The following is a 72,089-nucleotide window of genomic DNA, read 5'->3' as shown; positions in this document are numbered from 1 at the left end:
GGCCTTGGCCCCATCCAACTACTACATAGCTCCTATTTAATTATTGATTCCAGAAACTAGAAAATATATTTTTGTATCGATTCACTGTACCCTCTTCAAAGATAATGGAGTTTGATAGAGATGATTTTTTATATAATTAAAATTCTTTTTTTTTCAAGATATCTTAAGTTTCTTTCAACTTTAAAGCATTCATAATTTGGAAAAAGATTGATTTACTTACCCCTTACTAGATGAATAAAAGTGCATTGTCAACCTTATTTTCTTTGAACTCCGAGAGTCCACAAAGCTAATGGACTCATGCTAAGATACCAATCCTGTGAGATGAACATGATCTTCATTTAGAAACTCAAAAATTCACTGGTTTTACTATCAAACACCAACACTGATTTTGAGTAAAATTGAAGCTAGAATTGGTGGGGCTTCATGCCATTGATAAGATGTGAGTGCGACTTACTGAAACAGGTCTGATACCACTTGTTGGGATTTGGCACCAACATAATTCATAATTCATAATTCATGCTAAGATACCAATCTCAATTAGCTCAACAAAAAATTGAAATGGCCAACAGGGAATTAGAGGGAAGGCCTTGTGAGGATTGAACTCCAGTGCATGAGATGATGCATATAGTGTATGCACACATATATACATGATGACACTCAGCACTCACACTCACTAAAGGGAAGTCAAGATGACACACCCACATTGAGCAGAAACAAGATACTCTTTCACACAAGCAGCTTCATTTCATTTCTTGATGCTTGAAGAGTATACATAAGGGGGTATTTATACGAATTCTATAAACTAAAAAATGAATAGAGATAAGGAGAGAGCATCTTACTAAAGGTCTCTACCTAAATATGGAATGACAATAATGATCTACTAGTAGGGATGGCAGTGGACCAGGACGGGGGCAGGGGTATCCACCCCTGTCCCGTCTCAAACTCTTGCCCTCCATCCACGCTCCAAATGCGGCGAGGCGGGGCTGGGACCCATTTCTCCTCGGTCCATTGCCATCCCTAAAGAAAGATTGGGGACGGGGCGAGGCCCTGTTTTCTCCTGATCCACTGTCATCCCTACCTACTGGAGGCTTCTACCTATTTTTGTATGTCACCACTACCAATTCATCAATGTCCACCTAATTTTGGCTATAAGAGTACCCAACTTACATGAGGCCCACCTATTTGGATTCTGGACCCAAATTAGATTCAGATTCAATTACAAATTAATGTCTAATACAAGTAACCAAATGCACCGACTACAAAGAACAGGTAGGAAACATGAAGTTAAGGCTTTTTTTAGAGCCTTGAATCGGAGGTGTGTTGTTGTTCCCCAACATGATCTCTGTTGTTGGGGCGCAGTGGTGCTGCCCAAACACTGGATTGGAAATGGTGTTGACAGCCCCATCACCACATTTTTAATACCATTCACAAAAGGATGTCTTGGCAACTCCATCCTTGACACCACATTTGGCAAAATTATATTTTGGCAAGACATGGAAATGGTGCTTCTAAGAGTGTAACTAGGTCCAATATACCCGAACCAAACAGATGTCTGAAACATATTAGTGACAAACCAACGCGATTTTGATAGACCCATGAGTTCATGTCGGATATAAAATCTAGAACCGTTAAAAAAATGGGTTGGCTCTAAGTATGAAAATATAGACCCAAAATTAACCAATTAGATCCACCCCAGTTTTTACACCTGCAGAATATGTTCCATATAATTTATACGTGAACTGACCAAACCTGAAGATACTATGTACCCAAAACCGTTTCATACTTGACCCATTTTCATACCCGACCCAAAAGTTCTACATTACAGGTACCGAAACCTGCCTTGGACACGATGCCTAAACCGATCTTAACTCAAACCTAATGTACATATAAAATTTAAATATAATTACCATTAATCCAATAGGTTTTCTTTATGATAAGAACTTTTATCAATCTAAAAAATTAAAAATCCTAATAGAACTTACTTGCATCAAAACAAACCCACCCACCCATTTATACTTGACCTAATTTACCTGAACTGATTAACCCATACAAATGTAATATCTAGAACCAAACCAAACATGTATCAAATTACGACACAACCTGTTTGGAACTGGCCCATATGGATCCACACTTTTCAACCATACCCAAACCTGATGTCTATTTGTTAGATCCGATTACAAACGGATCCAGTTAAGGCCCAAGTTGTTTGAACCCAAAACCATTAACACATATGGGTCTTCAATTTTATCCATACCCAAACCCAAACTTATACCTGAATCAAATCGGGTTTTGGTTCTAATTTTTAAGCCTGATTAAAAATGGTTTTGACAAGACCCGACCCAAGCCTGAACCAAACCTACTTGGTTACATCCCCTAGGTGCTTTCACTCCAATGCAAGGCTACCAAGGAGTGTCCAACATGCAAACTTGGCCCCCCTTGAAGCTTACTTAGAGGAGCAGTAGAGCCAGTTTTGCATTTACTACGTGAATAAGATCATTATACAATCGTTTAACAAAATTAACTCTTTCCACAGGAGCCATTAAATTTGGGAGAAATCAGTTTCTTGATGAAGCAGATCCTATATTCAAGGCTGAAGCTGAACCTTGGTTACCAGAAGCTTCTTGGTATATAGGGAAGCTCACTTTGGAAGTGGGAAACACACCGCTTCCCCCAAAAGGAGGGAAAGCTTTGGGAAAACTGCTTATGTTTTTCTTGAGAAGAAAGGCAAAGAGAAACCCACACTTATGAAATATGGGAAACTCGATTCCTTTTAACGTAAAGCCGGCTTCCTTTTCGTTTCTCAAAATGATTTACTTTTGTTTTCTTAACATTCTTCTCTCACTTTTTGTAGCTTCTCACTTGCTTCCGACCCTTCCCCCTTCCTTATGCTTCTTCACATTAAAAAATTATAAGTTTTTATAACCAGCTTGCATTGGCTTTATAGCGTTTTATATTTGTACATTATTTCTTAATTGCTTCTGCATGTGCTTCATATTGCTTTCTATGTGTTTCGTTTTTCATTTTTGATGCATTTGCATAATTGCTTATCCATTTTGTCTCCTGGTAACTATGTGAGCAGGTTGTATGTTCCCCGCGCGAACACGGGGCCGCATGTTCGGGGGTCCGAATAAGTGCCATGTTGGCACTCATTCGGCTTTTATGTACAGAGGAAATATCTTGGGATCTGCAATATTCCTTCGTACACACCCAAACAGCCGAATGAGTGCCAACGTGGCACTCATTCGGACCCCGAACACGCGGCCCCGTGTTCCGGGGGGAACATACAACCCGCTCTCGGTAACTATGGACCAACACTTATAAAGGAGGGATCACTATCACTTTATAAATATTGGGCCCCAACACTGAATGAATAACGTCTCCCTTGATTGTGCTGAAAGGCACTAGCTAGGCACCATCTACTGGTGTTTGCTTCTTGAATGATCCTCCATTATTAGCCAACACCAACTTAATCTTCTATCTACCATCATGACTTTTTTGTCCTATTTTAGTTAATAGACCAGAATTTGTCAAACCATTCTAGCCATTGTTGTTCTCAATATAAATACATGCATCAATCATTTTTGAAGGTTTGAGTTTTTCAAACTAAAGCAACACTACTTAATAAATACAAGTCAACAGTTTAGATGGCGCCATAGATGCACCACCTAAGGTCACCACCGTCGTTTCATTTTCTTGTGTGTGGTCTGCGTATGAAGAATATGCTCATCAAAACCCATTTTAGTTTGGTCGTGTTTATAGATGCTCCAATTAAAAACTAAGTTACATGATTTTTTTGATTAATCTAATTCAGTGGATATTTTATCATAGTTTACTCAATAGAAAACCTTTCTTAGATTATATATATATATATATATATATATATATATATATTTGAAATATAAAAATCAATGATTCATATTGCACTTAAAGTTGGTTAAAAGTACCAACGGGGGGGGGGGCTCCGCTACCCTAACCCCAGCTTACCTTTAAAAAAAAAGGTCGGTTACACGATTCACACTCATTTGTTGAGTCGATTGGCTTCAATTAATATCTTTTACAACAAAGGTTCAAATTAGGCAAAAAATGCTTGCAATTATTATTTTTTATAGGGTCTGAATGGATGGGTGGGTGGGCACTAACAAAAATAAATTCTCACAAACACATTCTTATATATATATATATATATATATGAACGAAAAACCTTATTCATTTTTTTTTCATTTTTTAGATCTGACGCTATAGATGTGATCTACATATTAGTTCTAGTTCCCAACCTTTGGGATCATGTTTTTTAGCATACATGTTGGATTTTCTGGGGATTGAAAGATCAATGACCTATATTGTATCAAATTTGTCCTAAAAAATTTCTATTTTCACTCCAAAAAATGTGATCCAGGGGTTGATTCTGGCTATTTTGACCATGCCCATTGCATCCATCAGTTCAGATTTCGGCAAGATCTTCACCTATATGACTCTTTCCGAACAGGTTCGAAACCCACGAGTGTAGCCAATATTTATATATATATATATATATATATATATATATATGAAGTGGTTCTATACCATGATACCGTCCTGTGGTACACAATCACTATACATGTATGAAGGTTACAAACATATGGAGGAAACAGGTACCAGCTGGAAGAGTTTTACATATATGAAAGTCGAGCTGCTTCCTCTTCTTCTCAAGATTTATTAGTCAAGTCCTCTTCAACCAAATACTGTATTATCTATTTACTATTAATAAAAAGTTCCCCTAAAAGAAGAAAAAGAAAATCACAGGGGCCGATGTGGAGAACAAAAGAAAAAGAGAAAAAAAAAATAATGAAAATAGGAGAAAAAGCTAAACTAAACAGTAGAACTCAGAATGAAAATAATATCTATTTACACCCTATGCTTCCATAGCCTCAAGCTTTTTTGTCCTGTTAATGATCCCAGAGTTCCAGATCTTTCTTTATCAGATTGATATCACATAATACAATAAAGAAGAAAGGGTAGGCTCTTGATAGCAGAACTGGGTTTTCTGAACTGAATGTTACCAAGTCCCAAGGAATTTATATATATCAAGCTAACTCATGCCCAATCAAGTCCAAGTCAAGTCCTAACACATAGACCCTCAAAATTATTTTATTTACAACCAAGATAATAACTAAAGCCCCCATCATTAAATAAACTTATATTTAATTAATATATATCAAGTTAACTCATGCCCAATCAAGTCCGGGCTAGGTCGTCACCCGAAAGCGACGCGTCACACCGGCGTCCGGGTGTGGTGTCAAATAGGCAAGGGTTTCTTCACTTTGTTGGATGGGTGGGGGTAAAGAAGTTAGTCCAAGACCATAAAATTAGGTTAGCCACTTGGAACATAGGGTCTTTAACTGGTAAGTTGGTAGAGTTAGTAGATGTTATGTGTAGGAGAAAGATTGATATTTTATGTCTACAAGAGACCAAATGGGTAGGTGAGAAGACAAAAGTGATAGAACCTTTGGGATATAAGATTTGGTATACATGAATAAATAGAAATAAGAATGGAGTAGGGATTGTTATGAGTCGTGAGTTTATAGATAATATAGTTGAGGTCCGTAGGAAGGGTGATAGGATTTTACTTATTAAATTAGTATTAGGTACGGATATTATAAATATTATTAGTGTTTATGCACCTCAAGTAGGTTTAGATGATTTCATTAAGCGTCAATTTTGAGAAGATTTAGATGGAGTAGTACAAGGGATATATTATGGAGAAAAGCTTTTCATCGACGGTGACCTTAATGGACATGTAGGCATTAGTAGGGATGGATTTGAGAGTATCCATAGAGGCTATGGTATAAGAGAAAGAAACGAAAGTGGAGAAAGGATTTTAGATTTTGGTTTGTCCTATGATATGATCTTTGCAAACACGTGGTTTAGGAAGAGGGAGTCTCACCTATTAACATTTAAAAGTGGGGTTAATACGAGTCAGATAGATTTTTTTCTACTTAGAAAGAGAGATAGGGGTTGTTGCATTGATTGTAAGGTTATATCGGGAGAAAGTGTAGCTACACAACATAGAGTCTTAATTTTAGATCGTAGAATTAGACAATGTCGCAAAAGGGATAAACATAGGATAGATCCTAGAATTAAGTGGTGGGCACTGAAAAGAGCTAAACAAGGAATGTTTGTAGAGCAGGTAGTTAAGGAAGCTGATTGGTGTCTCGAGGAGGATTCAGAATCAATGTGGAATAAGATAGCGGGTGGCATGAGAAAGATGGCTAAGGAGGTATTGGGTGAGTCTAAAGGCGGTGCATCGCTAGGTAAGGATACATCATTGTGAAACGAGGATGTCAAATTAGCTATTAAGGTTAAAAGAGAGTGTTATAGAAATCTAAGTAAGAGTCGTGATAATGAGAATTTGGAGAAGTATATGATAGCAAAGAAGGAAGCTAAAAAAATAGTTTGAAACGCGAGGAAGAAGGTATATAAGGAGGTTTATGACAAGTTGGATACCAAAGAGGGCGAAAAGGATATTTATAGGCTTGCAAAGATGAGATATTGGAAATCGAGGGATCTGGGTATGGTTAGATGTATCAAAGATGAAACACAAAGTGTTTTAGTCAAAGATGAGGAGATTAATGAGAGATGGAAAGATTATTTTGATAAGCTATTTGATGGAAGTTATGCTCAAGATCTTGGAGACTTGTCCATTCCTTTTCATGAGATGAATCGTGATTTCATACGCAAGATTCAAAAGAAAAAAATCGTAGGCTTTGAAGAAAATAAAATCAAGAAGGGCAGTTGGCCCAGATGGTATACCTATCGAGGCTTGAAAATGCTTGGGAGAGAAAGGTTTAGAATGGTTGACAAATCTTTTTAACAAGATTTGGCAGACAAATAAGATGCCTAATGAGTAGAGGAAGAGTACGTTGGTGCCTGTATATAAGAATAAGGGTGATATACAAGATTGCACAAACTATCGTGGTATAAAACTCATAAGTCATACTATGAAACTTTGGGAGAGGGTGATTGAGTCTAGGTTGAGGAAGGTTGTCATGATATCGGAGAATCAATTTGGTTTTATGCCCGGAAGATCAACTATGGAAGCTATACATCTTTTTAGATAACTTATTGAGAGAAAGAGAGAGAGAAACAAAGATTTGCATATGGTTTTTATTGATTTGGAGAAGGCATACGATAGAGTACCTAGGGACGTTCTCTGGTGGACAATGATGAAGAAAGGTGTTTCTCTCAAGTACATTAGTATAATTAAGGATATGTATGAAGGAGCAGTAACCAATGTCCGCACTTGTAGAGGGGTGACAACCAATTTTCCTATAACGGTTGGGTTACATCAAGGATCTGCTTTAAGCCCTTTCCTATTTGCTATAGTGATGGATGAGCTTACGAGATTAATTCAAGAAAATGTGTTGTGGTGTATGTTGTTTGCTGATGATATTGTTTTGATTGATGAGTCTAGAGCCGGGGTTAATGCTAAGTTAGAATTATGGAGACGGACATTGGAAGCAAGAGGTTTTAAGTTGAGTAAGAGTAAGACAGAATAACTCCGGCCGATCCATTTTGTTAAAAAAACGTTAGTTGGGCAGAAGAAGGGTCATGAGCCCGTTGTATGCTATCAAATGCAAGTCTGAGCAAGGACTTTTGGGCAGAAGAAGTGTCCACAGCATGTTACTTGGTGAACCTATCTCCAGCCTCCACCATCAACTTTAAAACTCCAAAAAAAATGTGGTCAGATAATCCTCCATACTATTCTGATTTAAGAGTTTTTGATTGCCCAACTTATGTTCATGTGAATGATGGAAAATTAGAACCGAGGGCAAAGAGGTGTATATTCCTTGGTTAGCCTTCAGGAGTCAAAGGATATAGACTTTGGTGTCATGACCCGAAGTCACCTAAATTTATGATTGAAAGGAATGTCACTTTCGATGAGTCTACAGTCTTATATTCAAAGAAAGAGATATTTGTCTCACAGAATACAGGTTCTCCAGGCGATATTAAAGAGCATGTGGAGTTCAAGGCTACAGGTTCACATCAGAGTTCTTCCCAACAAGAGCACACTCAGGTGCCTGATACACATCAAGTGGAGGAAACTCCACAAGTTCAACAGTATTCGCTTGCTCGTGATAGACAGAGAAGAGAGACTAGGCCACCTTTGAGATATGGCTATGCATACATGGTTGCTTATGCATTGTTTGTTGCAGAGGAGACATTTGATGTTGATGAGCCTTCTAAATTTTCAAAAGCCATATCTCATGGAGATACTGATAAGTGGCTAGTTGCTATGGATGAAGAGATTGAGTCTCTTCACAAAAATTAGACTTGGGAGTTGGTGGAGGCTCCCAAGGGAAAGAAAGTAGTTGGCTGTAAGTGGGTCTTTAAGAAGAAAGAATGTACTTCAGGTGTTGAAGATGTTAGATATAAGGCACGGCTGATTGCAAAAGGCTACAGTTAGGTAGAGGGTATTGATTACAATAATGTTTTCTCACTTGTTATAAATCATTGTTCCATTCGTGTTTTGCTAGCTTTAGTTGCTTCTCATGACTTGGAGTTAGAGCAGATGGATGTGAAAACAACATTCCTGCATGGTGAACTTGAAGAAAAAATTTATATGCAGCAACCTGAAGGTTTTCTTGTTGAAAGAAAAGAGGACCATGTTTGTTTGCTAAATAAATCCTTATATGGTTTGAAGTAATCTCCTAGGCAATGGTATAAGAGATTTGATACATTTATGATTCAACATGCTTACTCTAGAAATCAATAAGACAATTGTGTCTATTTCAAAAAATTGTCAGACAACTCTTTTGTCTATTTATTATTATATGTTGATGACATGTTAATTGCAGCAAAAGAAATGTTTGAGATCAACAAGTTGAAAGCACTACTCAACAGTGAGTTTGAGATGAAAGATTTAGGAGCAGCTAAGAAAATTCTTGGAATGGAGATCCAAAGAAATAGGGATGCAAGCAAGTTATGTTTGACTCAGGCTAAGTACGTTGAGAAGATACTTAAGCTCTTTGGCATGTGGGGATGCCAAGCCAGTTGTTACACCACTTGTTGCTCATTTTAGGCTTTCAACTTCACTATCACCACAATCTCTAGAAGAAGAAGAATATATGTCACATGTTTCGCACTCCAGTGCAGTTGGCAGTATGATGTACGCTATGGTTTGCACTCATCCAGATATTTCACAAGTAGTCAGTGTTGTGAGCAGGTACCTGGCAAATCCAGGTAAAGCACATTGGCATATTGTAAAGTGGATTTTCAGGTATTTGGGGGGTACTATTGACACATGTTTAGAGTTTGGAAGAAATGGTGATGTTTTGATAGGATATGTTGATTCAGTTTTTGCAGATGACCTTGACAAAAGAAGGTCTCTCACTGGGTATATTTTCAAAGTTGGTGGATGTGATGTTAGTTGGAAAGCTACCTTACAACCTACTGTTGCATTATCTTCTACGGAAGCCGAGTATATGGCAATTACAGAGGTAGTGAAGGAAGCAATATGGTTAAGAGGTTTGTTCTGTGAGCTTCATTCATGTCAGAAGGTGACGATTGTCTATTGTGATAGTCAGAGTGCTATTCACTTGACTAAGGATCACACTACAAGAAAAACTCTAATTAGCGACAGAAATTTATGACAGAATTTTTCTGTCACAAATATACGACGGGTTAGCTAGAGAAAACTATATGTCGCTAACATTCGAATTATTTGCGGGATTAACGATAAAAAAATTCCATTGGAAATCCATCACGGATTGACGATGGATTTGCGACGGAACAATTCCGTCGCAAAATCACGACGGCTCAACAGCAAAAATTTTTTGTCGCTACTCCATCGCACATTTATGATGGCATTTGCGACAGAATATTACCATCGCTAATCCGTCACTAAATTTCTCAAAAATCCCTAATGCAAGCCTCTTTTGCCTTTCTGTTTCATCAGTCGCTTGCCCGCCTCCCGTCGCCCGCCGCCCGACGACCTCCCATCGCCCGCCCGCTGACCACCGACCTCCCATCACCCGCTTGCCGCCCATCGACCTCCCGGTGACCTCCTCTCTCTTTCCTCTCTCGTTCTCTCTCTTGTTGCTCTCCCTCTGTGTTTTCCAGTGAGCCACATTCGGCGAGCCCCCTTCCAGGTACACCCTCTATCTCCCGGGTCTTCTTCCTCCCTAAGACTGGTAGACTCCCCAGCAACCCCCCTTCCGCCGTGTTTGGCAGCCCCTTCATCCCCTTCCTTTTTCTTTTTCGGCAGCCCCTGTCGCCCGTATTCCTCTTATAGAGGATTGGCAGGGGCAAGACCCTACCGTCGGCTAGCTTGAGCAAGCCAAGCCTATGTCGCCTCCTCTCCTTTCCAGCAGGCGGCAAGGCTGCCCCCTGCGTTGCCTCTTTTGTCAGGTAGAGGGCTCCAAGGGGAGGGGTTGCTCATGCCTCGATCGACTGGGTGGTTGGGCCCCTTGCATGGCTCTTGTTTAGGCAGGTTGGCAGGGACTGAGCCCCTGCCACCTCCCTTTTTCTCGGTAGGTTGGCAGGGGTCGAGCCCCTGCCACCTCCTTGTGTCTGTGAGCAATGGCAAGGACCAAGCCCTGTGGTTGTCTCCCTCTTTTTTTTCTCTTTTGGTGGGCAGGGGGTCGAGCCTTGACGCATCCTCAAGTTTTTTTAGTGAGTCAGTAGGATGCACCCAAGCCATGTTGCCTCCCTGTTTGCCTGGGTAGGTTGGTAGGGGTCAAGCTCTGCCAACTTGGACCATTTTTTTTGGGCAGGTTGGCTAGGGTAAGGCCCTTGCCGCAAGCAATACAAATTGGGTAAATACCGGTGGTGAGTAAGTGATGCATGTGCATCAATGGTTATTTAATTTCTTGGATGCAACACTTTTCTGTTTACACACTCACTTAGTTGTGGATATATATGACTGCTTTGATAAAGTTCGGAGATCATGCTGAGCATGGTTTTAATGTATGAAAATAGAAGTCTTTTTATTTTTGGAGTTCAGATTTCATGCTAGTTATGGTAGTAGTTAGTGGGATATTAAAGTGTGTTTGTTGTAGGTACATGTTTGACATTATTTTGATATGAATGATTTGAATGTATTGCAATGTTTGATGTGATTGTATCCATGCTTGCATGAAGTTACTTTCAATTTGATTATGAGTTCTATGTGAAATTGTATCATGAAAACATGCTTCAAATGAATGTATCGTGTTATAAATGAGTTTGCACATGAAAATGAATGATAAGTTATCAATGCTTCAAGCATGCTTCAAATGAATGGTTTTGCACATAAAAATATTAAGTTATCAATATATGCATCATAGTTCTTGTGATTGAATGACATTATATATATATATATATATATATATATATATATATATATATATATATATATATATATATATGTGTGTGTGTGTGTGTGTGTGTGTGTGTGTGTGTATGATATATATATCAAATCATAATATCTACCACGAATGCATGATAAATTTGATATTTTCTTTATCATAGCATTCTGATGATTCTCTTTTAACTGGTTAGGATAATATCTGTAACATCATACGATAAAATGACTGCAAACCGTAAATAGATGTATCATAGGATAGTTGATAATGAGGTATCGCTTGAATATATGGATGGTGTTGATAGTTTTATTGAATTTACAATGGCAAGTGTCAGTACAGTGGATCTCACAGGTCGGATTAGGTGTCTCTATAAGATTTGTAAGAACAATCAATTTGTAGAACCTTATGGCGTTAGACATCACCTATACAGGAAGGGTTTTGTAAGTGATTATCAGAATGGGACATTTCATGGTGAAGAATTTAGGAACAATTTTGATGCACGGGTGGATGTGGTGCATGATAATTCATATATGGATTTGATATTTGATGTCACAGGACCAGAACTGGGTTCTGCTATGGATCTTAGTGATGTAACAACTAGGGTAGAGGAAGAAGCACCAAACGATGCAGCTAGTAGATTTTATGATTTACTTAGAGATACTGCTGAGCCACTTTGGAATGGTTGTGAGAGTCACACTATCTTGTCTGCAGTTCTTCAACTACTGAATTTGAAGTTCGCGTTTAATTTGAGTCAATCATGTTTTGACTGTTTGTTCTCTATTGTGAAGAGTGTTGCCCGAAGATGAAAAATTGCCACAAAATTTCTATCATGTGAAGGTTATGGTCAACACTCTAGGTATGGGGTATTAAAAGATAGATGCTTGTCCAAATCACTGCATGTTGTATTTCAAAGATCAGGAAAATAGCATACCATGTCCGTCATGTGGGCATCTTCAGTTCAATCCAAAAACAAGAGGCAGTGGTAGCACGAGGTCAAAAGAAGTATCATACAAGTCGTTCTACTACTTTCCTCTCACCCCTAGATTGCAACGATTGTATATATCTTTGAGGACAGCTAAACACATGAGATGGCATGCAAATAAATTTCGACATAATGAAGACAAGATCACGCATCCTGTTGACGCAGAAACTTGAAAGCACTTTGATCGTACTCATCAGACCTTCACAATGGAAGTGAGAAATGTTAGGCTCAGTTTATGTACAGATAGATTTAATCTATTTGGGGGTGAAGATAGACGAGGGACAATTATATGGGTTGAAGAGCCATGATTGTCATGTCTTTATGCAACGGTTGATACCCCTAGCATTCCATGATATGTTAGACAAACCTATATGGGGGGTATTCTCCGAGTTGAGTAGATCTTTTAGAACATTGTGCGCATCGGAAGTCGTAATATCTGAGGTAAAGAATCTCAAGGATTTTGTCATCACTACTATTTGTCAGCTAGAGAAGATATTTTCGCCAGCATTTTTCGATGTTATGAAATATTTCATCATACACTTGCCATATGAACTAAGGGTTGGTGGTCCTGTGCAATATCGGTGGATGTACCCATTTGAAAGGTATATGTTTTCTTATATTTTTCTCTTCAATGCTATTAAGAAATTTATTGTAATTCGAGATGTATATTGTTGACAGATGCATGTTTGACCTCAAAAGAAAGGTTTGAAATAAAGCAAGGGTAGAGGGCGCTATTTGTGAGGCGTACACTTTAGAAGAGATTTCAAATTTCTCATCTATGTACTTTGAACCTCACATTCCAACACGTTACACATGCCCACCTCGTAACGATGATGGAGAGCAATTTACTGTAGCTGACAAACTATCGATATTTCAACCACTTGGGCATGCCTTTGGCAGTTGCTAGTCAAGACTCTTTGAAGATCAAGAGCATGACGCTGCATAAATCTATATCCTTTTTAATTGCTAAGCAATCGACCCATACATCGAGTAAGTATATATAGACGCAACACAAATCTATATTATTTTTATGTTCTATACGTGCATACATGGTTCGGTAATATAAGTATTTGTTAAGTGCTGACGATTTGATCTGGAGTTGTGAAAAGAACTTTCACATCTCACTGATGCAGAAGTATAAAAGGAACGTGAAAATAAGTTTGTGGCATGGTTGACAGAGTTGGTAAGGATGATGACATACATTATTTCCGTGTAAACAACAATAAGTTACTTAATTGGTCGTGATCACAGTCATTCTTTATGCTTGTAGGTCCGCCATGGTGATGTTAAAGATCAAGAAATATGTGATTTACAAAATGGTCCGACCAAAGTTGTGCAATGTTACAATGGGTACATCATAAATGGTTATCGATTCTATACAAAAGATTGTGGTGTAAACAAGTCAACGATGAATAGTGGCATGTGTGTCAAGAGTAGCAGCTACGGTAAAAATGAACATGACTACTATGGTGTTATAGAAGAAATAATGGAGTTGACTTACTTAGGCATAAATAATAGGGTAACTTTATTCAAGTGTCATTGGTTTGATGCCACTGCAACAAGAGTCAACAAAGCCCCAGGCATTGTAGAGGTGAATCATAAATCAAGGTTTGGAACATATGAACCATTCATATTAGCCTCACAAGCTCAATAAGTTTACCATACTTCATATCTGAGTACAAAGAAGTCAAATAGAAATGAATGGTGGGCAGTTTGCAAGGTGAAGTCCAAATTATACCCCGAGTATGATCAGTTACAGGAAGACAAGTTAACTGAAGAAAGTGATTACTATGAATCAGATGATATGTATGACTTCGCTTATGGTCACGATGTCGCGCATGGTATGCATGTCATATCTCCATTGGTCGATGGAACATTCATGGAAGAATGTGATCCAAATGATATACCAAGTGGATGGGCGACCAATGAAGATGAAGAAGAGGAGGAGGAAGAAGAAGAATATGAAAGTCAAATAAGTGATGAGGAAGAATTCTCGAGGTAGTGAAATAAATCTTATAATACATACCTTTATTTAATGTGAATGATTTGAATGTATTAAAATGTATTGCAATGACTTCAATGTATTGCATGACATTTTTTATTCTTTGATTATGTATCTTCAATACGTATAGAGTTGTGAATTGAATATATTGTAACGTGTTTGAATGTATTACAATATTTGATGTGAATTATTTAAATTATTTAAATGTATTAAAATGTATTGCAATGGTTTGAATGATTTGAAGGTATTGCAGTGTTTGAATGTATTGCATGACATTTTTTATTCTTTGATTATGTATCTTCGATATGTATAGAGTTATGATTTGAATATATTGTAACGTGTTTGAATGATTTGAATGTATTACAATATTTGATGTGAATGATTTGAATTATTTGAATGTATTAAAATGTATTGCAATGGTTTGAATGTATTGCATGACATTTTTTATTCTTTGATTATGTATCTTCGATATGTATAGAGTTATGATTTGAATATATTGTAACGTGTTTGAATGATTTGAATGTATTGCAATATTTGATGTGAATGATTTGAATTATTTGAATTTATTAAAATGTATTGCAATGATTTGAAGGTATTACAATGTTTGAATGTATTGCATGATGTTTTTTATTTGTTAGAATATGGTTCGTGAAGGTTACAGTGGTCGATCACCCAGTGGTAACTAGTCTCAACCTTCATATTCACAAGCTGCTTCAATATGTATATCATTTAACTAATTGTATACTTGATTAGTTTAAATGCGCATTGTGTGAATTTCTAACTTATTTTTCTACAGATGATGTTTCGCCTACACATGACTCACCTAGACCAGTTGTTCATACAAGTCACGAGACAACGCTGGATGCAGGGTCTTCTCAGTCTGACACAAGAAGGCTCATTCAAATATTGTATATCGATAATCGATCGTAATTATTTTATTTTCACTTATCTTATAAATATTGTATATTGATAGTTAATGTGTACCAATTCAAGTGCAGCGCTAGGTTCAAGCCACAAGAAGTAATACGAGAGATTAGACATTCACTAGTTCAACATCTACCAGGACCGGTCGCTCAATGGAAAGAGTACCCAAAGGAGATGTTGGACAAATTGTGGTCATCATTCATGGTATATAATCATTTCTCATAGTTAATGTGTTTCATATTTAATTTTTTGTTATAGTCATGTCTACTAACTTTCTGAAAGTATTTGTAGGCTTCGAATTGCTTTGCGACTACGATGGAGGAGCAAGACTCGAGAAAGGTGTGGCAGAAAGTGGTTGTCAGTCGATTTGCAGACATGCTGCACAATATAAAGACTGCATCAAGAAAAGCATATGGCAGGATAGATGATCCACTGCAGTGGAAGGGCCATGAACCTCCTACTATCAGGTCAGATGTTTGGGATGCAATGTGTGACAAGTGGGTGGGGCATGAAGTTTGAAACCTCTCAGCGAAGGCTGCACAAAACCGAACGAAGATGCTTGATGCCCATCTACACACAGGTGGATCTAGGACTTTTGGGAGCCACCTGAAGAAAATGGTAACTCATTAATATATATATTGTCAATTATATAAGTATTGTTGCATACCTATTAAATAATTTTTTTATCATTTAACTTCGCAGAAAGCAGAAAAATGAGGCATTGTGCCATACAAGGATGTGTTTGTTGAAACACATAAATGTGAGATCACGGGAGAGTTTGTATCAGAGAAGGTGAGAATGATAATGGTATGTATTTATTGTATTAATAAACATTGTAATATACAAGTTATCATAAATATTATAATTTTTAATTATTAATTCATACTGTAATCATTACTTTGTAGGAGTCATATAAGCAACATATGGTAAAGCGATATGACGATGACTCCACTCAGCATCCACCTTTTGATCCTGCAGCATGGGTAACTACAACAGGTGAACCCAAAAAGGGTCGTGTGTTCGAGTTTAGGAGTAATATGAACACCTCACTAGTCGTTGCCTCTTCCAGTCATGGCTCACAGAGTTATCTCGCCAGCATCAGCTTCAAGCATCCGACTAACCTGCCTAATTCTTGGGATGGTGTATGCCAGCTTGTTAAGGATACAATGTGTGACTATTTACATGAAGCAATTTCTGACATTGTCCGTAATAAGTTATGCAACTTTTTTCAGGACAGGAGAACTTTATCTGCAGGTGCCTCTCAGGTATGAAAGTTTCATGTGATTTGTTTTATGTCGTTAGATTTCAAACTAGTATATGCATGATTAGAACACATATTTACATGATTGAATCATTATGAATTTTTTATGTCAGCCTTAGAACACATCTGAATTCTGTTAATATCCTTCACTTTATTGATAGCTAGATTATGTGTAATTCACTCATGTTACTTTGATTGCCTTAACTTAGATGCATTGCATATAATTTATTTCATTATATTTTGTTTATCAATACTAACCTTTCTTTTCTCTTGTAGGATGCTGGAGATAATCAGCGTAGAGAAGCTGAAGGGGCAGATCGAGACAATGAAGAAGATGACGCACAAAATCTTGACGATGATTAGATTCATGTGTTGAATTTGTTGTATCTTCTTGTTGTTTCAAAACAAAATCTTTGTAAATGTTCACTTGTAAATAATTAGAACTTGGCGAGGATTATAGTGGATCGATAAATTGTTTTAGTTATAAATTGTTTTAGTTGCTTTATATATATATTTTATGTGTACTTTGTTTTTTATACATAGGAAATATAAATTATACAAGAAATATAAATTGTATCACGAGAATTTTTTCTCGATATTTATGTTTTAAACAATTTTTTTTAAATTTGTTTTATTGTTTGCGACAGATTAGCAATGGGTATTATCCGTTGCTATTTACTATCGGCGTCCAATTTAGCGACGGATTAGGGACGAATATTTATCCGTCGTAAAAGTGAATCGGCCAATGTTTTTGCGATGGATTTTAATTCATCGCTAATTCCGTTGCTATAATAACGACGGATTTTAATCCGTCGCCAAACCAAATCTTCGCATATTAACGACAACCTTGCGACGAATCATGGCATTCGCTAATTCGTCGCAAATTAGCGACGAAACTTATGACAGATAGTTTCTGTCGCTAATTAGCGACTAGAATTTTGTGATGGAAGTTATCCATCGCTAAGCTGACGCTAATCCATTGCTAAACTGTTTAACAACGGATTGGCGACGGATTGAGGTCGTCGCTAATCCACAGATTTCTTGTAGTGTCATATGTATCACGAAATGACAAAACACATTGATGTCAGGTACCATTTCATTCGTGAGGTTATTTCTCAAGGAGAAATTATTGTGAAGAAGATTGGTACAGAAGACAATCTAGTTGACCTGTTGACAAAGCCTCTTCCAGTGGCTAAGATCAAGCACTGCTTGAACTTGGTGGGTGTTCTCAGCACTTGAAGATACCCTTTGGGGTTTTGGAGAAGATGAGCATTGTTCCATTGTTTGAATTTACAAAGACATTATGGAGGAGTTTGTGTCAAAGTTATAAAGATCATCCGTGTTGACCAAGCCAAAGGTGGAGATTTGTTGGGATGACTTGGTAAACCTGTTGGGAGGTGGGGCTCGTAACCACCTCCACTTTCTTGCGTAGTGGGTCTTGTAACCGCCTCTACTTTCCTCATTGGCTATATATATAGATATAGAGAGGACGTTGAAGAGAGTCTTCTTGTTTTTTTCTTTTGAGAGCTTCTTCTCCTCTTGTACTTGTCTTCTCATTTACATAGTGAAATTTGCTCATTTTTTGCCCGTGGACGTAGGAAGGCGCATTGCCTTACCGAACCACGTTAATTCCTAGTGTACTATTTTTCTTTCTTTTCTTGGCTATTTTCTTTGTGGTTTGTGGTATATTTTGTGTTCGTTCTATTGTGACATCAACACCCTACAACGATTATTCCTACCATGGTTAGTGAAATATGAAGAAACGAGGATTCCATCTACTGAGCCGATGCTCCTTATGTCATGCTGGGGAAGAGGACGATGCTCGCCTATTTTTAGGGTGCACTTGGGTCCAACACATTTTTAGTAATACCTGGGGGACAAGGGCCTACCTTGAGATCCCAGCACCCCCCTTAGATGTCTGATTATTACGGATGAGATTGGGAGGATGGGCTCTAAATGAATTTTTGTATGGCGCTATTGGGTATGGACAGGAATAACAAAATCTTCAGAGGATCGCAGGCTTCCCTGCCCGGTATGATGCAAACCATTAGGTGCCTACAACAAGAATTCCTAGTGCTCAAATGGCCATGATCTGACCACAAATGGGCTCGAGAATGACTCATTGATCCATCATCGGTGGCTAGCAGCTAGTCTTTGTGATTTCTTGTTTTTTCTTATGATTTTCTTCTGTTTTCATGTTCTATGTACTTGTAACTTTGGTGACTACTCATCACCTGTTCCATCTAAAATTTGATTGTATTCCTTGTGCCATAATTGGCAATCCATGCATGGCAAGAAGGACAAGAAAATAAAACTTACAAAAGAAGCAAAACATTACTTAAAAGTTTTCTCCAGGCACAAGTTGCATAACTAAACAATAGAAGCCATTATTTACATGCCAAACCTAATCCTTTTATTTATAGTCTTGCCTACAACGTTAATTTATAAACCTAGTTTCAAGGTAAATGCCTAGACATGCTCCTCCTCCATACCATGGATAAATGGATTGAACAGTGGAATAGAATGGCAGATCAAAGGATGAGCCATTGGTAATGTCAAGCCACGCCCTTCTTCCTTGTCAGCTCCACCATCAACCACCCAATCAAAGCATTGGATCAAACCAGCTAGTGTAGTGTGAAACACATGTAAAGCAAGGGAGGTCCCCGGACACATTCTCCGGCCGCTACCAAAGGGAGTGAACTCAAAGTGTTGACCCCTGACATCTATATCATTACCAATGAATCTATCACGCAGAAATTCCAGTGGTTGGTACCATAAATCAGGGTCGCTTCCAATGGCCCACACATTGACAAAGACCATCGAATTTGCCCCAACATGGTACATATATCCCAACCTTGCAATCTTCAATGCTTTCTCTATGTATCAAAGGTACCACAGGACGAAGTCTTAATGTTTCTTTGACAACTCCTTGGAGGTAAGGGAGGTTTGGGATGTCTGCTTCTTGGACAAGTCTGGATCTTCCGATGACAAAGTGTTCTTCCATTTGAGGTTTTGCTAAGATAGAGGGATGGTGTACGAGCTCAGCTAGGCCCCATTGCATTATTAAGGCTGTTGTGTCCATACTTGCAGAATAAATATCCTAGTTCCATATAGCAATAAAGTCAGAACTCATGTCTCAAAAGGACAATGAAAAATAAAGAATTCAAACCCCGCCATCAAACTAGACGAAAATCAAATGAACAATGAGATTTTTTAGTGTAGCAACATTCTCTTATAGTGACTAGAATATGAGAGCATTTCCAATATTTTTTTGCAAATCCATCCATATGGATGTGCATGGCATGGTTAATTTGCTAGGAATGAACCATTGGACCTTGTTTTTTTTTATGAAAAAATATGATTTTTGAATGCTTGAATATTTATAAAGATCATGAGTCATTGATTTTAAAACCTTAAAAAAACTCATTTGTGCATCAAATCGGATGATTCAAGAAGGGGTTCTTATAAAACCCATCATGTAGATCACATCCATACTGTTAGATTCTATAGGGAAAAAAACATGAAAATCACGGTTCACACATTAGTTCTCATAGTCACTAGAATATGAGCACTAGAAATATGGGCATTTTCAACACTTTTTTTGCAAATCGAACCATGTGGATGTGCTTGGCATGATGAATTTACTAGAAATCAACCATTGGATCATGTATTATTGAAGAAAAATATGCTTTTTGAATGCTTGAATATTTATGAAGAGTATGAGTCATTGATTTTAAAGCCTTAAAAAATCTCATTTATGCATCAAAATCAGGTCATTCAAGAGTAGGTTCTTATAAAACCAAGCATGTAGATCACATCCGTACGGTTATGTTAAAGAGAAAATAACAAAAAATCCATAAAAATCTCAGTTCACATATTAGTTCTCATATTCTAGTGACTATATATATAATATGTTAACCACTGGTAGTGTCCCCCATCCTTTAAGGTGGGGCCTTATGCCTCCCCGATCACACAACCAGGCAGAGCATCATGCATAATATAATATATATATATATATATATATAGAGAGAGAGAGAGAGCCGAAAGAATATCAACATTAATACTCATGAAGATCAACAAAATGTTGAACCCATGAACCAGACACAGAAGAAACAAAGCTAAAATATAGAAAAAACAAAGCTAAAGAAAAGAAACTACAGACAGCTAGCAACAAAACAACAAAGCCTACTCAACCAGGATCCGCAGGATTAGAAGAAACCACCGCTGAGTGAACGTCGTTCAGATGAGAGGAGAGGTCTCTAAGATGCATACGTAATATTGCATATACATCAACCAGGATTTTATGGACAAGATGATTAAAGATGACCGGAATTTGACGGAAAGTATCATCATTGCGTGCCATCCAAACAAACCACCAAGTAGTAAGCAACCATGTCTTCCAGATCAGTCTCCACCGCTTGCATCGTCTAATTTCAATAGGGCCCAGGAGAAGATCAAGCGCAAAAGACTCTTCTTTGACAATTACGTTCGGAGATCTCCACGTCCTATTAAATAGGGCCACAAAGATTGGGCAGGACCAAAATAAATGAAAAGTAGTTTCTTCAGCAGCTTGACACAACACACACCAACTTGGAAACTGAAAGCCCAACTTCTTTAAATAACTGTGAGTCTGAACCCTATCATGCAAAATTAACCAAGCCAAGAACCAAGATCTTGGAGAAGGGCCCTTACCCCATAACGCACGCTCAGGGAACCAATCTGCCCCTTGGGGGAGTAACGATCTATACACTTTGTGGGTGTGGAACGCTCCATTTGGAGTAATCGCCCATTGCAACCACTGATCATAATTTCCAGCATCCCCAGTTTGATCTCTGAAGGACGATAAGGCTCTCAGCCACATGCTTCGCAAGTGCGAGATCGCCAGACCCCGGGTTCCATGGCGAAAAAGAGATAAATCAGGAGCACCATATTTAGCATGGAGCAGGCGAGCACATGGAGAGCCTGGTTGATGAGCCATCCAACATTGCTTGGCTACGAGAGCAATACTCCTCTGTCTTGGAGCAAAAACACCTAAGCCAGCCATATGCCTCGGTAACACCACCGTTCGCCAACCAACCAAATGGCGCTTACTCTTAAGGTGACACCCAGACCAAAGAAAATCCGACATTAAACGACAAATTTGCTTCTCCACGCCCACAGGCATCACGAAAATTGACATGAAGAATTCAGGGATAGAAGAAAGAACATGTCTGATTAAGGTCAGACGGCCAGCAATGGAGAGATAAGAAGCCTGCCACGAAAGAAGCTTGTTTTTCACTTTTTGAATAGTTGGAGCCCAAGCAACGGAAGAGAGGCGTTTCACTTGTAACGGCAGACCCAAATATGTCATCGGCAACTCAGAGATTGCACAATTAAAAATCTGTTTACCCACTGCAAGCATAGGAGACTGAACATTGAACATAGTAAGAGAGCATTTGCTATCATTTAGGGAAAGCCCAGAAAGAGAAAGAAAGAACTGGAGAATAAGCTTGAATCTAAGCATATGCTGCACGTTTGCTCGCCCAAAAATAATCATATCATCAGCATAAATAAGAATGTGGTCCGAAAAATCTAGAACATCTAGAGGATCTATCAAGCGTTTCTCCGCAGCACGCTTGAGCAACACCACGAGACCCTCAGCAATGGCATTGAACAACAAAGGCGATAGAGGGAAACCTTGCCTTAAACCACGCCCCAACTTGATCTGGCCACCTCTAGTGCCGTTAATCTTAATCATGGCATGAGCATTAGAGACCAATTTCCTCACCCATCCAGAAAAACGACGACCAATGCCAAAATTGGATAACATTTGAAATAAGAAGGGCCAATGCACAGAATCAAAGGCTTTATAAAAATCCAATTTAAGAGAAAAGTAGGGTTGTCCACTAAGATGTAATGAGTGAATGACTTCAGAGGCCAAGATGAATGAATGGTGAATCCTCTTATTGTGGATAAAGGCGAACTGAGAATTCGAAAAAATTTGGTGAGCCACGACCTTCAACCTATTAGCCAATACCTTAGCAATCATCCGATAAAGGGCACTCATAACAGAAATCGGGCGAAACCTAGAAATATCAGTGGCAGCATCCTCTTTCGGAATTAAAGAAATAATTGCCAAGTGGGTTTGAATAGGCAATCTGGAGTTGCGATAGAACTCATCAAACATGTTAATAATATCAGGCTTCACACAAGACCAAAAAATTCTGAAGAAATCCACATGAAACCCATCAGAACCTGGAGCTTTCCACCCCGACAAACCTTTGATGGCCCTAAAAATCTCATCTTCAGAGAACCTCATTTGCATAATTCTGGTTTGATCTTGCCGAATCGAACCGACAGAAACAGGGCCAATGACACCCTTCGCAGTAAGTGAAACAGAATATAAATCTTTAAAATACTGAGTGACAGCTGAAATAACGTGTTGATTAAGGTACGAAACGCCCCCAATGGTGATTGATGAGACGACATTCCTCCTATGACGATGAGAAGCATAAGAGTGAAAAAATTTAGTATTATCGTCTCCGGCCGCAAGCCATTTCACCCTTGCCCGTTGCTTCCATCTAATTTCCTCTTTGACCCTCCAGTTCTTCAAAAGCGTTGATAAGTCAGTAGATCTGTCCTGCAAACTCTGTAGGTGAGAATCAGATAGAGACTCCGGGGAAGACATAGTTTGATATAATGTTGAAATCTCTTGCTCCCAAGTAGCCATTTGATGAAATTAAGCCACATCTCGATTATGGAGCCAAGCTTTGATATCCTTAGCTAGACGAGACAACTTCTCATGACACCGGATAGCTGCCCACTGCTCATTGGAAGGCTTGTTCCAAGAGTCTGAAATAATAGTGTGAAAGTCTGGCTCTTGGAGCCACCATTGTTCAAACACAAAACTCCTGGCTTGTTTAAAACCATCCCCCCAAAGAGAGAGAGAGAGAGAGAGAGAGAGAGAGAGTTGGGGGACACTACATGGTGTAGGGATGGCACTGGGGTAGGGGCAGGGGCAGGGGACAGGCTCTCCACCCCCACCCCATCTCAAAATTTTACCCTTCATCCTCGGTCCATCCCGTGGTGAGTTTCGATTTTCACCTTCATCCCCGATCCATTCTCTGTTTCAAGTCCTCCTCCGCCTCAATTGGGGCAGGTTTGGATGGGCCCTCATTTTTTCTGGTATAAGATTTAAATGTTCATTCTTTAGAGTCATTAAAAGAAGTAGAGCAAGGAAAGAGGAGAGAAAGGAGACCCATTTTTAAGGTTAGGAAGTAGAAACTTAGGGTTAGAAATATATATATAAGATTTAAATGTTATTTTATAGTATAATAAGGAAATATTAGTAAATTCATTAATGGGGAGACAAAGCGGGGTAGGGAGGAGTGGGTGCAATAGTAAGTCCATCCTTGCATGGGTTTTGATTTTCACCTCCATTCTCGGTATATATATATATATATATATATATATATATATATATATATATATATATATATATATATATATATATATATATATATATATAGAGAGAGAGAGAGAGAGAGAGAGAGAGAGAGAGAGAAATGCATGTTTTTTTCAGCAATGGTATTTTTAACTTCATGCAGAGAGAATGAATATCATTTTTTTAACAGAAAGCAATGGGTTTGGAGGATTGCTTTTGCTAGAAGGATTCATGAGGAGGAATTTTTAAAGCTGGTTGGATTGTACGTCGTCCCGAGGAGAGTATAAAGGAGCAATTCGGTTCCACCAATCTCAAATGTCATCCGTTTCTTCGTACCCTTTATTGGGATTTCATTGATGCAAAGTTGTTTTCACAAAGTCGGACTCCCCAGTTGTGATCTGTATTGATTTCTATGTAAGATTTTTTGGCACTTCAAAAATCAGCAGTTGACAAAACACACAATTTTGTGATTTAAAAAAACATATTTTTTATTAAAAAATATGATCCAAGGTCAATTCTTATAAGATTGACCGTGGTTAAAATAAGATTTGATCATAACTATGCAAGGGTTAAATCATATTTGACATTAATAGAAAAAAAGATCAAACTGCCTCCGTTTTAAAAACCACATGCAAGAGAGAGATGGCTTCTCCCACCATTATCACCACTGCCACTCCATTAATGGCCATAGGGGAACCATATCTCACTCTTATTCAGTTCCATTCACTCCCTATGTCATCTCAATTGTCACACCCCACGTGAGATCTCGTTAATGCAAGTTGTTTTGATCAAATCTAACCCCATTGATGGGTTCACCATAATCGATTTTATGGAAAACAACCCTTGGATTGCATTTGTTTGTCAAAAAAGGGATTTTTTTCAACACATTTTCGCATTTTTATAGCGGTTGAGTTTTGAATTGCCAAAAAAATCCTACACACAGGTTGGATTTTGGTGATTCAAATGCCGATATTCAATAAATGAATCAAGAGCACATCCATAAGGCCATATTTGATCAAAACAACTTGCAACAATAAGATCCCGGGCGAGAACGATCGGATGACATAAGCGAGTTGCTCTAGCACTCTTGTCTAACTTGATTCACTCTAGCAATCAAAAGTTTTTGGATAGCTTACCAAGATGAAGGCTTTGATATTCTCTCGTCAACTTATATCTGCCTTTTCGTCTGCCATAACTGAGAAGGATATCAATGGTATCTTCATCTTCTTTCCTCTCTTGCTGTGGCCTCCTGTCCTCATGTTCTCTGAGAATCCCTTCCATGACAGGATCCAATCTTCTGTGCAGTTCATGGCACCTCTTCTCATGATGGTAAGGGTCCAACTTTCTCATGAACCCCAAGAAATCACCAATATAGAATTCTCCAACCAGCTCAGATATCTCCTTCATGATATCCCACCACTCTACTGCCTCATCCAACCTCTTGTTTATTGCCATCCTGAACACTATATTCCCAGACAATTTGACCAACCTCTCTCCCATATCTACAGGCTCACCAACCCCTCTCCATCAAGAAATGAGCGGATCTCTTGCTGTAGGATCAATCGAAGACGTAGGAGCGATCTGGGCCCTAGGAGTTCTGTCAAGCACAGTCTCTTTAGTGATGTTCAGAAAGGGCCCATGGGTGCAAAGATAAAACCAGAAAATGTTGGACATTTTGGGTTACGGGTCCAACCCACAGTCTGACCCAGTTTGACACCTACTAGTGGGTCACGTAAGTGGCCAAGTAATGGAGATAGTGGGTGGGAGTTACGTGAATGTGGAGAGACCACATTCACGTAACTGCCTAATCTCCCATTACAAATAAGGGGTTAGGGGCTACGAAGATGATGAGTGTTCATAGCCATTATCCTGCCCAAATTCAGTTCCGCATTCAGACTTAGCGGAATAGGGTCTTGCTCACCGTCGACCTAAGGCCTGGGCTCATTGTGGGCGTTGACTGGCTGAGGAGAACACCGAACTTCCTACATGAACTATGGCGAATTCAGGTACACTCCCTGCCCATGTTGATTTTACAGGGTATCGCCAACATTGGGTTATGGGCCCACGTCGCCACGCATTTCCACTGCGTGTGGCTGTGTAAGCCGTTTTGGCGATTTGGCGTCGGTGGAGTTGCCGTGGGGCGACAACCACCGGTAAGCTCCAGATTGTCGCCGTGGGGCGACAGTCTTCACCGGCTACTGTCACCGAATGGGGCGACATCTATTTCCTGGTTCAGGCAAACCTCATAAAAAAATAATCGTTTTATACCTGTGGTCGTTGAGCTGCAGGGAGGTTTTTGCCGTCGCCGGGATCATCACCGGAGTTGTCGCCTGATAATGTGACCGGCAGATGTCGAAAGGGGTTTAAAAACCCCTTTTCTCTCTGTTTTCCATTTCAGTCATCGGGCAAGAGGCTTTTGCCAGAAAACTGCAGGTGACAGCGGCGGTCTTGCCGGCGCCACGGATTACCCATCCTGCAAAATCGGCGACAACAATAAAAAAAAATGTTTAACCCTTACCTGTCGCCGGAGGGGTGGGTTCGCCGTGGGGCGTTTTGCCGGCAAGGCCAGCCATTGGTCGGCGACATCCTTGCTGATGTCGTCGGGGCTGCCGCCGGACTGGCAGGCGCTGCCGGTCTTCTGCCATTGGACGACGAAGCTGTGAAGCGTCGCCGTGGGGCAACGTCTTCTGACGGGGGGATGTCGCCGGATCAGCATCACCGTGGAGTGACGCAGGTCGCCGGCCATAGGGCTCAGTCGCCGTGACGGTGACATGGGTAGCCGTGGAACCGAAAAGGGCGAAAACCCCCTTTTCGGTTTCCCTAAAAATGAAACAGAAACCATCGGGTTTCTGTTTATTGTTTTTGTAAAGGGACCGGATCGGGTCCGGCGAGGAGACCCAATGACAGACCCGATCCAAACCCTTTTGGGTGGATCGGGTCATGCTTTTTCACTTTTTGGATCTGACCCAGACCCATAAAGGTACCGGGTCTGGGTCTGATCCGGAAAGGATCGGGTCTTTCTCTTGGATCGGGTTTGACCTGGGTCCATTTAGGACCGGGTCTAACCCGGGTCTGCTTTTGGATCGGGTCTGATCCGGACCCATTAAGAGCCGGGTCGAACCTGGGGTCCATTTAGGACCAAGTCTAACCCGATTCTGTTATGGACCGGGTCGTACCCGGGGTCCGGTTTGGACCGGGTCAAACTCGGGGTCCATTTAGGACCGGGTCTAACCCAGGTCTGTTTTGGACCGGGTCTAACCCGGATTTTATTTCGGGTCGGGTCCGACCCATATTAAGTATGGGTCGGGTCAGACCCGGATCCCATTTAAACTGGGTTGGATCCATAAAAGCAGGATCCAAACACTATTAAGACTGAATCGGATCAGGAACCTGATCTGACCCCTTCTGAAACCGGTTCAGAGCCGTTTTTGACCGGTTCTTTCCAGTTTTTCACCGGTTCCGAGATGCTGAGACCCTGTTTTCATAAATATAAAGAAATACAGGGATTTTGGCATACGATCATAGGGTTTTATGAATTTTTGTTCATATTAAGTATCGGTTTTTAAGGTTAAAGAACCGGTTCAGACCCTTAGATGACCGGTTCGGGGCGGTTTCAGACTGGTTCAGAGTGTTTTTAGACCGGTTCCTACTTGTGGATCCTGAGTTTTTCCCATATGAGCATGTTTTTGTTATTTTTCATGTTTTATAAAGTATTTATTTTGAATAATGCATGACTTATGCATGTTAATTCATGTATTTTGCGTTGGTTAAGTTGTTCATGATAAATTTAAGCATGAATTGTAACTAAATTCATGACAATTAGTTTGTGCATGTTTGTTGAAGTATGAACTTGTATTATGTCATGAATATACATGCATTAAAATGTGTGCATGGGCGTGCTCCATAATACGAATAGGATTTTCGGTAAAAGATCTTGATTGATCGATTCTTGTAATCACCAAAGTGATCTGAGTCATGTTAATTAAGGATTATTTGGACCATATTAAGATTCATAATTATGATTGTGTGTGAATTTATGAAACATTGATTCTACCCAAAGGTAGGTCGTTGTGTTCCAAATTTACACAAGGTGTGATAGTAGATGTGTATTTCAGCCCATGAAGCATGTTTGTACCCAAAGGTACAGTGCTGAATTGCCTTTGGATTCATGATCTACTAGTTTCACCAACAGAAGTCAATTCCTTGAGAATTGAAGAGACAGAGCAATTATGAGTATTGTCGTTTTCACCAAAGTGAAACGATAATGGCTCAACTATGCTTGTCTCAGAAAAAGGTGAATAATAAGGGGTCTCATATTTACTTTTTCAATATAAATCTCGTATAGAGCGATTTATCCCCCACTCATACGGAGAATAGAACAACTGTTTTGAAGGTTGTCTATGAGAAGTGGGAGCGCTCAAAATGATGTCTATGAGAAGTGGGAGTATTCGAATAATCTTAGCCTGTTGCTTTTTGCAATCTTGAGTGGCTTAGAATATTTGAGGTGTTATCTCTCACTGCAAGACAGTGGAGGAATTTCTGAAATCCATTGGAACAGAAATTATTAGTTTTATACGAGATTCTATCTCAGGCCATTTGGATAAGGAACTTCATTATGGGTCTTGGTATAGTGGACTCTATTGAGAGACCACTAAAGATCTTTTGTGATAATGAAGCAGTCGTGTCCTTTTCAAATAACAACAAGAGCTCAACATCGTGTCGACACATGGAGTTAAAATATTTTGTTGTTAAAGAAAGAACTGAGAATCATCTGGTATGTATTGATACAATTGGGACGAAGGAAATGACTGTGGATCCCCTTACTAAAGGGCTAGCACCGGGATTGTATTCCCAACATGTAAAGGGGATGGGTCTTTTTTATTCCTTCTGATGTATGACAATACATTATGTGATCACATTTGTGTTTATGTTTTGATTCTCTAAGGTTTTGTGTTATTGTTGATTTTGCATAAAGAATCTCTCATATGGGTTAGAGAGAATAGCAGAATAACAATATTAAAGGACCAATAGAATAGGTGAGAGACCAACCTATTCATAAAGGTAATTTCTTTACATGCCTAAGCACTGAAGGTGAATTGTAGAGTAGTACAAGGAAATATGACATTTCATAAAGGGGTGTTCATATCCTTGACTCATACGATTCATCCTTGTGATAAAGGGTGGCATGTGAACTCACATAAAGAATTAAATCGAGATAACGGTATACACCTCGATTTAGTACACTTTTGGTGTCAATGGGTTAAGTGAGAGAATGTTGGACATTTTGGGTTACGGGTCCAACCCACAGTCTGACCCGGTTTGACACCTACTAGTGGGTCACGTAAGTGGCCAAGTAATGGAGATAGTGGGTGGAAGTTATGTGAATGTGGAGAGACCACATTCACGTAACTGCCTAATCTCCCATTACAAATAAGGGGTTAGGGGCTACGAAGATGATGAGTGTTCATAGACATTATCCTGCCCAAATCCAGTTCCGTATTCAGACTTAGCGGAATAGGGTCCTGCTCACTGTCGACCTAAGGCCTGGGCTCATTGTGGGCGTCGACTGGCTGAGGAGAACGCCGAACTTCCTACACAAACTATGGCGAATTCAGGTACGCTCCCTGTCCATGTTGATTTTATAGGGTATCGCCAACAAAAAAATCATACGACAATATCCTTGCCGCGGTGAAGCTCGGGCGGCATAATCATTGACCTTGAGAAATTCACGCGCAGGGGATGGTGAAGAGATGATAACGACTGGGATGAAGCCGAGGCGAAGGTTGAAGACGGGGCCATAGCGGGCAGCAAGCTTCTGCAAGGAGCGATGGGGAAGGTCACCGGAAAGGAGGTGCAAGTGTCCGAGGATGGGGAGGAAGGGGGGAGATGGTGGGAGTTTGAGGGGTGAAGAATAGAAAACCCTTAGCCTAAGGAGAGTAAGAAGGGAGATAAGGAAGAGGATTAAGGCAAGGATTCTGGGGGGAAGATAGTTCTTGGATGGTGGTGTCCCCCCATTTGATTCAAGAGATCAAAGAAGCTGTGGACGATTCTCTCAATTTTATAGATATATGTAAATTGTGGGAGTGAGGTAGGATCAGGTGCAATCACATTGCACAAATGCATTGTGCCGTTCCACCTGATCACCTTCCATCTTCTGATGTAAGCCTGTCATAGTGGGCCCAATAGCAGATAGATGGAGATCAGGTTCAGCGGCACATTGCATTCATACAATGTGATTGCACCTGATCTCAGTATGGTAGTTGTGGATTTGAGTTAGTATTTTCAACATCGATGTGAGTGCGTGGTCCATACTAGCAAATGGGAAAATGCTCTGTGGACCTATTTGGATTGCATGTTCTGGTGACATTGACCTTCGAAACCAATAAAAAAATATCCAGGTCGGGTACCCGACAAAAAATCATGACCCAAAGTCACCGCTCCCCACATATTGCATAGGTCGGGTTCAAATCGGCACTTTTCATACCCATACCCGAGAATTCACGTTCAGGTCAGGTTGGGTACCCGATACAAACTGGACCCGTTGACAGCCCTATGAATTTGGATGAGATGTGCAGAATGACCAATCCAGAAACCAATATGAATCCTATTTTAGATCAATATCCAAAAAATGATTAGATTTGGTTAAAAGTTCCTGTGGGTCTCATTCTATATTAACCCCTTTCTAGGACTCCAAGCTCAGAATGGATAATGGATGGATCATGTCTGATCCAAATCACGATCTTAATTACTTGCAATATATGCAAAATGTGAGCTTGGATCCTACTAAAATCTGATCAAGTGAGACTGAAATCAGTTTTAGGCAGTACAGTCGGATTTGCAAAAAACGACTTGGAACCCTCAGCTTGCACGTGCCAAACAATAGTAGACATGGCTACTCTCTCTCTCTCTCTCTCTCTCTCTCTCTCTCTATATATATATATATATATATATATATATATATATATATATATATATATATATATATATATAAAAGGCATGTCCCGAATGCTTTTTTGTGCCTACCCAGTTTTGAAAAGAATATTTCTATTTTTTTAGAATTTCACTATACATATGTTATTTACTACTTTGGATCATCGGGTTTTGGAATGATTGTTTCTAATTTTCTAAAATTTGACTATACATATGTGATTTACATGCGCCTACCTTTGGATTGTGGGATTCCAACACCATATTAGGTTTTTATAAGATTAAAACATTAATTTCTACAATTTAAAAAAGCAATTAGTACTTAAAAAATCATTTTTAAAAAACATTATTTCAACACTATGCTCTAGATCCAAGAGGCCACCTAACACCCCATGGGGGACCATCCAAGCTTGTGTGGGGTCCAATATGCTTCCATGGAAGTTTATGTGGTTAAGCGTAACAAAGAAAAGTCAAAAGTCACATCAACTTTATATTCAAGCAATTAAGAAGGATATGAGTTCCACGAGGACACATGATACACAAAAAATTTTGAGAAACTTTTCTTAAAGGTGAGAACACTTCACACCAATGAAAAGAAGAAAAAGAAAGGAAGGTGGCTACATAGAGAGAGCCACAAAGTCAATATGGTGGGAATCACCCCTTAGAAAAAATAAGAGAAGGAAAAGGAAAAGAAAGAAGGTGGTGTCCCCCCTTCTTTCAAAAAAATGTCACCTCTTAAGGGGAAAAGATGTTGACTTTTTGCAAACCTTTCAATTTATGAAAATTTGAAGGTTGGTCCAAGTATGGTATTATTATTATTGTTGCTTTTAGGTTGATTTTAGATCTAGTTAGGATTTAGTTAGGGAGAGACTCAGTCGGTCTAATAGACCCCCTTTTTAGTTGTTACACCCTTCTCAAAAACCATATTCTAAGGTTCAGAACTTAGATTTGAAAGGAGCCCCGAGCGGGCATCAGACATGGACTCTAGTTTCCAATGGTTCGAGCCTCTGGCTAACATATCTCGGGTGTTGTACCTTGATTGATATGGTGTGGTAAGAGTTAGAGGTCTCTAATGATGACAGTTTAAGAGGTATAAGAAGCTACAGAGTTAAGCCGGCTAAACCGGGTATGATCATTTTGGATTCAGTGAGCGGTTCAGGCGTAGGTTTTGGTTCAGATATGAAAATATCTAGTCTCAAGGTCCTATAACAGTATAATAGCATGTATTTAGGTTTGGTACAGGCGTTCGGGTCAGAAAGGTCAAATTGGAGCATTAGAGAGGCAGGTGAGGTCAAATGGTCAAAACTACATGTTCTGCCAAATCTGTAGGCTACAATTTTGGTGTTTTGGGTCTCAAAAAGTTGTGATTAGTTTCATAGGTTATGTAGCAGGTCTAAGGATGTCTTAAATGGGTCTACACGTTCAGGTGTATTAAATGTATGTGCAGGAGATGAAAAAAGACAAAATAGTTCGTAGAACATGAATGCACTGCTCTTTTGGGTGTAATCTTAATTTAGATGACTTAGGCAAATTTAGGAAAGGTTAAAGACTGGTCCTAATATAATAGAGGTCTAGAGAGAAGACGATCGGTAGTCAATCTCCATCAAGGTCCTGACCGTGTGCTATATAACAAGGATGGTTTGACTTGTTATGTTCATTTCTCTATATCTATTGGTTTTTGGTTTGAAACTAAACTAAAGGAAATTTGTGCTGTTTTTTTGGGAATCTATTTTGACGAGTAGTGTTTTCTATTCCTGTCTGTGTGCGCATAGTTTGATTTTTTGTTTTGCGTTGACTTGAAGCCTCCTACATTGAATTAGAAGAAAACCTACAGAAAAAGAAAAAAATCATGTTAAATACCCACTCTGTTTTGCGTTAGATTGAATCTGCATATCTGTTTAATTTATTTTATGGCAAGCCTCTCCATAAAGAAGCTTTTTGCATCCTTGTCCCTTTGCTCTCTTTATGTTTGGGCATACACGTACTCTTGCTTTCGCTCGTGCGCGTGTGTTGTGTGTTCTTGTGCACTCAAAAGGCCTGCCTTCGGTGTTTGTGATTGCCCGAAGCTGCGTCACGGGGGCCTTCGCTTTTAAGCCCGTGACAAGTTGGTACCAGAGCCTTGTCGATATTGGGAGTGACAATGGCGCCAAAGAAGATTGCCATGACCCCTTCAAGCAGTATGGTTCCTGCTGAAGAGGACTTCATGGCCGATGATCGGGTGTCAGCCATCTCGCGCGATGTGGCGGAGCTGACTGAGTCAGTGACCAACATGGAGAAGTTGGTTAATGGAACTTGTGTTGCTTTTAATGATCTCAATGCAGAAATCAAGATACCAGTAGAGGGAGTGGAAGACTCGGTGGAAAGTCTTGTCACTAAACTTAACTACTCGGTGGAGGATTTTTCCACCAAGTTTGATGATTTGTTGGGTCGGTTCAACATCATGGCTACGGAATTGGATGTTGTTCGACGAAAGAATGAACAGTTGGAGCGGCAGTTGAGAACTACTCCGGCTGACGGTGTTGCGACATATGTGGATAGACCACGTTACAGGCTACCTGAGCCCGCAAAGTATAAAGGCACGCGGGACTCAAAGGATCTCGAGAATTTTATCTATGAGATGGACCAGTTTTTAGAAGCTGCAAGGATAGAAGAGGACGCAGATCGGCTGCAGACCGCAACAATGTACTTTGCGGATGAAGCGACCCTCTGGTGGAGACGTCGCTTGGGTGATGTTCGACGGAGATTAGTTGCTATAGTCTCATGGAAGGATCTCCAGAAGGAAATGCGAGACTACTTTCTACCTAAAAATCAAGAGAAAATGGCTCACAAAAGGTTGTTGGCATTGAAACAGACAGGGTCAGTGCATGACTATGTCAAGGCATTCTCTTCGATAATGTTGGAAGTGGAGAGAATGGATGATGAGGATCGGTTGTTTTACTTTGGCAACGGGTTGCAAGGATGGGAAAACCAATAACTCATTCGGTATGACCCTGCAACACTAGCTGAGGCGCTTGCGGTTGCAGAGAAACTTGCTGAGCTGGATAGGAATGACCCTGCATTTCAAGGCAGACAGCAGGGAAATGATCGCAACAATCCAAGGGACAATCGAAGGAACGACCAAGGACAAAATGCTATACATGTCCCAATAGAAACCACGGTCAAGGGAATGGAGATAACCGCGCACCCCGAGTTGCGAATGTTGTTCAGGGTGAGAAAGAGGATCAACCTGCAGAGGCGCCAACAGTTGGCGCAATGCAGATGATGAATGCAGTAAAGGTCACAACCGTTGTGGAACCGACAGTTTGCAAAGAATTGATGTATTTGGAACTTCTGCTCAACGGAAGACTTACCAAGGCATTGGTAGACACTGGTGCCACGCACAACTTCATCTCGCGTGAAGAAACAGAACGGTTGGGATTACAGTGGGAACAAAAAGAGAGTCGCATGAAAGCGGTTAATTCAGAGGCTAAGGCCATCTACGGCATCGCTTGGGATGTACCAGTGCGGATCCATAACTGGTCGGGAAGGATCGCGTTATCAGTCGCACCCATGGATGATTTTAAAGTCATCATCAGGATGGAATTCTTGAGAAGCAACAAGGCAGTGTCGATGCCCCACCTCAACGTTGTCAGCTTCGAGAGTGAGAGTCAGCCCTGCATGGTTACTGCGATGACAGGAAAGCCTTGTGAGCGCTTGGTGTCTGCGCTCCAGTTGAAGAGAGGCATGAAAAGCGGTGACGAGACTTTTCTTGTCACAATCCGCACCACGGATGAGGCAAAAGAATTCACAGATGTCCCAAAGGCCTTAGCGCCAGTATTGAAGGAGTTTGGCAATGTTATGCCCGCCGAGATACCGAAGAAGCTACCTTCGAGGCGTGAGGTAGATCATCAGATTGAATTAATACCGGGTGCACGGCCACCCGCAATGGCTCCTTATCGCATGTCAATTTCTGAGCTGCAGGAATTACGCAGACAATTGGATGATATGCTCGAAGCAAGAATCATCCAATCATCCAAAGCTCTTTTTGGAGCTCCTGTGCTCTTTCAAGCAAAGCATGATGGGTTGAAGCGGTTGTGCGTCGACTATAGGGCACTAAACAAAATGATGGTGAAGAATAAGTACCCGCTTTCTTTGATCGCGGACTTGTTTGATCAACTTGGAAAGGCTAAGGTCTTCTCTAAGTTGGATTTAAGATCTGGCTACTGGCAAGTCAAAGTTGCAGAAGGTTATGAGTCAAAAACTACCTATGTAACGCGATATGGGGCGTTCAAATTCCTGGTCATGCCCTTTGGCTTGACGAACGCGCCCGCTACCTTTTCGACCTTAATGAATAAGATCTTCTATCCGCACCTTGACAAGTTTGTCATCGTGTACTTTGATGACATAGTGGTGTATAGTGATTCGATGGAGCAGCATGCTCAGTACCTTCGGATTGTGTTTCAGACTCTGAAGGACCATGAGTTATATGTCAAGCGAGAGAAGTGCCTATCCGGCCAGAAGGAAGTCCATTTTCTGGGGCATATTGTGGGAGGAGTCACTCTCAAAATGGATCATAAGAAGATTGGAGCTATTCAAGAATGGGAGCCGCCCTCTAAGGTTCCCGAGTTGCGCTTTTTCTTGGGGCTTGCAAATTATTACTGACGCTTCATCAAGGGATACTCACAGATTGCGGCTGCGCTCACAGATCTGTTAAAGAAAGACAGACCATGGCTATGGTCTGATGCCTGCCAGAAGGCTTTTGATGGGTTAAAACATGCCTTGACAAAGGAGCCAGTGCTGAAGTTGTCTGACTGTTGGCAACCATTTGAAGTGCAAACCGATGTGTCTGACTTTGCTATTGGTGGGGTGTTGCTCCAAGAAGGACATCCTATCGCATTTGAAAGCAGGAAGTTGAATGACGCTGAACGTCGATACACGGTGCACGAGCGCGAGATGTTGGCGATCGTGCATTGTCTCCGCACATGGAGACACTATCTTTTGGGATCACAATTTTTTGTGCGCACTGACAATGTTGCGACAAGCTACTTCCAAACTCAGAAGAAGCTGAGTCCAAGGCAAGCGCATTGGCAGGATTTCTTGGCAGAATTCGATATGGCCCTCGAGTATAAACCAGGCAAGATCAATGTTGTGGCCGACGCCTTGAGTCAAAAGGCGAAACTTGCAGCTTTGCTCACCTGGGATGACAGTGTGAGCCAACCGATGAGCGATCTTCTTGAACAAGTGCGCGAAGCTTCAAAAAGTGACCCAATAGCTCAACAATTGATCACATTGGTGAAGGAAGGAAAGACGCGGAGATTCTGGCTAGAGGATGGTTTGCTCCGCGTTGTGGGCGATCGTCTATATATTCCGCGACAAGATACCTTGAGGACGCGCTTGATGCACGAGTGCCATGATACTACTTGGGCGGGTCACCCAGGACAACAGAGGACCTTGGCATTGTTGGAATGTGCATTCTACTGGCCGCAGATATGTGATGACGTAGATGCCTATGTGCAGACTTGCTTGATTTGCCAACAAGACAAGCCCATCAATCAGAGACCCGGTGGACTACTGGAGCTCCTACTTGTGCCTAGTCGCTCGTGGGAGTGCATAACCATGGATTTCATTGTAAGCTTGCCGAAAGCACAAGGTTGCAGTTCGATTTATGTGGTTGTGGATAGGTTCTCAAAGTATGCTATCTTCGTGCCTGCCCCTGCCACCTGCTCAGCCACGGATACTGCAAAGTTATTCGTGCGGAACGTAATTAAGCATTGGGGAATTCCAGAGAGCATCGTCAATGAACGAGATGCACGCTTCACTGGCAAGTTTTGGCGAGAAGTGTTTCGCTTAATGGGGACAAACTTGCATTTCAGCACAAGTTTTCACCCCCAAACTGACGGACAGACAGAGAGAATAAATGGCATGCTGGAGGAATACCTGTGGCACTTTGTCAGTGTCAACCAAAGGGATTGGGTTGATTTACTTGATGCGGCTCAATTCTGCTACAACCTTCAAAAGAGCGAGTCATCCGGCCATAGTCCATTTGAAGTCGCAACTGGACAACAGTCGCAGACTCCGCACTCCCTTGCTGCGCAAGGACGTGGAAAAGCACCTTATGCATACCAGTTTGTCAGGAACTGGCAAGATCAGACAGAGTTGGCGAAGGCATATCTAAACAAGGCAACCAAGCGCATGAAGAAATGGGCAGATGAGAAGCGTCGCCCAGCAGAATTTCGAGTTGGAGACAAAGTGTTGGCCAAGCTCTTTCCTGACCGCACAGCTATCTTTCGGGGCTACCACCGAGGCCTTATTCGCAAGTATGATGGTCCCTTCACCATTATCAAACGTGTGGGAAACTTGGCGTACCGGTTGGACTTTCCAGCAAACTTTCAAGTGCACCCGGTATTCCATATATGCAACCTGAAGCCATTCCACGAAGATGAAGGAGATCCTCAACGGAGCATGCCTCAACGTGCCCCGATCCCACAGCGAGCTCCTTCAACAGTTAGTGTACCAGGCAGAGATCCAGATATCATCCTCAACCATTCCAACAACTATCTAGGGGAAGTCAAAAAATACTTAGTGCAGTGGAAGGGATTGCCAGAATGTGAAGCCACCTGGGAGAAAGCCAGCAGGATGTTTCAGCATCGACAGCTTGTAGAAGGCTACCATGAACAATTGGCGTCGAGGACAGCGCCAACTTAGGCGGGGGAGCGTGTTCCGGACCGCCATGTTTTTCACCTTTTTGCTCTGATGTATATACCTCTTTGGCACTCTAGAGTGCCCCACAAGGCCTTACGGCCTAAGTACTCAGTGTATTCGGACCCTCTCTCCCCCTCTTGATGTACTTTGCTTTCAAGTATCTATAAAGAAGCTTTTTGCATCCTTGTCCCTTTGCTCTCTTTGTGTTTGGGCATACGCGTACTCTTGCTTCTGCTCGTGTGCGTGTGTTGTGTGTTCTTGTGCGCTCAAAAGGCCTGCCTTCGGTGTTTGTGATTGCCCGAAGCTGCGTCACGGGGGCCTTCGCTTCTAAGCCCGTGACAGTTTGGGTCCCCAAACCAATGTCCCAAATATCCGCCCATAGCCGTGTGAAACCAGTTTTAGTTTAGTGCATGTTCATTCTCTTAGTTTTCGGCATTATTTAAGACGTGAATGCTAATTGCATTCATTTTTTGCGTTTGGAAATGTTTTCGTGGACCCATTCTCCTTTTAGGCTACGTCAAAGAGTGAATTGCCTGGCCTTAATGATAACAGATCCCTCACAAGGCATATCCACTCGGTAAGCATGGTGGGTGATCGATTGGAGCGTAGTTGTATTTCCCAACCGTATTGAGGGTCCCAAAACAAAGAAATGGGATCTTTGCCCCGGGCCACCCAATAGATGGCGGGATATAGATCGTTCAAACATGTCTCTTCGCACTAGGCATCCTTCCAAAATCGAGTATTGTTCTGGTTGCCAAATGTAAATTGCTCTAACGAATTTGGGGATGAGTTTCACCAACCCCTTTCATATTTCAAATTCATTAGTCCATTTAGAACCCCCACTCCACTCCCATGGCCAGCCATAAACCATATAACGCCCACCAACGGATTATGAAGGGTGAGAGTCACCCAAAGCGAGCTTTGTTCTATCTTTCAACTTCACTAATATCCAACTCACCCTCCTCCTTGGAACAGGTACGATCTTCCAGGAAACCTAATGCATCTTTTTTTTCCCAATTTTCTGGACCAAATAAAGATTTGAAAGACTATTGATTTGTTTTCCCGTCTTGTTTGAGATATAGAATATTTGCATAAAATGTAGCTAGGGAGGGCATCATCTGCCTCGCAATGACGAGGTTGAACCGGACCCAAGAGTTCAATCTATAGACCATATATATTTTATCTTCAACATCTTTCCAAAAATGATCTGGCCTTGTATATGGGCAGACCAATGTATTTAAGTGAGAGGCTTCCGATTTGACAACGAATTATTCTAATATCTCGACTTGTTCGCAATTTCAAGTATCCATCCATTTGAAAATTATGGTCCTTTTTTTCTTTAAAAAAAAAAACATTGTGGTTCACAGGTCCTTTGTTAAGATACTGACAAAGTACAAAAGCAAGCCATATGTACACAAAACGGGGATAAATACCAAGAGTTCGTGAATTCTTAGTCGAGGACAGGAATGACTTCCAAATGATGAAAATCCATCATTGCCTCTTGACTTTATTCTGTGACAAAAATGTCAGAATACCCTATGCCAATGATGATCCACGCATATATCATATATTCCAATCAATGCTATTTCATGCCACTGACTGACTAACTCACGTAAATTTTGGCAGCAGTGTCCCAACAGCAACAACATAGAAGTAAAGACAGAGAGAGAGAGAGAGAGAGCATCAAACCCAGCTATGGCCAGGCAAGGACAAATCTTCCATCCTGAATGAGAACTCACCTGCAGTATCTTTGCTTAGTCTGGCTCCCTTTTCATCTGCTACCTGCGCATCGGAGCGTCCAGGTGAGGTCGCAACCTTGGGTGGAGACATCGACTGTGATGGTGGTGGTGATGATGGTGTCCGTGGTGGTGGTGGTTTGGCCGCTACCCCCGCTTTCGTGGTGGATGCTCGATCCCAGAGGAAGAGATGGATAAGGATCGGCTTGAGAGCATGCCGGTGCAATGAAAGTTTCTGGCTGAGAGAGACTGTATCAAAGCACCGAATTGCACCGGAAGAGGAAACCATCCATGGAAGAACTTTCTCATTGGAGATCCTTGAAACTATGAGGAGCTTTGATGCTTCTGCTGCAGATTTATACAGGGCGCTAAGGCCCGATCTCTGTGATGCTGACTGGTGGTCACCATCACCATCAGTTACTGAAGATATGTAGATGAAACCCTGATGCAAAAAGTGCACAAATATTGAGCAATCTGAAGGTATCAAAATCTGCTCTAGGTAAAACACACCAAAGTGAGCAAACCATGCCATGTATTGTTTCATGGGCATTTTCTAATAGAAAAAGCAACATATTTACAAAATCTTCACCTGCTTTCAACAGCATAAAAAACAATATTTTGTCAAAACTAAAGTTTGCACTTGCAGTTGCCTTCACACGCGCACCCATTGTCCAACTGCAAGTGTCGCGACTATGAAGACATGCTTAGGAGATTTTAAAAACCAAACATCTCATGAGTATATGATGAAACTACTGACAAATGAAAAGACGCGATAGAATGTCCTATTTGCATTTTGGAGACCTCTCAAGCTTGAGCATGTACAATGGGCCATACTTTGCATTTCTAGATGCCAAGCATCTTCATCCAAATTCTTAGCACATGAGTGGAATGTCTGATACTTTAAAGTGAAAGTTTGTGTATCAATTCCTTATGTCCCATGTGGAGTACGAAGCATCAGCAAGAGATTTTCAAAGCAGCCATTTGGGTGAGAAAATCAGTCGCTTTCCTTTAAAAGGTTGGTTAGCAATTTGCAGTAGCAATGACATTCTCTAGTTGAGATAAGAAAGCAACCAAACATCAATTAAACTTTCATCATCATATGTTAGCTGTAATTAGGTATAGATCTGGCACATTACTTGAGCTTTATCCCTTTATTGCTCTTTTCATGAAGATATCAGTATCTGTCATTTTAGTTCCATGTGGCTGTCTTAAACATATAAATGACACAGAATCCATTAGTCATGTCTTTTCTTACACTGATGGTAAGAACACACTGAATAAATGTGCTCCACTGAAATATTCTCCTCAATTTTAGCATATTCACCTTTCTGTCCTTCATATCATATGGTATTCACTGAGTGATTTATATACTAATAGAATTTTACTTGTATCTTATGTACTGACAAAGATCATATATATATATATATATATATATATATATATATATTGTGGAGTCTTAAGCCCAGCAACTGTCGTTTCTATTAGTATATAAATCACAGGTGGACCTGCCAGAAAAGAGGAGGTAGATATCACAGGGGAAACAGCTGGTACATCTTCCTGATATCCAAGGCTAGTGTAACTACTGCTAGACTGTCATATGAAGATCTTCATAGAAGCAAACATGTGGAAAAATGCGACAACGTCCTTTGATTCCTCTCCCATGTTTTTGTAACAAAGAAAAAAATGAATTGAAGTAAGTTGCACATTCAGAAAACAATGAACTCTGCTTCATGCTAACTGAAGGAGGTAATCTGTCCTACAATCCGCTGGTAAAACCACCCATAATATTACGCACACAGAAGAATGAAGAAGGCACAGTGGCAGAAAAGGTATTTGGGTATTTCTCATCTTCCCTTACTCATCATAGAATACTTTATCATATACTATAATGCCGTCGAGAAAGGGAAGACATTAGCAGAATGATCACTATTGAACTTTTCACTGCTATAACGAAAAAGTGAAAAAAGCCTTCATAAGTTCTCACAAAACATATATATATATATATATATATATATATATATATATATATATATATAGATATAGATATATAGATATATATATATATATGAGAACTAATTTCAAATCGCTATTTTCATGAATTTTTGTCATTTTCTCTTGAATCTAGCTGTACGGATGTGATCTATTGGATTTATAAGAACCCGCTCTTGAATCATCCGATTTCGTTGCATAAACTTGATTTTTTTAAGGTTTTAAAATAAATGGCTCATAATCTTCATAAATATTCAAGCATTTAAAAATCACATTTTTTTTCATCTAAAATACATGATCCAACTGTTGATTCCTAGAAAATTCACCATGTCAAGCACATCCACATGGTTGGATTTGCAAAAAAAGTGTTGAAATGCCTATATTTCTAGTTCTCATATTTCAGTTTTCATATTCTAGTTACTCTCTCTCTCTCTCTCTCTCTCTCTCTCTCTCTCTCTCTCTCTATATATATATATATATATATATATATATATATATATGTTTGTGTGTGTGTGTGTGCTTCTATGGTGGTACTATACCACCATAACTTAGGGTGGCACTCCCTTGATTTACATAGATCTAAGCTCTAAATGCAAAATCTAACCTGTGGATCATGTTTAACATGTTATATTTACTATTTTTATGTGTTAAAGATTATTGAAATATCGTATTTTATACCATTATACACCACATATTTTCATGAATTGTGAGCCGCTCATTTTCAATGTCTCAAAAATATAACCATACGATGTATTAGACATGATAAAACCTTCTAACATAGTAAATAAATCATGCTACACGCCTTGGCTATTAAATTTACTATTTGATGGTCAGATTCACACAAATAAGAATGTGTATCACCTTATATATATATATATATATATATATATATATATATATATAGGGTAACTGAAATATGTTTACCAACCAAATATGTTTACTTGTATAACCAAAGATTTTCATAAGTTTTTTTTTTTTTTTAAATTTTAGCGTACATATGATCTAAAGAGACTCTTGGATCATCCAATTATGATGTATAAGAAGGATCTTTTAAGGGTTGAAAATCAATGGCTTAGAATTTTCATAAATATACAAGCATAAACAATCTCATTTCTTGATCTGATTACGATGATCCAACAATTAATGACTTGCAAATGGACCATGTTGAATGCATCTGCGGGGTTAGATTTGCAAAAAAAAAAACTAGGAAAATCACTAGAATATAAGAACTGGATATATGAGAACTCGTGTGAACCTCGATTTTCATGGATTTTGTTTTCTTTTCTCTTGAATCTAACCATACAAGTGATCTACATACTTGGTTTTATAAGAACCTGCTCTTGAACCATCTGATTTTGATGCATAAACGAGATTTTTTTAAGACTTTAAAATCAAGGGCTCATAATCTTCATAAATATTTAAACATTCAAAAATCATATTTTTCCCATCAAAAATACATGATCCAATGTTTGATTCCTAGCAAATTCGTCGTGCCAAGCACTTCCACATGGTTGGATTTGCAAAAATAATATTGGAAATGCCCATATTTTTAGTTCTCATATTTTAATTCTCATATTTGAGTTCTCATATTCTAGTGTATATATAAATAAGCTAGCGAATGGGGCGGAGCCAGGAATCTAAACTAGGTTAGGCACAAATGCTCAGTGAATAGGAGAGAAAAAAATACAAAGAATCTAAAACCTAATTAAATATTTATGCTATAAAAGAGAAACCTAAATCTTAACAAACATCATTTATATATAATAATAATAATAATAATAATAATAAAACCCTAAAATTCTAAGTTTATAATTAAAATCAAGCATGTGGAATCAAGTTCAATGTTGATTGAAAGGAAAAATACATAAATACCTAAATGCTAATTAAAAAATAAAAAACCAAAACCTAATGAAATATTCATGGTTCATGTTATTTAAAAAATAAAAACCAAATCAAAAACCTAAATCCTAAACAAATATCATTCGCATATATATGCTAATTGAAAAAAAACTAAATTTCTAAGTTTCTATTTAAAATTAAGCATGCAGAATCATGCTTAATGTTGATTAAAAATAAAAACACAAAAATACCTAATTAAATATTCATCTCATTTAAAAAACCAAAATTAAACACTTAAATGCTAATTGAAAAAAGCAAAAAAAACCTAAAACCTAGTTAAATATTCATGTTATTTAAAAAAACTAAATATAAAACCTAAATCCTAACAAACATCATTTATATATATAATAATTAAAAAACCCTTAAAATTCTCAATTTATAACTAAAAGCAAGCATGTGGAATCAAGTTTAAGGTTGATTGACATGAAAAAATACAAATATACCTAAATGCTAATTGAAAAAAGAAATACAAAAAAACATAAAACCTAATAAAATATTCATGGTTGCTATTTAAAAAATAAAAACTAAATCAAAAGCCTAAATCCTAAACAAACATCATATATATATATATATATATATATATATATATATATATATATATATATATATATATATATATATATATATATATATATATATATATATATATATATATATATATATATATATGTTAACTGAAAAGAAAAACCTACAAGTTTAAGTTTCTAACTAGAATCAAGTATGCAGAATCATCAATCATATTTAATGTTGATTGAAAATAAGAACACAGAAACAAATGTTAAAAACAAAATAAAAAACCTAATTGCTAATTGAAAGATAATAATTAAAATGCCTAAAAAATCCTAAAATCCTAAACCCTAAAAAAAAGCACAAGAAAAAGATGGAACGCACATTGCCCTGTACCCGTTGGAGAGCTTGCCGAACATTGGACTTAGACTACACGCTTGGGAGAGAAGGATATATATATATATATATATATATATATATATATATATATATATATAGAGAGAGAGAGAGAGAGAGAGAGAGTCCACCACCTTGAAGGACTGCACCGCTATGTCTGCTCTTTTAAAAGCCTCCGGACAGGAGGGAGATATTCGTCCGATGGCCGTAGAGTTTGATGCACAAGGGTTGAGAAAGAGAGAGAATACGATGAGGAGGTGAGGCAATTCGTGACCCATGGTGGGTTGGGCCCAGGTGGTGTCCCTGACCTGGGCCTCTCTTTAGAGTTTCGGGTCAGGAAGGGAACTACCCACTCTGACCGGATACCCCCTAAGAGGGTTTCCGAGGTCAGGGTGGGCACATCTCCCTTGTAGCTCTGTGCATAACCCCTTTTTTTGGTTTTTTCTCGCATCTAACAGCATAGATGTGATCAACATGTTTTGTTTAGTGGGAACCGGCTTTTGGATAGCCAGAATCTGGCCTGTAAGCAGGTTTTTTCAGCGATCAAAAAATCAAAGGCTACGAAGGTATTGGTTTTTTTTCTCATAAAAACTTGTTTTTTCATCAAAAAACATGATCAAGAGTCTATTTCTACTAAATCGAGCATGTTTGTACCATATATATAATGAAGACAAAACAAGCGGAGGGGAAGAACATGATCAAGATGATCAGGATCCCTGGAGATGAAAGCAAGCATCAAAATCCGTACCACTCAAAGAGTTGCAAGTAAGGCAATTCGTATGGTACGTAAGAATTCTGAGCGTAAGATGAGAAAATATTTGATCAACCAATTGAATGCTGAAACAGATCAGCCAACAAAGTCCCCGTAGAGTTACCTTCGGTGGAAGTTGTAAGAACCTAAATGCTTCTAATGATAGTACACAAAATGAAAAGGATATGCTATTTCACGCTTTCAGAAGAAATTCTTAGGCATTAAGATATCCCATGCCATTTGGCGAGAGTGGAACTGATCTAGACTTTTCATGTATGAAGTTTCTCATTCTTCAGCCATCTGTGAGCGCATCCTCGTGGACATCTACTATATGGCTGGTGTAAAGTGGGGCTTCCAGGATATTCACTGGTTACACCCTTTGTTTTCTTGCTTTCCTGACTTTGCCTCCTCTATGTCGACTGCTCTTTTTTTTTTTGTGGTAATGCAAGTAATGTTTTCCGTCTTCTCAGAAAAACATATCCCATTTCAAAGTTTTGCAACAAAGAAAGACCCAAGCTAAAAGGAAATTGCCTACGAGTCTCTTAATGGCGAATCCTTTTATTGTTGAATTGTTTCCTTCAAGAAAAGTTTTGTCGTTGGATTTCTCTAATCAGCATATAATTTAACAAGTGATCAGCCATCTGATAGAAAGAAAATTTACCATGCATCTTTCGTCCCTCATCATAATGAAATGCGTTATGAAAAACCAAATTAAGAATTAAGATAGGCGCATGTACCTCCTCAGTGCGACTGATTGAAAAGCCCAGCCTTGTGTCTCCCTGCCTGAGCTCGACCTCGATCGGGAACTCACCAGCGACCGGTGCGTACCACAGTCGAACAGATCTCACCACACCAATGTCTACACCATGGTAGTCTTCAAATCCGTAAAGCCCTGCATTGGCGATGCTAGAGAGCTCGGACAGTGTTCCGGCGGTCACGGATGAAGAGGCACTCTCTCCTGATATCTGCCAACACACAAAGGCACCTTGAGTTTGAAATATTACCTACCATAGCATCAAAGGGTAGAGCCTTTCCTAGAGGGTAAGTCTTGAGGGCAGATCAGGTGCAATCACATTGCACACTTTGAGTGTGAGGATGCACCAGACCACCGCTAGGGGTGGACAGTGCCCACCCTGACCAATGAAAAAAGGATCAGCCACCCTGATCTTTTATGTGCCCCTTCCCACACGACTCTCTCTCATCTATCTCTCTCACCCAAAGATCTCTTCAATAAAGGGTTTGATATGGCTGGTAAATCAAGCTTGGCTTGTTAAGGCTACACTTTTGCCCTTTGTAAGCCAATCATGAGCTGGCTCGTCTTTTAAAAAAAATGGTTTTTACCTGTTTTTTAAATCTTGATAATATATAAAATATATATATATATAATACATATAAATATATGTTGAAATTTTAATCCATGTACAAAACATATATAATGTGAATTTTTTGCATTTAATATATTAGACCTATACGAGTCAAGCCAATTGAGCTTGCCGTGTTCGTGGTCGGCTCATTTACCTAAATGAGGTAGCTAATAACTTGGCTGGCTGAGCTCAATTTCTGAGTTGAGTCGAGCCGAGCCAAATGGCTAGCTGTTCATCTCGTTTCCCAGCCCATCCTAGTTCAGATTCCTGACTCCGCCCCCTGATCATAAGTCAAGTTGATTCGGATGTGAGGGCCCAAACAGATCTGAGGGGCTGTTCGGATGTGAGGGAGATAAAGGGATCGCTTAACTGCCCGCTTATATGCCATCAACTAATCACATGACAGCAGTGCATGGGTCCCACAGCAATAGAAGGCAGGCCCCGTTCAAAATATAGTGTGATTGTGTGCCTCACATAAGGGAGAGCAGATCAAGTGAACCGTCAAATCATTTTAAGAAAGTGATTTGACATCTTCACCGTCCATTGTTTCATCCCACAAAGACCTTATGGTCCTTTGTGTGCATTGTGGACGGTGAGGATGCTAAATCACTTGATCGGATCTCCACATAAGGGATCCGAAGGGTTCTAAAATCGTTTGGATACCCACTCATAACAAACGTCCTCTGTGTCGGTGAAGACTTCACCAAGTCTTTGCCCATATTGACTTGCCTTGTCAATTAATCGGGGTCACGGTCACCGAGGACTCCAAATTTGAATTATAATTATAGCTGATAGTTCCCGTGAGGTTGAGACTATCATACAAAAGAGAGGATGAATCTCATTGGCACGGCTAAATAAATATCAGAAAATAAGCGGTGAGAGACCGATTCACATTTGCAAACGAGAGAATGTGAGTCGTTTTCACATTTACGTGAGAATCAGAATCACAAGGGCCCTTGCAATTCTGATTCACGTGACTCCAAATAAAATTTAATTTAGAGTTGCACATGGCCCAGCAAACCAAACGTACCCTAAGACAGAACCTATCAATCCAGTGTGTAGGTCACCGATTGGCCATCGGGCTTTATTACTTTGGGAGCCCGAGTCTATTACTAGTTTGCTATGTCCGGTCACTGGATCATGCCTCGGTTCAGATTGGGTGAACCAGGTGGTCACCATGTTTACCCACATCCTTCAAATGACTTGCCCAGTTAATTTAGAATGCAAGCCCCAATGGGGGTTGGCGTAGTGGGGTGGGAACTTGGCTGCTAGATGGTTAGTCAAGGTTTGATTCTTAAGGGCCTCGCCCCTCTACGGAAGCTAGCTAACGGGCAGCATAGGCCCCGGGTTCAGGGATCCTAGCCTTAGAGTTTTACGATGTCGAAATGATGACCGTAGTTATGGCAGGCTTAGCCAGCACAACCAGGTCGTGTCCGGTGGGGTTTAAAAAGGTTATAAATAAAAAAAAAAAAGTCCATTTAGAAACAGCAGCTTGGTTGTCACGGGCTTAGGCCGGTGACATTGGTGTCCCAAGCTTTTAATGATTTTTTCTGAGAAGGCACCAAGTTTGCTGACTTTTGTGACTGCAGCTCCCAAGTCGAGCTCCGCACGTCAAAGCCTTGAATGACACCAATAAAACAAGTGTGTGTGGCCCTGCTAGGGCCTACCCTAAATAAGTCCAGTTGGACGGTGTTTGGAATAATAAGGCCCTTTAGACGACGAGTTTGTCTAGTAGTATCATACTTTGGAAGGCTAGGCTGCAGTTTGGATCAGGTATTCGACTTCTTTAATGCTTGGGAATCTAAGCAGCTGTCGCCACTATGGGATTGAGAATCATGGGTATCCAAAGTGCATGAAAATTGAAAATGAAATACATAGAAAGCAATATAAAGTGTCAGGCAAAAGCAAATAAAAATTGACATAAACACAAGCATAAAATCATATAAATAAACATGTAAACTTATTGAAAATTTGTTATTTTTTAATATAAAAAATATAGCAAGAAAGCAAGTGGAAAGTGACAAGAAGCAAGTGAAAATGTAAAGTGAACGGGAACTATTTCAGAAATGAGTTTGAAGTGGGCTTCTCTCTAAAGGGAATCTAGTGTTCCATATTTTGAAAATGGTTTCCCAATACTTTCCCTCCGTGTTCGAAGAAGCAAGGAGTTTCCTGCTTCAGAAGCGTGCTTCCTCATATAGCAAAAAGCCTCTGGTAACTATAGTCATATTCTTACCTTAGTTAGTAGAGGCTCAGTCTGTACGTTCATGAAGACGATTGGTACACCCGAGGCCTGAGCCGCAACAAGCCAGGCGTTGGCCCTAGAGAGGGTGTCATCAAGATCGTTGTACTGGGACGATGTAGATTCCGCTGCACAGGGGAGGACGAGCAGAGAGAGGAAGCAGCTGGAGTTGGAAATGGGCAGGTAGTCCCTCATCATCTTCTCCCACGGGTAAGAGACGTACCCGTCCTTTAGCTGAGCCCTGCATAGTGCATTCACCACTCTTGCGTTTTTTGTACCTGGATGGGTTTCAGTCAGAAACAGCAGACTGGGTGAGAGAGAGAGAGAGAGAGCTGCCAGTATGGAAGCAAACTATGTCACAAAGATACGAGGACACGAGGACACATGACACGGGTTCAAATCATAAGTTGGAAACTTCCGGGAAAATAGGATGCGAAGACACAACATTTTTTAAATTTTTAATCAATAAAAAACTTTTCCTTGAAATTTTATAGTAAAAAATAATTTTATTAAATAATAAATAAAAATATTAAGATATTATTTTAAAATATTAAATAATGGTCTCCCATCTTGGTGTGCCCGCATGTACACTGGTGTCACCGAGGACACGCAACCAAAATGGCATGTCCCTGCAACATGAAAGCAAAGTCACAGATTTAATTAGCAGGTTTCTCAGTAAAAAAATATTTTCATGAAAATCATGAAGTAAAAATGTAAAAAAATATAAAGAAAATATAAGAAAAAAATAGATAGCGTTAATACAGCAAGATTTTGAATATAATTAATATTTTGAAAATATGTATTTTTTAGTAACTTCAGTAAATATTGCAATAAAATAGACACGACTAGTCTAAACATTCCTCGTCATAAAGAAAAAAGACAATGTCTAAACATGGTCGAGATCCAACTTAAATGATCTCGCACGGCATCCTCTCGTTAATATTGAAATAGAGCCCTGGCCAATAGTTTTCAACCTGAGCTCGAGCCCATTTCTATTATCCCTTCAAAAATTAAACGGGGCCCGCCCACCTGTAAGCTTAGTGTGTCCCACCTCCCACGTCTCCAAGCAAAGCGGTGAGAGACCGGAGACATGTTGGTCGCCGCTCATCTCGAGATTTTTATCATGTATTGCAGAGAGTCGGTTCAGTCGGTTCCCGCACATGTACGCTATGGTGGAGCCACCACCCGTTCCAGTCGAGTCAGCATCTGGTGCCATCACATGGCACACTTTGAGTGTGCCTCTGTACCTGTCTGCCCTTCATCTTTGTCTGACAGTCTGTCAGCTGTGGGTCGAAAACAGACGGAGGGCAGCAAGCACACTCAAAGTGTACCATGTGATGGCACCTAATCCTGGCTCATTCCAGTCCCTATCTCGCTTCATTGCAGTGGCAGGCCCACCAATTTCTCCTTTACCGCATGCGTGGTGGGCCTAGGACCCCACGACGAGTAAATAAAGTATTTAAGGAAGCACGACTACCAGGCCCAATATTTTCAAACGAATTCGTGTCAGGACCCCTAGTTCGAGATGAACAAAGATCCCGATATTCGCCGTTGAAAATGAGGGGAAATTTGTGTATGGAAAAAAGAAAACCTTCAAACCCATCCATTCATGTTTTAGGCAATGCGGTAAATCTTGGTATAAGACCATTATTGCGAAGGAAAATCTCCTCATAAATTAAAACTTTTTGGTTTTCTTTGAGAAAGTCTTCCAAAATACAGTCGAATATAAAAATATTAAAAAGCTAGAATAATAATATGAAGGAAAATATAAAAGGTGGTTTTCGTTCGAATAAAGTACGTGAAATTTGATTGGCATAAAAAATAATATGAATCATTTTATAATGGGATTGACTTTTTTCCTGATATGGTCAAGCAGGGGATAACTCTGGTGCGATATGAGGTCGAGACGAGACGGATGGATACGATAGTTTGACCTAACAATCCAGTTATCTCATTCAACCTCGATATGGAATTATGGAATTCAGTTGACATGTGGAAAATGAAGTTTTCCTTCAAACGTGCCATTGAAAACAAAAAATTCCCATCTTTGAATACATCGTTGATATGCAGAAGGTAACATTTTCCCCTTTGGAGCAACCAAGCGCGTCATTGCAGCCATATGTGAGTATATATGACTGGGAAATTGCACCACCAATTTTATAAAAATCGATGGCATTTCCCTCATTCACACTCAAACAAACAACTTACAAAAGTTAGAGATAATAATAAGAGCAAAAAAAAAGGCACTGGATTCACGGTGTTAGGCCAATGTCATGCAAACCAAAACGCGGCACGGACGACCAATTGAAGAACCGTAAAGATGAATCTATATTAAAATATTAGGAAGAAATTTTAAAACAACGAAGACGAAATAAATGAAAAGAGAAAACAGGTGGGGGAATGCTAGGGTTGTAAAGAGTTCTTGGATCGAATATTTTACCGAGTCTGAATCTTTTCAGTTGGATTCGGCAGAATAACGTGCATCCGTTTAATAACGGGGTTTGAGTCTATGTTTAAATTTTACATCCAAATTCTAATCTAACGATATCCAAATTGTGTAAAAGTTATATTCGATTAGCTTCTTAAGCAAGTCAAATCTGGATTCCTAGTTAACTTTTCTTCATCCAAAAATGTATCATTAGGCGATACCCATTTTGGAACCGAATCCAAGCTGCTTAGATCCGTAATGAAAGAAAGGGAAGGGAAGGCTTGCCTTGGAGCTCGAAGCACTCGCTCTCAGTGCGGTCGACGAAGCCGACGGCGTAGTTGGGGTCGTCAACGGACCGAAGGATGTACTGCTTGCGGCCGCCGACGTCGCTGGGGACGATGCACGCCTGCTGCTCCACGAATTCGTCCTTGCCCTTCCGGACGCGGACGGTGACGGACGTCTCGTTCCGCTTGTAGGACGCGCGCAGCAGCTTCTGCACCGCGGTGCGCCCGCCCTTGAACGGCGACCGCGCGCACGCCGACCCCCCGATCAGCAGCTCTTCCACGATGTCCCCCGTCTGCAGCATCTCCCCGTTCCATTCGTCCCCCTTCGTGCTCCCTTTCAAGCACTCGATCGCCAGCACGTGCGGGCTCTCTGCGCCCGCCCTGTCCGTCGTCATACTCCCCTTCGGTGAGTCTACCCCGGTGGACCCTCCCGCATCGGAGACTCTGGATTTCCAGAACGAACTCGTCTCTGTGGCCTCGAGAAACTCCCTCAACGGTTTCCCTCTCGCCTTCGCTATCTCCAAGAGCCGATTTCAACTCTGTCGCTTGATGATGATGATGATGATGCAATCGGAGCTCTCTTCTAGCGGCCTTCTCTGTAATTCGAGACGAATTTGCTTCATCAGCGATTGTATTGATGCCGAAGCCCTCTCCTGTATATCAAACGACATCGACTAGCCACAGAACTGTTACTGGATCTAATCCTCCATGAATAATTAAGAAATTTCTCGTGTTTTTACCAATTTTAGGTTGAAAAAAGAACGGAGTTGCAGCAATTATACCTAGTAATAGGCAGGAGCTCTAATGCTATTGATCATAATAACAAGAAATCGATGTACATTGATATGTGCGAATTCTATAACAAAAATGAAACAAATTCAAACAGTTTTTTCTTCTGCATAACAATTTTCGTTACGCATCGCCTAATTTACTTGAATTTTCCCCTCCGATTCAGCAGATTTTTTGTCTGGATTAAGACCGGAAAATCATAAATTTTCACGATTCTAGTTCGGCAAAATCTAGAGCGATCGAAGCCTTAGAAGACCGGAATTTTGCAATCCTTTTCAAAATTTTAGAGAAAACGGAGGGTTTATTGCTAATCTTCTCCATAAGTATATCGATTTGTGATATTTTCAAAACTTCTCTTTGATTTTCGAGATAAAAAATTCGAACCCCTGAAGTTGAGTTGTGAACGAAATGAGATTTTTAAAGAAAAATAAATAATTTTTTTATTTTTACTCGAAGAAACCACCCCAGGATCATAGAGCTAATCGCGCTGGCTCCGCCTGCTTACATACAGGCGCTGTCCTGGCAGCTTAAAACTCCGAGGGCTTACTCCTCGCTCCGGAGAGTCACCACGATCCACGAAGAAAAAAAAAATTAAAACGAAAAAGAATGAAATTACCTCGATGAAGGCAGAAGGGATCCGCTAGAAGCTTGCAGTGGAAGGGAATGAGAGAAAGAGGAGAGGGAAGGGTTATTTGTTTCTGCGGACGGTGGAAACGGTTGACCTGAGGAAGAGGGCGGGCGGGAGCGGGGAATTTATAGGATGGCGGGTTGACGCCGTTAAGGGAGGTGACGCCGGGCTGGTGGGAACCGGGACGGGACGCCCAACGTGGCGACGGCAGGTGACGTCTCCGTTTACGGTCTACACCAATCATGAAGAAGCTCGCACCTACACTTCGATAACGAAAATGAAATAAAGAAAAGCCGTCCAATAAATGGAACTGATTAGTGATAATGACGAGGGTATCCCTAACTCTTTAGCTCGCACCTACACTTCGATTCGGCTTAAAACGGGTCGGATTCGGGTAGAATCATGATTGATTTCTGTCGGTGGCCAAAGGTCTGGCTTGATTAGACCAGGACCCATGTCTTATCCAGTGCCCGGCCTAACTCATGTCTTAGCCCGGGCTCGGGTTGGCTTGCGTTGGGCCCTTTAGGCTTTACCCAATTAACGGGTTAGGCGAGGGGCCAGCTCAATTAAGGTTTGATTATCTAATTGGGCTAGGTACCAGATAGCCCATCAGATGGTCACTCGTATCTAGAAGTATGAATGTGATAAAAACAAACTCTCCGCGCTTAGGCAGGGTAAACAAGTCAAACTAACCAAATAAGACAAGTTTGTTGTGAATTCGGGGCTCTCACGTAAGATTATACTTTGTCAGCTTTGATATTAATGTGATTTGAGAATGCAAATAAATAATTACAATAAAAACAACAAAGAAACAAATAACTAAAGACACGTGGGTTTTACATGGCTCGACGAAACTACTTACATATACGATGAGAGTGCTAAGAATTTTTATTAATATAATAAGTCAATGATATTAGACCGAACAAATAAAGTCACAAACGAGAATAAGTCACAAACGAGAATAACCACATATGTCGTTCGACTAACCAAAAGGATCGATAAGTATTGTTTAAACCTTCTTCTTTGTCACCATAAAGAAACCGTTACATTCTCTCACACTTCTCTCAAAATCTAGGAAAAGCCTCAAGTAGCAAAAAACCAATCAAGAGAGCAAAATCACCTTCTTTCTGCATCAAAAGAAAAATACCTTCTATTTTTTTCTATTTCTTAAGCCAATAAATACCTTTCTACCATTATTAATAGGACACACTCGCTATTTATAATTCTTAAATATAGAGTTATTATCTATCAAAGAACCTCGTATGATTTCTATTTTTCATCTCATATGAGATTCTAAACAAGAGTCCAAACGAGATTTCTTTATATGATAAGGTGAGTCTTAATCTAATATGAATTCATGCAAGCCACAATCAATATTCTTCATCTTAGTTTGAATGCTCTCAAATCAACTCTCTTTAAATATACCATCTCCTTTGAGCCCAAGTAATTTACCTCATAAGATGAATAAAAGTTTATGTCAACCCTGAACTATATTAACTTTACTGTATTGCCTTTTTTACTTATAGAAGTTATATTTTTCGTACACGAACATACATATGCAGTTGATAAAATATATGCTATCACATTATTATTTCGTGCACATCGCCCATAAGCTTGAGTAGACTTCTTTTGAAATTTAACTACTTGTGAATTATCTTATGATTGAACCTGAAAAGATCTTGACGAAGAGTAATCAACTTTCATTACTTCTCATCTTTCTGCTCCACTTGCAACAAACTTTCTTTTATTTTTTCTTTGACTTGTAAAGACTATGTTGAATCAACATATCCTAAACCTCTTTTTACTATAATGAAAAGTTTTTTTTGTCATCAAATTTCTCCACTTTAAACTTAATATTCATCAATCTTGAGGTTATATGATCTTTCCTACAACCAATAACTTTGATACCAAATATTATAAATTCAAAGTCCTCTCCTAAGATCACACTTGGTTAGACCTAATATTGATGTGATTAAAGAACGTAGACATTCATAATAAAAATAACAAAGAAGTAAATAACTATAAGGCAAGAGGGTTTTACGTGAAACGGCAAAATCGCTTACATCCACGGAGAGAGTACCGAAAGTTTTTATTAATATAGTCAATCATCGATATAAGAGAGAACAAATTAATAAAATCACAAACGAGGATAATCACACTTATCATTCGACCCACTAAGAGGATCAATGTGTATAACTCAAACTTTCATCTTTGTCACTAAGAAGAAGCCATTATATTCTCTCTCTCACTTCTTTCAAAATTTAAGAGAAGCTTCAAGTATTGAAGAACCACCTAAGAGAGTAAAATCACTCTCTTCCTGCACAAAAATTGAGATACTCTCTGTTAAAACAATAAGTAGCTCTCTTATACCTTTTTTCAAAAAACCTCTATTAATAATTTTCAAAGTTAGAGTTTTTATTCGTCAAGAAACCTCATATGGTTTATATTTTGCAGATTCTAAACCGGAGTAAAAAAAAACTTTTTTTATGTGGCAAGGTGAGTCATAGTCCATTAAAGCCATAATCAACATCCAGTCTTTGGCTTGTGTATCAAATGAAGAGTGTCACTCAACTTATGCTCGTGTTTAGTACAGCCGAGCTCATGCTTGGCTCATCCTTGAACAAGATGAACCGAACACAAGTTAGCTCACATAAAAAAAAGTTTCTTGTTATTTATATATGGAATACATATATTTTTTGTATATTACACTTAAACTATATACATTTTATATAGTAAACTTAATAGTTCATATTTTTTATACATCAATATATATCTATATATATATATATATATATATATATATATATATAAACTATATATATATATATATAAACACATGCAGCTCAAATGAGCCGAGCCAAGTTGAACACTCTCTGTTTGGGCTCAACTCACTTAAGCTAAACTAGCTTGTAACCTGGCTTGCCAGATATATGAGCTACGGAATATTTTGAGCAATGCTGTCGGAATCAAATTGAATACGCTGATCTGAAAATCAAATAGCTTCTACACTAGTTTTCGTTAAAATTGGTTTTCCTTTTTGGTTTTTATAATATGATTTATTAGCTAATTGACTGTTTAGGCATTAAATGCATGTTTTAGAATTTGATTGAACCTTATATTATTTACATTATTAATGTATCTTCATAAATTTTCCATATTTTTTTTGAAATTCTATGTTTTTTATGATTTTTAAACTCTTTTAAAAAGTAAAAAATTTAAAAAGACTGATTCAAAAGGATTGATTCAATTCCAAATCGGCTCATTCTTTGAATCATTTTGAACAACAATTCAGTTCAGAAATTGATTCTGACGAGATTGATTTAAAAGTAGTTTTTATTAGAAAATCAAAATAATTTGAAAATGTACCTACTCTGAAAGCATCATAATTTTATCATAATATTATCAGGATATGTTAACGTGTTTCATTTATTTTGTGCTATTTCTATTTTTTCTTATATTTTATATATTTTCTGATAATTTAAATTTTATGTTGGCCTATAAATTCTTCTAAGATTTCCTATAAAACAAATCTTTTAAATTTATTGCAAGATTTCCTTGGTAAAAAAATCTTGATAACAATATATTATCTTTTTTTTTTGGAAAGAAATATGGATCCTTTTCTTTCTTTTTTCTTAAAAGAAATATGGTGCTCCTTTTCTGCTTGCACAAAATATGTCGTCGGATTCTGGCCGGTTTACTCGATGGTCGTAAGCTGGATCCATATCCAAGTCTGGATTTGGACCCCGGTAGAATGATTGTTTCAAACAGTGTACTGTCCACTATCTGATCCGATTCACATCACACGAATTCATTGATAAAGAGAGAGAGAGAGAGAGAGAGAGAGAGAGAGAGAGAGAGAGAGAGAGAGAGAGAGAGAGAGAGAGAGAGAGAGAGAGAGAGAGAGAGGGCAATGCAGCACGTAGGCACCTAGGTTTCGTGGATCCAGATTCTGATCCAAGTCAGACATGTATAAATACGAATCCATGTTTGGACTGTGGCTTGGTAGAGAAACCAACCTGATAAAATACGTCTAAAAATGAAAAAGGGTTTGGATTCCACTTTGATAATGTGGACCTGTGTAAGGATTCTCATTTTCCAATCTAGAACCGAACCAAAATAAAAAACCAACCCAGTCTTTAGATCCATATATAACAATGTGGTCCAGGTCTCGTGTCAATCCCACTGAGACCTCTGTTCCATAATACTTTCTAGGAACTTATATAGTACGGTTTGGGTCAACCAACTGGATTACCATATCTACTTTACTAGCTTTTGCAGATCCACAAGATTTGATTACACAAAATTAATTGAAACGCTGAAGGCTCTCAAACTCAAGTATGATGAAAATCAAAGACCTCAGGCATATAAGATTTTCACTTTGGTAAATTAAAGTTGGGGTCAATGGGGAGATTTGTTGGAGATTTCCGATCCAATTCAGGTCCAAAGTCCAATACGCCCATATCTGATTACGTAGGTTCGGACTCAATTAAACGAGATGATTATAAATTTATAATGCCTAGTCTAATAAAAAGGCACAGAAAAAGTTATTGTAATATTTCAAAAATGCCGTCATTTTATCATTATATATATTGATGCATTCGATTTTTGTCTTTTGAAACATACTAATATACTTTTTTATATTTTTTAAAGTTTTTAAATTTTATATGGTTATATGTTTTACTAAGATTTTCCTGAAAAACCATCAAAATTTTAATATTTCATGAGATTTCCCTTGCCGGAAAATCTCGATAGCAAGATTTCTTAAATTGATACAAATTAACGTTTTGAGGTGGGTCTGAAATATCCCAGAAGGTAAGATGTCTGGATCATAGTAACAAAAGATTAAAACGTCAAAAACTTGAAACGTTTTGAAAAAGTTTCATTTTTTGGGGTCAAAATATTGGCAACGATAAACAAATAAAAAAATTTTAATAATGAAGTTTACGAAGAAATACAAATAAAAGTATTTATAAAAAATAAAGACACTGTTTTTTTACAATAAGTGGCAGTTACAAACATAAATATCATGTTTAAAATGTGATATGTATGTTTTTTTATTTAAAAATTACACAACATTTTGAAAATTTTGCAAGAAATTATAGTTCAAAACTTTTTTGCAATTTCTTGCATTTTTTTTCACAAATTTTTTCAAAATATCGCTTATATTTGTCACATTGTACAAAGATTCCTCGTGGATTTTGGATCAATCCCACTTATATAAACGTGCACCTCCTTTTGCCTAATTAGTAATCAAATGTCATCAGACCACGGAATTGTAGGCTGCCAGGGCAGTGATCACCGGCTTGCTAGAGACTGTATGGAGCAGACTGATCTTGCCAAAGCTTAGCTCAACAAGGCTGCAAAAAAGGCTGCAAAAAGGATGAATAAATGGGCCGACCAAAAGCGCCCGCCCGGCCCGAAGAGTACAACTCCTCAAGCTACATCCAAAACGGACGATCGCCTTCCACGGCAAACACAAGGAACTCATTCTAAAATATGATGGGCCCTTTCCCATATCAAGAAAGTGGGAAACACTGCATACCAACTGGACCTTCCCCAAATCTACAAGGTGCACCCTGTCTTTCATGTGAGGCTAGGTTTCTGATCTTGGGGGCGGTTTTTCCGTATAAATATAAAAAAATGTCATCAGACCAGTTGCGACGTTTAGGTGGATTCACTAAATGAGGGATCATCGCACCTTTGGTCCGATGACAAAAAAAATTTGAAATAAATATGAGATGAGTTTCCATATTAAGTCAAGAATAGCTGCTATGTTCATACATTTCAACCACTTTTGAAGGGGAAGTGGTTGAAATGATTGAGGATTTGAAGAAATGGTTTATTCAGAGCTTCAAAAGCATGAGAAAAGGGGTGTATAGTTGCATAGTAGGGCCACATTTTGATTTGAAGTTTTTTGTTTTCTATTTCAAGCAAAGCTTTTTATTTTTAATAAATTAGGAGGTTACTATTTGGTAATTGGTATATTCCCATAAAGTTTCTAATTAGTATATTAGCCTATAAATATGGATGTAGTGATTTGATCTATAATCTAGATTTTTTTATGCCTTTGCTGCTTTCCTAATTTTGATTCATGAAGAAAAACCTTTATCAAACCGACTGTGGATTAAAGTCCAACGGCTCGAATTTAATTTTGACATCAAACAAAAATACTTAGTTCACACCTATAAAACTTTGGTAAAACATGCTTATAAATTGCAAACACATGATATAATGCCTGTTTTCTACTAGCAAAAATACTCAGATCACACCTATAAAACTTTTTTTTTATTGGAATACATATAAAGTTAGATCCACAAAAACCTTGAAAAAAAAAATAGTAACTTTTACTAGCTTGTGTATGCATCCGACTCTAGCAATATATATATATATATATATATATATATATATATATATATATATATATATATATATATATATATATATATATATATATATATATATATATATATATATAAAGGGGGTGGGGGGGGGGGGGGTTGCTGCTTACTCTGATTCATGCTTACTGCCAGCCTATCAGGCTTTTGAAGGTGTTTTTTTTTTATGTTTTTTCTCAAATCTAATCATATGTATGTGTTTTACATATGCTTGATTTTATAGAAATATATTCTTAGATCATCGATTCTGACACATGGGCATGTTTTTATAAGATTTGAAAATTGACAGTGTATAATTTTCATAAATATTTAAGATGAAAAAAATTATATTTTTATTAAAAAACATGATCTAAACATCATTTTACAGCAAAACTACCATGCTGAATGCATATGCAAGGCCAAAATTGTGAAAAATGCCCCGAAACCCCCTGTTTCCTCGTAGACTCCTAACTTTGGTATATATATATATATATATATATATATATATATATATATATATATATATATATATATATATATATATATATATTTGCTTTAAAATTAAAATTAAAATTAAGTTAGAAAGGACAAAGATGTCAATTTTGCCTGGACAAAATGACCGCATTGGACATATGATCGAGAATTGACAAATTGTTAGGTGTTCCCAATCGGAAGAACTATATTTTCTAGGTGGACACCACGATGAGACACAGATTTCCAAAAGTTTACTATCGATGGTACCCGAATATCAAGGAGGAAGCCTGTTTACTTTGTGTGCTTAACTTTCTAAAATATTTGATTAAAAGACGTGCTAATTTAATATTGGTTTGAGATGACCTTACTTTATTGTAAAGAAAAGTGTATTGTTTGTAATTATTCCTATATGGACCAATTGAGTAACTTATTCGAAATAATCACATGTGCTTCTCCTAGGGGGTGAAACGGGCCAAATAATTATAATATTAGGCGGTGATCCAAATCAGAATCTGGATCTGTACGAAACCCGATGTTATAGAAATGAATACATCTGAATATTAAATTACCATACGGGATCCAACAAAAAAATTGTTGAAAGCAGTGGGTTTAGATGTATAAATTGCAAATGGATCAAATTTGAGTCGGGCCCAATTGCATATCCAAAAAAGAAAAAAGACCCTGCACGTAGGGGTGTCAATGGGTCGGGTTTGACCTGAACCTGAACTGTACCACACACTATAGGGTCGGGGTTTGGTGATAAATAAGAAGGTCCGATTAATATATTGAGCCGGGTATGGTTTGTGAAATTTCATACCAACTTGAGCCCGATCTGAGTTCTGGCTAAGATCTGTAATTTTTCTATGTAAAAAAACTAAAAAATATTATTTTACTGGGTATGGTCGGAGTTTGTTTCATGTAATCTTTATAGGATACGGGTGTGGGTTCTCTTATGGTGAGTCCGATTGGACCCGAGTCCGGACCCTGTACCATCAAACTCAAATCAGGTCTGGGTTTGGTTTCCACCTGGGTCCGAACTAAACCCGACCCGTTGACACCCTTACCTGAATGAATTCAAACCCAAATCTGAAAACGGCTCAGTCATGTATAACTGAGTCTAATCCAGAGATACATATATAGATATTCGAGAATAATTGTTAGGATTTGATTGGAGGCCTGGCTGATGAATCGAATACATTTTGCACATCAATGCTATTGTCTAACACCGTGAGACCAAGAATATATACTGGATCTAGATGGGCCCTGCTCCAAATTCACCAGTTTCATTCTTGGATTGGATTTGGATCCAGTAGGTCTCAAAATCACGGATCCTGCAGGAAGAAAAAGAAAAAAGCACAGGGTTAGGAGATGTTTCATTTTTCCAATCCATTTCTAGATATATGATATTTGAATAACTAAGAAATTTTGGTGGTATTGGCTTTTCTTTCAGCCCATTAGACCATTAAAAAGGTTAAATTTGATGCCTTGTCGGTTAAGCTAGATAGCATGCCTTTCCTATACCTAGGATGGTTCCTAAATCAAAACTTGTATTATATTCGTTCATTTATGTATCCTTGATCAAACTGATCTCTTGTGGTCTCTTCATTTATCTACATGCACATGCAAATATGGTAAGAGTTAGGAGATAAGCTATTTATAACCTCATATATCCTTATGAAACTCTTGAAACCTATTGTTTTATATATTTAAAGTATATATAACGTGTATGATTTTATCATGAGAACTGAACATATTAGGCCTCATTTCTTGTTCTGCCCCATAGTTTTGAAGTGTCGTATGATAGATCTCAACCATTAGATGTGTTTATCATGCTCGATCTAGTGGGAATCGGACTCTTGGATCATGTTTTTTCAACCAAAAAACATGTTTTTAAGGGCATAACCCCTTTAGCCCAAAAGGGATCTACTCGTTGAAGAACATCACAAGTTCGATTCCAAGATTATGCATCTTTTGCTACAAGGTTGAAGCTAATGGAAAACTCTCCCTGGTGTGTAGGGGGAAGGATTCCTTTTATTTTTCACTGCAGACACCTGAACCAGAATAGTGGTTTCTTCTCGTTATCCAAAAAACAAATGCCTAACCTTTTTTATATAGTTGTAAATCTTTTTACAGATATTGCCTAAAAGATGAGGCTCTTGATGGAACTATCAATTAAAACAATGAACCAGTGGATGTTTGTTAAGGGTACGTATAGTTTGCCTATGTGGAAAGCGATTGGAAGAAATTTAAACAAGAAGCAAGTATCCTCTTAAAAAGGGTCAAAGCAAATAGTAAGCATTTGGATGAAAGAATGTCGATGCAAAGGAAAACATAACAGGAAGCAATACAGCCTGATCCAACTCATCCCTTATGGCATCTCTTATCCTCATACCTCCTCTGATGTCTCATTGATGCAAGCTGCTTTGATCAAATGACTCAGATGGTTTCGGCATGGTCGATTTAATAGGAATCGACCTTTGGATCACATTAGATTGCCGAAAAAACCATGATTTTTTAAATTACAAAATTTCCATGTTTTTTCGACCGCTGATTTTTAAATCATCAAAAAATCTTGCATGTAGGTCTGATTTGATCTTCATTTTATTGGACAATATAGATCACATCTATGGGGTTATATTTGATCAAGATACCATGCATGCATCAATGAGATATATGATAATTGGGATGACTTTGGGGGTATACCAAGACTGAAAGGGAAGCTTAAGGAGTCTATTGAAGAAGCAAGTTCAATGGAAAACATGTTTCCATTTTGGAAGCAAACTTCCGAGCCACTAGCTAGGTATGCCTCCTTGTAACAATTAATTTAGTTGAATCTAGGAAGAAGCAAGTCAATGGTGCAATACCATCAAAGGATTCATTTTCCACTCATTATGAGATCATGGGTGCAAATGCAATCCAACAGAGGTTGGGCCCACCATCTTGTCTTGGCTAGGCATTACAGCAGCTTTGTGCGTTGCACATTAGACTTTTTAATGCAAGTATTTGCTTTATTCTTTTGATTCCATAATTTCTTATTCTTACTTCCTGAATCTTCTTTTATGGCCTGTGATTCTAAATCATTTTTACAATTTGAAGGTCAGGGCCACATACTTTCAATAGCTAGTTTTCTATTGTTTGTTAGGACAATGATAGATTCCGGAGAAAATAGGAGGAATTTTTTCTTTAGATAAAAAATAGGGAGGAATGAGATTCTCAGCCATGGGGCCCCGGTCATTTTTTATTGTGTGTTATTTTTAAATACACAAGCAGGTGATATGAACAATTATGGTAGCTAGACAACCCCACGAAGAATGTCAAAAAAGGAGAGAGTGCGTAGATTGTCAAAACTCAAACAAATATCAGCAAAGTCAAGAAATATTGTTTGAGAGATTTGTCCAACAATGCCCATTCCTGCTGAAGATCAATTGAGTCCTTTAGTCAACTTGGCTACGTTAACTATTTGTTTAAAGCTGGACCTTATTTGGCCTTTTTAATGTTAGCGACTAGCCTTTAACGGCGACTTCAAAGTCGCTATTACAGGAGATAATGGCCAGAATTAAATTCTGTTATAGCTTGTAACGGTAACGTTGATGTCGCCGTTATAACCTATAATGACGACTTTGAAGTCATTGTTATAGGCTTTAATTGGGTTAAAACCTATAACAGCGACTGTTATAGGCCTTAAACCCAGTGGCGGAGCCAGGAGTTTTTCGTTGGGTGGGCAGACCTCGGGTCTCGGGGACAATGCTATGGTCTTGAAGGATGATCCTTTTATTCGGATCAATGGCAGAGCCAAAAAAATTTGGTTGGAGGCACAATCGTTGGTGAAGAGATAAAACTTAAATAAGTCTTTGGATTATATTGAAATCTATTGGTTATCAATGTAAAAAAAAATCAGCAATATTTATCACAATATACTCAAATCATTTGAGATCAGTCTTGCATACATTCAGCTCAAATAAACAGCAAGGAACCAGAACATTACGCTGCTTTCCGAAAGCAGCTTCTAAAGCTTAAAACGCACAATCCAGAACCCGGTTGAATGCAGATTCGAACTCGGGGAGTGACAGACGCGGGTCCAGATTAGGTGGAAGCTTAGGGTGTAACCGCTGCCACGGGAAGACATAAACGTGTCAGCACCACTTGTTGATTGCTGTCCTGGGTGAGTGCTCGCCACCTAAAACAAACTGCATCTAAATGACAACACACCACGAACGATAATATCCAGAACAAATTGCTGGATTAAAAGTATACATACACTTATTTTCTGTTTGTCACACACCAGACAAATTAAAACACACATAGTGGTAGGCATTAGCATACAAGAGTTAAAATCAGATTCTTTGTTTCTTTACGAAATATCGCTGGAGGCACAATATTTTTTTTTTCGGTTTCAAATTCTGGGGTGGGCGACTGCCCACCCCTGGCTCCGCCACTGCTTAAACCTGCACAACTAAATATATATATATATATATATATATATATATATATATATATATATATATATATATATATATATATATTATAAATATATATTAAAATTACTAGGTTTCATAAACGTTCTGACGCAGTCATTTACAGAACAGGCCAAAAAAAAGGTAGCCTCAAGTTGTTCTCTGTAAGGTAAATTTGAGATCAAGTTCAAATGAAACTAAACGAGGATCATTGGTTAGCAAATAAGATGCAATGTCAGATTCCACAGGAATGTATTACAATCCTAGTCCCTCAAACATTTGCACGCATTTTTCACAGAAGAATGGAAGATAAGGTAGAGAAAAATATTACATCAGCAAAGGATAAAAACAGAAAAATAAAATAGAACTATTAGGGTATATTTGATGGCTTGTCCAGGGTTGGACAACATGAACAAAAAAGATGGAATAGAACATTGGTTATGTTCGTTCTGTAACAACTGTTTCAAGTCTAACGTTTGTTTGGACCGTATTCAGATGCATGCTATGTTTTAAATGTCCGTTGTTTGATGATGATGTACGGACAACCGCCAGTGACATTAAGGGTGGAGATCTGAGCTTAGATGGGGACTCCGGCGAGCTGCTCCTTGACATCGGCGACGGCCATTGTCGGACCCGGCCAACGCATGGCGAGCTCGAGGGCATCCCGATTCCTCACCGAGACATGGGCCTAAGGCGGGTTGGGGCTAGAACCAGGGCCGAAAACCCCAAAGAAATGGCACAACCCCTGTCAGAGGGCCTGCTGGGCTTGTTCCCCGTCTGATTGCATGACACCCACCATGAATCGAATCGACCACCACATCCTCACCATCTCCGGCAGAGGGATAGGTCTCCTCTTCCGCCACCGCTGACGACCGTTGATCTGGCATGCAATCATGCATCTATAGGGTTTCAGATAGGGTTTGAGACCTTGCGAAACCGTTGACAATACGACAACGATCTAGAATCTTCAATTGGGCATCCTTGATATGCAAGGGGTCTCCGAAACAGACGACAGAGATCCAGTCGAGTTGATTGTGAAGTTTGGGGATGTCAGGGAAGAAGTCATGCTTGATGATCCGCTTGATCATTGCGATGTAGGTGTCCTCCTCGAGGACGGTCGGCTGGGAGGCATGGCGCCGCTTTGGCAATAGAGCAGAGGAATTGGAGGCGAAGTCTGAGTTAGGGCTTTGGGGGGGACCGATGGATTATGAAAGGGAGAGATGGTGAGGGTATTGGCTGGGAGTCGCCAACATCGTCGCTGGCGGTGAGATTAAATGCTAAAATATGAGAAGAATTTAAAGGAATAGGAAACTCACACAGAAATTACAAAGAATGGAGAGCTCTTCCTCCTCCTCTACATCATCGTTGACTTCTCTTCCTTAAGCGATCGATATGGAAGGGGCAAGGGGGTGGCTAGGGGGAGGCCGGAGGAAGAGGAGGACATGGAGATTGAGGCGGCAGAGGAAGAGGAGGGCGCCGAGCTCGGAGAGGAGGTAGTCGGAGAGGTTGCAGGAAGGGAAAGCAAAATATTTTTATTTTAAATTTGTTCCCTTCGTTCGTAGATCAAAAATTACACACGATAATGGATGTGATGGATGTGTGGAACGCCATCCGTCGCATCCAATGTTTGTTAAAAATCATGTTTTTGACGTCTTTTTCATCCCGTGCGATGCACGGGACAAGCCATCAAACATACTCTTAAAAAACTAAAACCATAATTAAGAAAACTACAAAAATCGTCAATGAGCAAAGCACAAACAATTGAACGAAAGCAAAACCAGATGTATATGTGAAAGTAACCACTAATGATGTTTGCATAAGCATGTATATATGACCTAGAAGGTTTTAAACCAAATTAGGGCACAAAAATCAAAGGAATAAATAAAATTAGAAACACCACTCCCATTGCAAAGTGACTATTGTCATCAACAATTTCATTAAATACTGCAACACATCATCAAACATAACAAACTAAACCTTGTTCTACAATACATAATATTCCGCTAGCATGAAAATCAACACAAGCAAAAATAGGAAAGAAGAAAATCTGTAAAGAATCATATCAATGAAATACCAAAGTACTAACATAAACAACCAAAAATGTATTACAAGAAAATAATTTAAAAAGACAATAGCAGGGCACGAGATATAAGAGAGCAAACATGAAATTATCAAGAAAATTTCTCTTTTTTGGTGACATATTGCATTTGTTCAACAATGATGAAATGTTAAACATGTAACTACACTTTACTTAAGCCCTTTTTAGGATATTGTAATAATATTGTGATATTGTCAACTTATTGCTTATATATATATATATATATATATATATATATATATATATATATATATAGATAGATAGATAGATATAGAGAGAGAGATCACTGAAAATGACAAAAAATATGAAAAATATGTAATACATAAAAGCATATATATATATACTTATTTATTTATTTATATGTTAGATATACGTATATGTGAAAGTAACCACAAGCACCTAACATCAAGTTGTACTAGCCTCAACATGGACATTTTGAGGTACCCATGTTATACAGTACAAACTCCAGTTCTTTTACAAGTTACTATTGAAAATACTGTGAAACACGCAACATACACACTACAAAAGATAATCTAACAGTGAGAGACATTTAATACTGAGAGTGTTTAACACAAGGTAAAAACTTAAGATTAAACATAGAGGCTACAAGACCATTATATAGAGATAAAAAGCACTCATAACTGCTCCTTCTCATTAGGAGCCACTACCCCACTAACGCACGACTCTTGTAACTCACAGAAAACTGACTCCTTAAGTTTAGGAACCACATCACACGTGGTTTATAAACTACTCTCTCTCACACACACTAACCCACTACTTGTGGTTACACATTCACGTAATCCCCTTTTTGCATCAGACTCTATCACTCCCCCTTGATGCAAAACTCGATACACTTAAAGTGGATCTGAATTTCACAAACTTTGAATAGCTGAGTGCTTTTGTAAATCCATATGCAATTTGATCATTTGTAGAGCAATATTTCATTGCTACAGCTCCATCGGCGACAACCTGTCTAATAAAATGATGATGCAACTCAATATGCTTAGTTCGCCCATGGAACACAGGGTTCTTTGTCATGGCAATGGTTGTTTGGTTGTCACAATAGAGTTCTATTGCATTTTCCTGTTCTTGACGCAAGTCTCCAAAATTCTTCTTATCCAAATAGCTTGACACACAGATGTATTCATAGCAACATACTCTGCTTCTGAGGATGAAAGTGCCATTGTTGCTTGCTTCTTTGACATCCATGACACGGCTCTTGATCCAAGATTAAAGATGAATTCACTTGTGCTTTTCATGTCATCTACAAAACCACCCCAATCATTGTCAGAAAAGCCAATTAATTTGAAATCAGGAATTGATTGGTACCAAATCTCAAACATAATGAAGGACCCGCTTTGTCGTTCCAAGATGATGTATCATGGGACACTGCATAAACCTTGAGATTAGGCCGACATGAAACACGATATCTGGACGTGCCTGTGTAAGATACATTAGCCTTCCAACTAAGCTTCTATACAATTGTTTATCAGCCTTCATAGTACCATCGTGTACTGATGATTTCTCATTAGTATTCATGGGAGTGGAACATGGCTTGCATGACACCATATTAAATTTCTCAAGTAAGTCTAAAGCATACTTTTCTTGAAAAATAAAAATACCATCAACACTTTGTTGAACTTAAAGTCCAAGAAAATAATGCAACAACCTTAGATCTGACATTTCAAATTCTTACATCATGTTTACTTTAAATTCTTCAGAAAGTGTACTCGACGAGCCTGTATAAATTATGTCATCTACATAAATACAAATTATAAAAAATTCAGTATTTGTTCTTTTTATATACAAAGTGTGCTCACTCTCACTTTTGTGAAATCCTCTTTGCATTAGGTATGAGTCCAATCTCCCGTACCAGGCTCACAGTGCATGTTTAAGGCCATAAAGTGACTTTTTCAACCTGTACAAATTCTCTTCCTTTCCTTTAACAACAAATCCATGTGGCTGGCAAACATAGACCTCTTCTTCCAAGAACCCATTCAAAAATGCAAACTTTACATCAAATTGAAAAACTGACCATTTCATATGAGCTGCTAATGCCAAAATAATTCTAACAGTTTCAAAATGTGCAATAGGAAAAAAAAATTCTGAAAAATCTGCTCCAAATTCTTGAGCATACCCCTTAACGACTAACCTTGACTTGTATTTTTGCACGCTCTTATCACCATTATATTTAACCTTGTAAACCCATTTCACACCAATAGCATTTTGACCTATGGGTAAATCTACAAGTTCCCAGGTATCATTTTTTTAATGGCTACTATTTCTTCTTCCATGGATCTTACCCATTCTTGTTTTCCACTAGCATCCTCGTAGCACATAGGTTCTTCAACCAATATGGCTAATGTACAAGATTCATAAATTTCTTTTATGGATCTTACCTTTCTAGGCGATGAATATGTATCCTCAATACCAGCTTACCACCTCTTTCACCAACTTGGTCTTTACAATTGTATTTCTTGAAGCTTCCAACGTCTTATCAGACACAAGGAGAATTCCTCCCATATTTGACCTATTTGTATCTTGATTCCAATTCTAAGAGCTTAATTCATCAAAAATAACATCACAATAAATAATTAAACTCTTAGTTGTTGGATTATATAATCGATATCCCTTTGTTGTGTCACTATAAAAAAAATGCATTTCTCACTTTTCTTATCCATCTTGTTACGATCACTATAATCAATCAAGGAATAAGAAACACAACTGAAAATTCTTAAATTACTCACATTTGGCTTTCGTTGCCACCACACCTCATATGGAGTCATGTTACGCACAACTTTTGTTGGAGATATATTGAGTAAGTATACTGTTGTGTTTACTGCTTCAACCCAAAATTCGTTTGGGAGTTGTTTTTTACTCAACGTGCTTCTGGCCATTTCTACGACTATACAGTTTTTTCGCTCAGCTACACCATTTTGCTCTGATGTTTTCCTTACTGTTAGCTGCCTGTGAATTCCATTCTTCTTGCAAAAATCTTTAAAATTATTAGATAGAAATTCTCTCCTCTACCTGTATGTAGACACTTTATGACATGCTCACTATCCTTTTCTGCAAAAGCTTTGAAATCCTGAATTTTTTTAAATGCTTCTGGTTTGTGAGAAAGAAATAACACCCAACTCATGCCAGTAAAATCATCAATAAGCAATAAAAAATATCTACTATTGTTTAAGGATGGAGTGTTCATGGGCCCACAAAGGTTTGAATGAACTAACTCAAGAGGGTTTTTGGTTCTCCACGCCTTTTCGATGAAAAACGACAAACGATGTTACTTCCCATATACACACCCTTCACAGACTCCTCCACTGCATGTTACACTAGGCAACCCCAAAACCATATTTTTGGTTCTTAGTATTTTCAACCCATTATAGTGTAAATGTCCATACCGTAAGTGCCAAAGATGTGAAGTCCCATCATCTTTGTCAATCAAGGCAACATCATTTACGTGTATAAATTCAAGAGAGAACATTCTATTAGGTGTCATCTTGACTCTGATAAGAGCTTCACTATCTATTTTCCTTTTTCTAATTTCACATACTCCATCATAAAAATTAAGTGCATAACCATTCTCAATCAATTGTCCAACACTCAATAAATTGTATGATAAACCAAGTATGTAATAAACATCATGAATCATCCTTTTATTACTTGATTTAACGTCAACTTCAATAATTCCCTTGCCTTCACTTTGCACCTATTTGTTGTTTCCAAGCCGAACATTTATTCTCATGGATTCATCAATATTATGAAAAACTTTTTTTCACCTGTCATGTGGTTACTACAGCCACTATCTAGAAACTACATATTATTAGCCCTGATTTTCAATTGAGCAAGGAAAATATTACCTTGTTCTCGTTCTTCAGCGACATTGACCTGCTTCCTTGTTTTCTCTCAACATTGTGCTTCCACGTGCCCATACTTCTTGCAATAATAGCATTGTTTGTCTTTATAACTCGACCTTTGATTATTTCCATTGTGCTGACCCATTTCAAATCTCCCACAACCGGCCACAATATCCACCTCTACTTCTTCCTCTTCCTGCATATTTGTTCTTTAAGGATCCTTCGTCACTTGCTTGCTTGTTAAAAATTTCTACCTTGGCCTCAAATGCATTTTCAATACTTTTCTCGGTTGACCTATTTCACCTAACCTCATGTGACAAAAGAGACCCCATTAATTCGTTAATAGAATAATCACTCATGTCCTTAGATTCCGTTATAGCTGTGACAACATGATCAAACTTTGGCGGCATACTTCGTAGGATTTTTTCTACTAGCTTTTTATCATCAATTATTTCTCCAAATGTTCTCATTTGATTTACTATAGTAGACATTCTAGAAAAAAAATCTTGCACAGACTCATTTTCTTTCATTAACAGGGTCTCAAAATCTCTATGAAGTGTTTGGAGTTTTACAGTAGTTACCTTACTATCTCCATGATAGGCTTTCTTCAAAATAGTTCACGCTTCATTCGACTTGGTAGCTGCCGCAATTCGAAGGAAAATACTTTCCGTCATGGCTTGCTGCAAAATGAGAAGGGCTTTGGCATCCCTTTTGCGCAACTCCTTTACTTCAGTTGCTGCCTTTACTGTTGCCTTTGACCTTTGTGTCTCTATAAAACCATTTTCAACTTGATCTCAAAGATCTTGATTGATGAAAAACGTTTTCATCTTAATACTCTAAAATTTGTAATTCTCTCCATTAAAAATAGGTACCAATGCATGTGAAAGATTTATAGAGTTTAGATTCATATTGTTGGACATCATGAATTACACCACGTAATTACAAACCAACTTGAAGATCCAGCTTCGGCAACGATCTTTGCAATGCTCAAACACACCCAACTCAATTGAACCTGACTTTGATACCAAAACTATTGAAAATACCATGAAACACGCAGCATACACACTACAAAAGATAATCTAACAGAGGAAGATGTTAATATTGATACTGTTTAACACAAGGTAAAAACTTAAGATTAACATACATACTACATGACCATTGATAAAAAGCAAACTCATAACTTCTTCTTCTCATTAGGAGCGGCTACCCAACTAACACACGACTCTTGTAACTCACAAAAAACTGACTCCTTAAGTTTAGGAACCACATCACACGTGGTTTATGAACTACTCTCACACGCACCCACTACTTACGGTTCCACATTCACGTAACCCCCTTTTTGCATCAGACTCTATCAGTTACAATATAGATCTGACTGTGTCCATAAATATTATAGCACATTCACGGTCCGTGTTGGCATTTTTGTGTCAAAAAATGTAAACACACAAAGAGTGAAGCATGAATCTCGCATAATGCAGAATGATGAAAGTTGAGCTTGAGTTTTGAACATGTGAACATATGTCACATTGTCTAAGCAATATTAGAAATTAATGTCATTTCAATGGATTGTATGATCAGATCGATACACCTATAAGGCTGTAACAAATAGGCCATTGTCTATATGTTCACAAGATTGATACACCTATAAGGCTATAACAAATAGGCCGAGTCTCTCATGTCCCTGAGTCTCTCGAGGCAGAACTCGGCATCCCACTTCCTGGCCTGCTCCTGCTTCAACTGCTCCTCCTTGGCTGCCGCCTCCTCATCTCGCTGGACCTCTCGATTCTCCTAGTTGTAGACGTTCCATTTCCTCTGAGGAAGGTTTTTGAGCCCTCCATGCCCTCCCATCGCTCGCCCCCCCTCCTACTTGATTGAACGACTGGGCCAGAGAGAGACCTTCTGGAAGTTTCGTCTTGGGGGAGCTCCTCCTCCCATTCCGATGAAGGCTTCTGCAACAATGAAGGGAGAGAAGGGCGATAGACGACAGAGACAAAATGGAGAGAAGGGGTTAATGCACGGAGCACCAAAACCCTAATGACCAAAGGAGGGAGCCTCTTTATATATTGACAATATATAAAGGCGACATGCAACGTCTCCATTGCCTTGTTTTTAACAAAGACTTTTTTTGTCGTTGTTAAAGAGTAAACCTATTAACGGAGACGATAGAATGTCACCATTATTGGTCTACAATGGCGACATGTTGCAGTTATAAAGTAAGCCTATTAACGGCAGCACTAGAGTGCCGTCGTTATTGGTCTATAAGGGCGACATTCGATGGCTGTTAAATATTGTTGTGAA

The 72,089-nt window shown here is 38.9% G+C and overlaps 1 protein-coding gene and 1 pseudogene across 4 annotated transcripts; both read right to left on the bottom strand.

The window, feature by feature from the left end:
• Positions 1-18,959: 18,959 nt before the first annotated feature.
• On the bottom strand, positions 18,960-35,207 carry LOC149830352 (cytochrome P450 93A2-like; annotated as a pseudogene).
• A 3,753-nt stretch (positions 35,208-38,960) lies between these two features.
• LOC149830351 (uncharacterized) lies at positions 38,961-52,715 on the bottom strand. Of its 4 annotated transcripts, none has more exons than XM_090016464.1 (5): positions 52,520-52,715; positions 51,116-51,788; positions 48,397-48,680; positions 45,537-45,764; positions 38,961-39,699 (listed from the first exon to the last, which is right to left on the bottom strand). In XM_090016464.1, the coding sequence occupies exons 2-5, from the start codon at positions 51,507-51,509 to the stop codon at positions 39,205-39,207; spliced, it is 1,401 nt and encodes a 466-aa protein (XP_089872590.1). In that variant the 5' UTR covers positions 51,510-51,788; positions 52,520-52,715; the 3' UTR covers positions 38,961-39,204. The 4 variants fall into 4 exon arrangements, with proteins under 4 accessions (XP_089872590.1, XP_089872589.1, XP_089872588.1 ...); XM_090016463.1 differs by having other exon boundaries at positions 51,116-51,767; XM_090016462.1 differs by having other exon boundaries at positions 51,116-51,710.
• Between the last annotated feature and the right edge of the window lie 19,374 nt (positions 52,716-72,089).

Source organism: Nuphar pumila, chromosome 8 (assembly GCF_984573655.1).
Source record: "Nuphar pumila chromosome 8, dmNupPumi1.hap1.1, whole genome shotgun sequence".
NCBI lineage: Eukaryota > Viridiplantae > Streptophyta > Magnoliopsida > Nymphaeales > Nymphaeaceae > Nuphar > Nuphar pumila.
This window is presented reverse-complemented; position numbering and strand designations above follow the sequence as displayed.

Excerpts from the sequence above, each read along its gene's own strand:
- LOC149830351 (XM_090016461.1), bottom strand. The coding sequence starts at position 51,509 with ATGACGACGGACAGGGCGGGCGCAGAGAGCCCGCACGTGCTGGCGATC. Across the intron at positions 48,681-51,115 it reads CGAGTGCTTCGAGCTCCAAG|GTACAAAAAACGCAAGAGTG; the intron begins GCAAGCCTTCCC and ends AAACCCATCCAG. Across the intron at positions 45,765-48,396 it reads CTGAGCCTCTACTAACTAAG|ATATCAGGAGAGAGTGCCTC; the intron begins GTAAGAATATGA and ends GTGTGTTGGCAG.